Genomic DNA, 72,089 nt, shown 5'->3' with positions numbered 1-72,089 from the left:
CTCAGAAAATCAGCCTTAGTATGCCTTAATTTGCTGTTTGGGTTAGGTCCCCTTTAATGACAATAACTCATTTAGTCAATTAATGATGCTTGGCTCTCTCCCAGTCAAGACTCCAGCCCCCACAATGCTTTGTACACTTGTCTTATTTTCCTTCTTCTCAGGTCTATTTGTATTGGATGAACCTGTAGCTGGTGAACTTCCATCACTAGGGACTAAACTACATGGGATATTTTCAACATTTGTAAAAAGAATTGTTTGACCATGCCCATTTTTTGGCCACACCCCAAAATACAATGTCCCTATTGCACACTTTAATTTGGCAGGTTATGGAAAATATGAACACATCTCTCTTAGGGCCATATGTGTTATTTGTTATCGTATTAGTTCCAATTGGATCTATGTGCAGTTGAGTATTGTAGGCTCTCTGCCCAAAGACTCTTTGTCTCATTAAGTCTGTGAAACTTTGTAACTTGTACAGAGCTCAACAAGCAATGCAGAACATTTCAATAAGGATCCTGAACAATGGGCTGAGCTGTAAAAATCTGTATTGACCCACGAAAATCAGTTGAGAAGTATGAGATTTTATGGGCCAGACTTTATCTGACCCACAAAATCTTTTCATGCAACAGCATGACATTTTGTGGAATCCTACTGCTGTTAAGTTGGATCAGGTAAAGTCAGATGGTGTGTTTTGTTCATGCATCTACATCTGACATACAATATGAGAATGAGAAGGAAAAGTCTTACAGACGCTATCACATTTTATTTGGTCAGATAACAACGCAGCATGTAGGTTCCCTCATTCCAGGCATGTTTTGTCGCATGGCAAATCTTCCATGTTTACACATCAGATTTTGATTTCAATCCCATTATGTTTTGACCCATGCAACAATCAACCAACAAAATCTCCAGTGTAGTTTAGCTCTAGAGATTGAACAGGCCTTTGCTGTGTAAAGTAGGCATCTGACAATGTAATGTAAACCAAGGCACAAACTTAATTTAGCACTGGAAGTCTGATGTCCCATTATAAATCAGTTACAGATTGGCCAGTCAACCAGACATTGTGGACAAGGACCAGAAGACAGTGGTGGCAACAGATGAAGCAGTAACAAGTGACAGCTACATTAAGAAGAAGAAGCCGGAAAAACTGAAGAGGTACCAAGTCCTGAAACACAAACTTTTGAGCAGGGGTCCCCAACTTTTTTTTACCTGTGAGCTACCTTAAAATGTAAATAGAGTTGGGGAGCAACATAAGCATGCAAAGAGTTCATCAGGGTGCCAAATATTGGCTATTGGTAGCCCCTCTATGAACTTGCAGCCTACAAGAGGCTCTCTTTGGCAGTACACATGGTATTTATGCAACTAAAACTTGCTTCAAAACCAGGAATTCATATGGAGGCATCTGCTTTGAGGCCACAGGGTGCAACAAACAAGGGGTAGGAGAGCAACATGTTATTCACAAGCCACTGGTTGGGGATCACTGCTTAAGAGGATGTGAAACATGAAGGCTAAAATGATCCCAGTGGTGGTTGGTGCACTCGGGGCTATGACTCCTAAGCTCCAAAAGCTCCAAAAGATTCCAGGAACAACATCAGAGAACTCTGTCCAGAAGAGTGCAGTGCTAGGAACAGCCAAGATACTGCACAGAACCTCAAACTTCAGGGCCTCTGCACATGTGTGTGTATGTGTGTGTGTGTGTGTAACGATATATATATATATATATATATATATATATATATATATATATATATATATATATATATATATATATATATATATATATATATATATATATATACACACAGTATTATATGTAAAGATTGAAACAGTGTATTGTGCATTTTATAACACTGTATAGGTGGATAGATAGATAGATAGATAGATAGATAGATAGATAGATAGATAGATAGATGGTATATCTATCTGATAACATGGAATGCTTTCTGCAGAATCACAATGTACTGTAGCTGCTAATGGATATATTTTAGCTGCCTTTGTACACTAGCCATTTAGCTCACACTTCCTTTTTCTCCTGAGGTACAAAAGATGTGTATGTGCTACAGAATCTGCAAGGAACAACAAAAGTGGATGAACATAAAGAAGCAGAGCTAAAAGGTATTAGATCTGTGCTGGTAACTCTGACCTTCCATACAGATAGTATAAGTAAAGTGTGGCTTCATGAACGAATGCCATTCTGCCACAGCAGATTAAAGCGAAGGCTGAGCTGTGCCCATGGTTAGTAACAGTGAGAGAGTGAAATTAGACTCAAACAGTAATAAGACATTTTTATTCTCGTCTTAAATGGATAGGTTGCCTTTTTAATTAACCAGTCAGTATAAGTGACCCAGAAAACCAGGAACCATTTTCTGTTGCAGGTTAGAAAGAGGCACATTAATAATGCTAAGGCTAATGGACTGCATGTTGTTTTGCTCATTGTTGTCGTATGGTGAAAAACAACAGCAGTCAAAGTAATTTAGCATTTTGGTGCTGATGACCCTCTGCCACTGTATGCACCACTACAACTTTAAGTGTATCATTATGGTGTCAAGCGATGCAGTTTAATTAAATGCGCCATATTTGGTAGAATAATATGATCTAAAGCAGGGGTGTCCAAAAGGTAGATCAGGATCTACCAGTAGACCTTTAGTTGGTGATCAGTAGATCTCAAGACACTGTCAACAAACAGACAGATTTTCTAAAATTACCCTCCTGTTTTATTCTTTTCATTTAGATATTTATTATAAGGTTACATAAGAAATATAACAAACAAGGAAAAGTTGTGCTCACCACTAATTTTTAAAACCATTAGGCGGGGGTGCAATGAGGGTGTGACCACAAAATACATATAGACAAATACAAGAGGTCCTCTGCTCTCAACCCATTATCAATATATTTAAGACAGAGACATTTTGTGCATACTTCTACTGAAAAATGCCTTACCCTTTAAAGGGTAAGGCATTTTTCAGTAGCAGTATGCACAAAATGACTCTGTCTTAAATATATTGATAATGGGTTGAGTGCAGAGGACTCTTGTATTTGTCTATACATAAGACATATAGTAATATAAATTCTCTTATGAAACAATATAATACTTTAGTAATATTTTCCATGGAACAGAATGCTAACAGTGATATTATGGATGTAGATCATAATGGGACAACATCACTAAAAGTAGAACTGCATAAATAAAGTATGGGCACTCCTGATCTAAAGAGTCTCTTATGGATCAGATACAAAGATTTCCTCCAGGTACTCCAGTTTCCTCTGACACTCCAAAACATCCCGAAATGTTAATCAGCTCCTAAAAAACTGACCATAGTGTGTGTATGTGTGATAGGAACCTAACTGTGTAAGCAGTGGCGTAACTAGATGTTACTGGGCCCAACAGCAGATTAATGTTAGGGCCCCCAACATATCCAGAGATTGTCCTGTTTTATAAATATTTGTTAAAATTGCTCATTATTTGGGCCCCCTATACCTCCTGGGCCCCCTGCAGCTGCAGGGTCTGCTTCCTCTGTAGTTACACCCCAGTGTGTAAGCTCCACTGTGTCAGAGAGTGATGTGAATAATGTTTCTCTATAAAGTAATGCATAATATAAATAAAACATAATAACAATACCCCAGCTTTGCAGCTGTACATATTCATTCTGATTTAAGAAAAAGAAAAGCGCAGGGTTATCCATTACCTGTGATTTATGTCCTGAGAGATGAAATAGTCTCCAAAATGATACTGCCATCTAGTGTTGCATTACAATAGTTTTATATGGTTTTGTAACGTTTTTCTCTGTTAGCAATATAACGATGCTCATTCACAGCAAATTTAGCCTCACACAAATGAAGTAATAATTCTTTATGCAAATAAGCTATGTCAATATTTTGTAGGGGTTTCCAGGGTGTGTGTGTGTGTGTCATATTGAATTGTTATAGTACAGGTATGGGAACTGTTATCCAGAATGCTCGGGACCAGGGGCTTTCCGGATCAAGGATCTTCATACCTTAACCCTACTAGAAAATCATTGAAACACTAAATAAATCAAATATGCTGGTTTTGCATCCAATAAGAATTAATTATATCTTAGTTGGGATCAAGTACAAGGTACTGTTTTATTATTACAGAGAAAAATAAAATAATTTTTTAAATTTGGATTATTTAGGTAAAATGGAGTCTATGGGAGAGGACCTTTCCGTAATTCAGAGCTTTCTGGATAATGGGTTTCCGGATAACGGATCCCCTACCTGTAGTATAACATCTCCCATCCATTGGACAGAGCACACAGAAAATAGTTATCTTTAAGCAAAATTAATAGAGAGAATAAGAACTTTTTCCACCTGTTGATACCAGAATTTTGAATATTTTTAACCCAAAAGTATGATCCATTGTACATACTATAAAAAGCATAGCAACAGACATATGTAAACTGGGATTTATTCATTCAAACTGCTGAGGATGCAGCAAGGTAGAAAGGTTTAAGACGAGAGGTGCCAGTAGATGTGGGTGCTATGAAAAGATGATGACTCTGAGAGGAGCAGAGGAGATGGCCAGGAACGGATATTGAGACAGTGTAGTAAAGCGCAGAGGAGCAAACAGCTTTGAATGTTAGTGGAAGTGTTTTACATACTATCCTTTGTTTACCAGGCAGCCATGTTAAAGATTTTACTTGAGGTTGAACAGATTTCCTCTTAGGCGAGAGCAAGAGGATCCTTGCAGAAGAGTTTAAGACTGATTGCAGGGGAGAGAGGTGGGAGTAGGATATTGCAATAGTCTAAAAAGAATACAGGCATGGATTAGTGTTTGGGCTGTTATTGTGAAATATATATTTGGATGTTTTCTTCAACTGAACAACTCCTTCCTGATTTGGAGAGGATAATTGTTCAAATCTCATGAATTCCCCTGATAATATGAAATTCTGCCACGTGAAGGAATCTTTTGTTTGTTTACAAGGTTTCACATGACTCAATGAAATGTAGGTGTATTATAAAAATGAATACCCCCCCCCATTGTAAATAATGGGGATATAAGAAGTACCTTGGAGTTTTCTGAGTTCTAACTTGTGCCTTTATGTGTCATGGAATGTTTTGCTGGTACATTATTCCCTATATAACTATATGTATGCATATATACCATACAGGTGTGGACTGAGAGCAGGCCACATTCACTTCTCACACACAAATAAAAGCATTACATAGCATTTAAATATCAGCAGCAAAGTCGGCATTGCCAGGTATACCAGTGCACATATATTCCCAGTTGGAAGTATAAGTTTTCTCAATCACTTAAACCGGAAATGCAATAGACTGCAAGCACTAAGCTCAAAAGGAAAAAGACAAAAGAAGGAAAAACCAATATAGTCTACTGTTTCCAATCATCCACACGCACTGTACTCAGCTTCTCAGCTTTTTACCCATAAAGTGGTTCACTGTACCAGAGGCCACCCCTTCAGACTAGAAGAAAGGGACTTTCATTTGAAGCAACGTAGGGGGTTCTTTACAGTGAGGGTAGTGAGGTTGTGGAATGCACTGCCCGGTGATGTTGTGATGGGCGATTCTGTTGATGACTTTTTACAGGGGTTTGGATGATTTCTTGGACAGACATAATATCCAAGGCTATTTTGATACTAAAATCTGTAGTTAGTATAGATATGGGTATATATAATTTATAGGGATGCACCGAATCCACTTTTTTGGATTCGGCCGAACCCCCGAATCCTTCGTGAAAGATTCGGATGAATACCTAACCGAATCCGAACCCTAATTTGCATATGCAAATTAGGGGTGGTAAGGTGAAAACATTTTGTACTTCCTTGTTTTCTGACAAAAAGTCATGCAATTTCCCTCCCGTCCCTAATTTGCATATGCAAATTAAGATTCGGATTCGGTTCGGCTAGGCAGAAGGATTCGGCCGAATCCGAATCCTGCTGAAAAAGGCCGAATCTTGGCCGAATCCCGAACCGAATCCTGGATTCGGTGCATCCCTAATAATTTATGTGAGTGTATGGAGGTCAAGTGTCAGTGTGTGTATGTATGGACGCTGGGTTTCATTTGGAGGGCTTAAACTTGATGGACTTTTTTCAACCCAACTTAACTATGTAACTATATTACCCTCATGACACTTAATAAGATGGTTGGCTCTTGCAGAACTAGTGTCTGTACTAGATACATTACAAATGTATTCAGAGATTCATTTCCTAATAGGCCTCATAATTTTGCCAACGTGCTATATGCTTCATGCACATCTCCAAATAAACTACTGCACTAGCAGGGCCGCCATTAGAAATTACGGGGCCCCGTTCAACAAAACCCGCCCACCCGGCCCCCCAGCCCCACCACAGATCTCGCCCACTCCACACTACAGTTAAAAGACCACACAGACATCAGTGTAAAAAAACATAACCCCCCACACACACAAGTTATAAAAAGCTATTGATGGTCAGGCCCCCTAATAAGTTAAAAAAAACTGTGGTGCCAGGGCCCCCCATAAAATTTGTTTTAAAAAATTGGTGTTCAGGGCCCCCCTACAAGTTAAAAAAAATAATTGGTGATCAGGGCCCCCCTATAAGTTAAAAAAAACATTGGTGGTAGGGCCCCTCTTACAAGTAAAAAAATTGATGGCCTAGGCCCCCCAACAAGTTATAAAAAGCCATTGGTGATCAGGGGCCCCCCTGCAAGTAAAAAAAATTGTCCCGATCCCCCCAAATTTTTAAAAAAATTGCTTGCCAGGGTTTTGTTCCTAAGGGTGGGCCAGACCATGCTTCACTTAATTGATTGTGCAGCACGCTGAAAGCAGGGGGGCCAGCCTAATCAAGTAAGTGAAGCATGTTCGGGCCCCCCTTAGGAACAAAACCCTGCGGGCCCGGGACAACTGTGCCCCCTGTGACACCCTGTGTCACATTTTCATGACCCATAAATCCTAGGATTTCACATTGTGTCTTTATCATTTCATACCAGCATTTCATCACACAAATAGCCCAGTATTTCATAGCGCAGGCACCCTCACATTTCACAGGTCAGTAGCCCCAGCATCCATGACACAGAGGCCTCAGCATTTCATTACACATTACTGAATACATGATTAATGGTCCTGGCATTTCATGGCACAGCAATTCCAGAATTTACCCAATTTTTGTCCTTTCAAGTGGCTCCAGTAGTGCCCCCAGTATTCATGACATGATGAATCCAACAATGCATGAGGTAGTGAGCTTAGCATTCCATGACACAGTATATGGTATAGCCTTGGGGTGCCCACAATGTAGATCAGGATCTACCAGTAGACCTTTAGCTGGTGAGCAGTAGATCTCAAGACACTGTCAACAAACAGCTTCTCTAAATCACCCTCCTGTTTCATGCTTTTCATTCAGATATTAATTATGTTAAGGTTACATAAGAAATAGTTGTCTGTTAAATATGACAAAATAAATTCTCTTATAAATCAGTATAATACTTAAGTCATATTTTCCATGGAACAGAATGCTAACAGTTATGATGTAGATCTTAATGGAACAACATCACTAAAAGTTGCTCGCATTAGTAAAGTATGGGCACTCCTGGTATAGCCCCATTTGTCATTGCTTGGAAGATGTAACAGCACCAACAGCATCTGTAAGGAGATGGTAAGAAGTAACATTTTTTTTCTATACAGTTACCTTTTTATTTCACTTTCACTTTTATTTCATGAGTATTTTAAAAGTTCAGTCAGTTCTTCAATTTCCATCCCTACATACCACTTTGCAGTAGATTGTAAGCTCCCCTGGGGCATCATGTGTGTGATGAACGATACAGACTATAAAGTAATGTCGAATATATTAGTGCTATATAAATAGAGAATAATACAATTTAATAATAATAATTGGTAACAAAATAAAATTGTGAAGATATGCTGATAGGTCTCCATGAACTCTGTGTATGGTATGAAGAAGCATAAAAGAAAAGCTCTTTTTTGAGAAGTTTGGTGCCACCCAGTGCTAAAATGAGAAATTGCAAACCAGGATAAGGCATACAAAAACAAATTGTTTGCAAAATATTTTAATTGCCATAAAAGTATCCAAATTTGTCTACGTAACAAAGACTATGCAGTACAGGTATGGGATCCATTATTCAGAAACCCGTTATCCAGAAAGTTCCAAATTATGGAAAGGCCGACTCCCATAGACTCCATTATAATCAAATAAGCCACATTTTTGGAAATTATTTCCTTTTTCTATTTAATAATAAAACAGTACCCTGTTGATTCAAACTAAGATATAATTAATCCTTATTGGAAGAAAAAGCAGCCTATTGGGTTTATTTAATTTTTACGTGATTCTTTAGTAGACTCAAGGTATGGAGATCCAAATTATGGAAAGATCCTTTATCTGGAAACCCCCAGGTCCCAAACATTCTGGATAACAGGTCCCATACCTGTACAGATAAATGTAGTGAATGGTCCTGCAATTAGTTGTTTCCAGTCAAACAAAATCCACTGTTTTCTATGTTTACTTAAATGAAAACACTTTAAAATGCTGCGTTTTAAAGTTGCAGCATCCCTTTATTTCCTATTATTCTATGGCTCGAAAAATGTATGCCTGTGAGCTGTCCACTCTGATGAACCTTAGCAGTTCTCATGACTATTCTGAAGAGAATCTAACCAAAGCATCAATTACACCAACACCCCCTCTGCTTGAATATGTAAATATGTCCTTCTACGCCTCTATTTTGGTGCCTTCTTTCATATTATGTACATCCATATCATTACACACTTTATGCATTATCATGCAATTAATGCCATTTTCTGCTCCAGACTTTGTACATAGAACAAGTTTGACTAGGTCACATCCCATCACATTTTTTTAAAGATATTAATTCAGGATTTAAGTCAAGGCTAAGTGCCTTTTAAACCAAAACATAAACCTTTAAAGCTCTGAACTATAGGTATGGGACCTGTTATTCAGAATGCTCGGGACCTGGGGTTTTCTGGATAATGGATCTTTCTGTAAATTGTATCTTGATACCTTAATTAGAAAATTATGTAAACATTAAATAAACCCAATTGACTGGTATTGCTTCCAGTAAGGATTATTTATATCTTAGATACTGTTTTTTTAATTCAGAGAAAAAGGAAATAATTTTTAAAAATGTAAAATTTTTGGATAAAATGGAGTGCCTCTTTCCGTAATTTGGGGGTTTCTGTATAATTGGCTTCCAGATAACTGATCTCCTACCTGTACGGAAAGTGAATATTTTTTTTGGGAACAATTAAGTATTTGGCAGAATCAAAAAATTATGGATTTGGTACATCTTAGTTTCTGAAGACTTCTTATTGTTGTCCTTCCAGCATTCCAACCTTGTGGCCTGTTACTTCTTCCTGAGGATGGTCCTTAGGAGGGATATTGACTTAGATGCTTTGCTGCCTGTCCTTGACCTGTTGTCAACTCAGACAGGACTCTGTTTTCATGGATTTATCATCAGCTTGTCATTGAATCTGCAACCCTTTTGAATTTGAATTAAAGAATGATTATTATTTAATATCATGAAAAATGTGATTAAGTTACCTTTTTTCCTTTCCAACCTTTCCATTTTTTTCTAAACTAGATCTCTGAAGCCAGGATGTTCTGCTATTTACTAAACCAGGCTTATTTCCGCTTATATTTTGTGTATTGGAATAAACTACATACTATGGCATTAAATATGTAAAATGTGTTATTTAGACAATCATACAGAATTGATTATTTGGTCTTAAGCACATGATAATTTTATCTTCTTTAGTGATATTTTCACAATTGTTTAGCTGTAATAGTGCAAGTAGAATGCTGTATTGTATAATATACTCTTGCTATGGTTATCAAAACAACAATACTGGCTTTCTTTTACAATGTTTTCATTCATTTGAAATGAACTGCAGTCCCAAAGCTATGTTCTCTGTTTACTGAGGCAAAATGATATCAATTTCCAAATAAGTGTCAGCCTTTTATTCTAGGCTGAGGGAAGTGACATTTAACAATCTATAATTTCAAAATGGTTTAAATAATCCTTTTGAGAGATCAACGGAATTTGTCTTTATCAAGATCTGTCTGTGACATTATCAGTCTGGAGCAGAAATACAGCCACTTCGATAAATTGTATTTCCTTGAAAAAACATTTTCTTGCCTTAAGACACCAATTCGCTGATTAGAGGGAACGTCTATGTTTACACTTTAGGAGGAAGCATGCTGACTGCATTAGTACCTTAGAAAGCAAACACTGCATAGTGCATATAGTACAAATACAAAGCCATTCTGAAATCAGATACTTAGATCTCATCGTTCCGAAGTCCTGAAGGACATTAACCTTACTACTACATGTTGTGCACGGTAGTATGTCCTGTAATGCAATCCGACTCAAAACTTTAATGGGTTTTATGCATGAAATGCAAGAATATAATATGGCCTGCATTAACATATATATATATATATATATATATATATATATATATATATATATATATATATATATATATATATCTGCTCAACTTACTTTTCTAGTTTTGAATATGGAGGGAACGTTAGGGAAGTTATTTAGATGTATTAAAAACTAGCATAAAAATTTTCCTAACTATTGCAAATTATTCACTAGTGAAAACCCTGCAAAAGTTTCAACAAATATAATAATAGGCAGTGTACAAATGGGCAAGCACCCTTTATCCTCATCATCGTTTATTTATTTATGTAGTTCCAATAATTACGCAGTGCTTTACATAAGTTTATAATGAACAAGCATCTTAAAAATTAGAGGGCCCCGCATGCAAGAGCTTACACTCTCTTGTCCTTGATTATTGTTTAACAGTGCAGTCTTTTATATTTATTTTGAACAGAAACCTACCCTAAATGGCTGTATGTAATAAAACATATAAATACTATAAAGAATTTCTACTCTGTCCAATCCATATTAAATCTGAGTTTCCCGAATCCATAGTGCCTCTCCTGCCAGCAGAAAAAAAGACTGTGGGGTGCAATTATAAACAGATTCTCACAGTGAAAATATTTGCCCTGTGCATGGTTATATGGTTATATGGTTATTTGTAAATAATTATGCACACACACTGTGTTTGAGTAACGCCAGAACTTTGGTGGCGGAGAAAATATTCGCAGTTTTCACAAATTGTGAATATCAATTATTGTCAAAGCTATTTTTGACCTCGTACAGTCGCAAACACCCATCTCATTTGCGAATGTGCCAAAAACTGAAAGACAGACAAAGCAGTGCAATATTTCAGCACTCTGGAAAAAACACAGGGCAATACAACCATTTGCAAATAAATATGCACTGTGCAAAGTTTATAAATGACCCCCTGTGTGTTTTGTAGTTAGCACTGTGTATGTAATTTAACTTCTTATCCAAAAAGCTGGTGTTTTACACAAAAATACGTTCGTCACTTTCTATTAGGTCTTAAAAACTGTGCCATTTAGAATTTGCAGTGTAATAAACTGTTTAATGAGCAATACAGTTATGGGATCCATTAACTGGAACCTGTTAGACACAAAGCTCTAAATTACAGGAAGGCCATCTCCCATAGAGTCAGTTTTAATCAAATAATAGTCAAAATTATCATGTAGCATATTCAAAATGCCACAATCACCCAGAGGATACCCCACACAGTCTATAAAAAGGGAGGGATTGAATAGTTGTTCCTCTCTGGATAACACCCTACGGAGGTTGTGGGTGCTGCTGGAGAGCTTGAGGCAAGAAGGTCTCAGTGGAAAAGGGCCCTAGCTTAAAGTATGGAGTACATTTTGGTGAAAGTTGAGGAGAGGAACTAAGCGAATAAGGACTTATAGGAAGCAATAATATAGCTATCATAGCAGTCTCTAGGAGTGTAAGAAAGAGAGGGTCAGTTTGTATGAGCAGACCTATACTTCCCCTTTTAGGGCCAGTGTGGTGATAGTTCCTTAGGCAACTCTGCCAAAATAGGGACTTCAGGTTATAATTCACTATTGGATACAGTGGCGTAACTACTGGGGGAGCAGGGGGTGCGATTGGGCCAGGGCCCGCACCCCCTCAGGGCCCCCCGGCAGCTCACGCGCGACGATTCCCGGCAGTTCCGGGTGTACGTAGGGGGGCCTGGCAGCGCATACCCCGCCAGGGCCCGCCCCCCTCTAGTTACGTCACTGATTGGATAGAAGGAACTTTGCAACAGAGTGATATACTTGCAGCAGTCTAGCCATTGTGGTCAGTTGCACAGGCAACAATAAATAAGCCACTGCCAGTACAATATATCTGCCAGGCAAATAAAATAAAAATGAGCACCTCTGAAATTTCAAAATGTGATTTATAATAAGGTGTTTCTAGTACAGAGACCCTTTCCTAGTTTGCATTTCAAGCAAGGTAGCAGCATTTACATCTGTTTCCACTAGAGGGAGACAAAATGCAATTGCATGGAAAAGGTTTACATTTACAAATCTCTGAAATATAAACAGAAAATCAATCTGAAATAAACTGAAATTGTGAAAAAACAATGAGTGATCGAACTCTCACAATGCTGTGTATAGTGATTTTCAGTATTCTGTTCAGCTAATTATAGTTTCTATATTGCCAAAGAGAATCACTAGTAACATTCAACACTGCTTTACATTTGCTACTTAAAATAAAATAGTGTACTGTATCTGATGGCTAGTGATGACATTTATACGGTTGTTACATATACATAGAGATATCCCTCCACCCCCGTGACCTCAAAACATAAAAACCTCTAGCAAGGAGTTCTGGTATATTAAAAAGGGAATATCTGACTTTGTATAATATAATGACTCCTTATTTATATTATATGCATAAAAAAAGATGCCGCATTTAACTATATTTGATCACACAGTAAAACCCAATATTACCCAATGGCAGGACCGGGCTGCACTGCTCCCACAGCCTCTGTGCTCTGAACCATGTGCCAGATTTTAAATCCAGCATAAGGAACAGAGCGGAACACCCCACAACACCCTTTGCACCCCTTAGTGCTCCTGCACTTACAGTAGGGCAGTTCTACATGACCCCATCTGCTTTTCAGAGAGAGATGTAAAACAGCTAATACCTCAGAGATCACAAAAAATAAAAAAAACATTAAAAATCAGGTGGCTGTAGTGTGGTAGACGCTTGGGAACACCCCTTAATAACCCCCTATGATTAAGTGGGCGTTAGGCGTCTACCACACTACAGCCACCTGTTTTGTACTGGTTTGATAAACAGTGGTTTTTATTTTGAGGCAGTGTGCCTTTTTTTTTTTGGTTTTGTGGGTTTAAAACCACATGTTGGATTTTGTTGGGGACCAAAACTGAGGCTAAGGGTTAATTGATATGACAGGTTAAAATCATATATATAAAGGAGATGTTTATGATGCTACACTCAAATGTGATGCCTAAATATCACAAACTCCAAACATACTGTTGAATGTAGTTATGGTAGTTCAGGTGCTCCTATACCATTAAAGGATGCCCACAGAGATTTCAGGCTTCACAAAATGAATCTGGAAGACTTCCCAGAACATACATCTGTCCTTTAGTTTCAGACCAAACTTCAAAGCTTAACAGAGAGAATTCATTTGTGCAGTTGGTTGTCGAAATGCTTTGAAGAAGTATAAAACTCTGCTTTTATATTAAACCAAGTAATATTTATGATTAGATATTTCCCACCTTTACATACATATATATATATATATATATGTATAAGCAGGTGTCAAGAGATCTATAGTATTTTCCAGGAATATTAGTTTTGTTTCTTTAATAAAGATTTTGGATTGCACACAAAGTTATAAAATGAAAAGAATATGAAGTGTGCAGCGGGATGAAGAGGTTGTGCACTTAAAGGGGTACATGTGTATGAAAAAAGGAAATTCTTGCTATATTCAAGTAGTATGTAAGATATTATTTGCAATTAACAAAAGCAAAATACAGCAGCAACCGGGCAGTGGTTTGTAAACCATTGGAACAATGGCTGGGACCCATCACGAAGGCCAATTAAGATGTTGGGTCCAAATGATATTTTTTGGGTCTCATTTATCAGTGATGATGCAACATAAAGTGCAGAAAAAAGGCAAAAGCTTCCTGTTTTTTGCATTTAGCATATTTTCCTGTGGGTTGTGCTATGGGAAGCAACTTTATAAGCCCCTAGAATGGAGCACAAAGTGTTGCTCCTTGTTCTCAATGTGACACTTTTATATTATTATATATATTGTTTTATGTTCTTTTGTCATGTTTTATTTGATAGTTTGGGGATGTTCCAAAAATATTTAACAAAGAACATGGCCATTAATATTTCCCATTTCTTAAGTGTCTGTGTCCCTATTTATATTAAATTGACCACATATTTGGTCTGTTATTTGATCTATCTGACCTACCAGCAATCGTGATAAAATTCTGGAAATTGCATTAATTTTGGCATGCCAGGTGGCAAAATAACACTGCATTATGGGTAAAAAACATGCTGATTTGCATCTGAAAATTGCAGTTTGCACAGTGAACCGCCTTTGTATATGACCCTTAGGCAGGTTATTTAACAAACGTCAAATTTATCTGGTCGAGATTTATTATACCCTGATGGTGCAAAAAGCCTGAATCTGAAAATCCACCATCTCAGACCTGTTGATGTCATGTATAAGTCAATGGGAGATGTCCCTATCCTAATTGGAAGATATTGTGGTCTGCGCTGGTTTTAGCCTAATAACCCAATAAATTTGGGGTTTTCAGGCAAAACCCCTAAAAAACAGGCAATTTGGGGGGAAAAGTCTTAAAAAAATCGCACAATTTGGATTTTTCCCCTTGATTTTAGCAGGTTTTTTTCTTGATCCAATTTATTCGAGTTATTTTATTAATAAATAAGGCAAAATCTGGGATGGGAGTTTGGTCAAGCTTTTTTTCTTTAAATTATGAGATAAATTCGGGTTTTAGTAAATAACCCCCATAATGTGTTACACATTATAAAAATTCCAACTCCCCAACCCACTCTACTAAACTTCCTATATGGCCGTCCTCACTATTTATTTTTGTCATGTTTTCTAGGCTAGCGTCTGCCTGCTGTAGCATTCCCTTGAGACAAATCTTTGACCACACTGTAAATAATCCACAGTACCTTTGACAGTTTTAACAAATATAATAATAAAGCATAAAAACGGCAAAATAAAATAGCGGCATGTTTTGGATATTAAACCTGGGAGCTGGCTGTGTTTCACAGCCTTTAAATACTTTGCACACTGTGATCAAAATTGGACACATACCTGCTGTTCTTTGGCTTTCTCATTTCCCATTACTGTTAGCATCCCATAAATTATGTTTTCCTATATACCCATTATTTCCTAAAATACCATTATAACATTCTGCATTTCACCTTAAGCATAGATTTTCTTTATAGTTTTCATGTGTAATACATTTCTGGCTGTAGTAGTAACTAGAAAATGCTTGGAAACAGGCAGCAGTACAAATATCTTTAAATATATTTCTTGTTTAACAGAACAGGTTCCTCTTATGTTTTTATGATGAAGTGTCTCTGAATGCTAAAATGCAACATACATGTAAGTGTTATTGTGTACTAAATCATTTTTTTATTAAAGTCTCAAATTACTAATCAACCTCATCTTTAAAAGACAAGTCACTTGGTTTGAAAAAAAAACAAAAAGACTAATTTTTACAAAGTTCAACCAAATGACCCCCAGAGCACACACACACATATATACATATATATATATATACATACCTATAATGAACTATCAATACACTCAAAAATATATATTACTATACTAAATTAACTGTAGATTTTGTATATTATGCATTTCAAAGAAGACAAGAATGTCATTCTTAAAGGCATTAATAGAAAACTTTTAAGATAACTTTTAAGTATATTTGACTGCTCTAGCTCACAGCTTTACCTTTGATAAAGGGTCTGGGTTCCTGTGCCATGGCCTCTCCTCAAACCTTGTACTTCAGCAGCTCATATCAACAGACTGAATTCCTCCTATTTCTTTTTAATAAACACCTTTAATTTAAATTCACAATTATCAGTCATATCCCTTTATCAAGCATGATTCAATGTTTAAAGTATACTAAGCTTAATAAATGGTGTATACTTGAGATGTGTCAGTGCACTTGTTTGGGACTGTATATATATATCTATATATATATATATATATATATATATATATATATATATATATATATATAGATAAATATAGATATATATACTGTATATGGGCTAGATGGCACAAAAGTACATGTTTTTGAGAAGCTCTATGTCCCCTATAGGCAAAAACGTGAGAGCTAGGCTCCTTGTAACAAATAATGAAGAGTGGGATTAATGGAAAACGTGACAGTCACATCTCAGGGAGTTCTGGTTTTCTCCTTTGGGACATACAGATTATAAATTATTAAGATAGTTTAGGTATGTTTAGAAAAGGAGAAATTACTGGGACGTTACAATTTTTCCAATCTGGAAGATGACATGCGTGACAGTAAGGATATGCGGATATGTGATACTGACACTAAAAAACTTTTCTTCAAAATATTAATGTTAAAAGTCACCTATAGATCATTTTAATGATTTTTCGCTGATAGGTCTGCTTTTGTAATTACTTATTATTAGAAGTTTCTAAACTGACTGTTTTGCCAACTTGACTGTCCCTTCTCCGAGTTTCTAATGCTAACCGACTCAGTGGCTTAACTAGATGTTACTGGGCGCCACTGCAAGTAAATTCTAGGCCCCCCAACATATCAAAAGTTATTCTTTTTTATAAATATATGTTGAAATTGCTTATTAATTAGGGCCTCATTAGGGCCCCCTATACCCCTTGGGCTCCCCTGCAATCGCAGGGTCTGCTTCCTCTATAAAAAATATGGCAGCCAAATCATACAGGAAAATGGGGATTGGATAGGAATGTAGAAGCACCAGGCAAATACTTTTATGGCAAAATTATAAATACCATGCAAAGACAATGTTAAGATAGATTTAGAAAAAAAGTTTTCATTTCTGGTATCAGTATCCTTTTACCAGTTTAATGTCAACAGCAATGTGTATCCAGTTAGATAATTACAGATACTTCCGTCTAAGGCTGGTCGCACAGCAGCTATGTTTATTTTTTATTATATAACATAATATTATAGTAGGTTTTTTCCCCTCGCAAAATATGCGCATTTCAAAAGCAATATATCTCAATTGTATAATGGCTGACAAGCATATAATTGTAGGAAGCTGTAATGATTAGGTTACAATAATCCAACAGAATGACTCATGAATGATGATCAATTTCTGTAAAGGGCTGCATAAACATGCCAGTACTATATAAATAAGGCATAGTAATAATATTAATATTAACCAGTTTTGAATGTTTAATTAAGTGCTGTCATTATGCATTTATATTTTTAAAACATTAGTCACTTTACTATGATCAGCAGATTCATTCTCCTTCTGTCTCAGCAGCAGATCTGTGACACGTTATGGACATAACATTCATTCATCTTTGACACCTTGTCTACATTACAGACTCGTTCAGTTTTCTGACCTAGTTCAAATTATGAAAAGATTCTACTTACTTTTAAGGGCAGAATTATTACAGTATTATTAAAATGTTATAGAAACACTATAGAATGCAAAGCGATTCCCAGCAGTTTAATATTTAATATCAACACTTTTCTCACTGTCAGGCTGTTCCCTGTGTAACAAAGTTTTCAACAAATTGACACAAGTGCGCATTTACAGCTTTGATCAATGTATCTGTTGGATGCAGATGATATAAACGGTATTAGAAATCGTTCCCTCCCCACTATATGTGTCAATTTCACTGCCAATAGTTGGTACAAGACCTATTACAGTACAGGACCTGGCATGTACGGGGTCTGTTATCCAGAATTTTAGGGACCTGGGGTTTTTCAGATAACGGATCTTTCCATTATTTGGATCTCCATTCCTTAAAGCTGACCATAGACTCAAAGATCCGCTCGTTTGGCGCCATATGGTTGAACGATTGGATTACAATATGCCAAGGGGCTCTGACGGGTCGGTCGGTTAAAAATCAAACCTTCCCGATCGATATCGTGGCCCATACACAGGCAGATAAGCTGTCAAATTGGTCTGAACGACTGATATCGGCAGCTTTATCTGCCCCTGTATGGCCATCATCTGTCTAGTAAAAATCATTTAACCATTAAATAAACCCAATAAGCCTCCAATAAGGATTAATTATATCTTAGTTTGGATCAGATACAAGGTACTGTTTTATAATTATAAAGAAACGTTTGTTTTTAGCATTTGAATTATTTGGATAAAATGGAATATATGGGAGGTGGCCTTTCCGTAATTTGGAGCTTTCTGGATAACAGGTTCCCGGATAATAAATCCCATACCTGTACCAATGATTTACATTAACACAGAATGGGGGCAGATTTCTAGCATTTTGCCCCCTTCCACAGACAGAGAAATCACTTGGTAGAAAATAATGGCTAGAAATCACCTTGTGTGCTAATATCCTTAACCAGGACTTAATAATTATGCCCCAGGAAAGTAGCGAGCATAGTGTTATAGCAAATGTAATGCCAAGTTAATCGGGATCTTAACAATCAGGTAAATATATTTTTTCACTTTACTCAGTAGTAACACAGAGATTGATTAGTATGTCAGCCACTTGTTATTATGATCAGACCTGGTAAATGTAATCACTTGTTTTGTTACTACGCCTCATCAGAACAGTATTAACAGTATTATTAGGGAACGTTTTCATCATAATTCTATAAGACAAATAACAGTGATTAATGCATGCCAATAATGACTGCAAAAGAAGGACAAGATGTGTTTTCATTTGCTTTCTGTAAATATTTGTCATTGAAAGACATCCACCAAATAAAAAGGCTTAGAGGGATACGGGACTTGCTTTCATTCAGATTATATTCAGCTGCACAGCGCCAGTAACAAGACCTTTAACAACATTCTATAAAAGTTATCTATGATCGCATTTTAGTTAAAGAAGAGTATCTTAATCTATATATTCAGCTACCATTCCGATCTGCACATTTACCTCCTCAATTACTGTATTTGTTTTGTGCAAATATAATAGAAATCAACAGGGCACTAAGTGGTGCCATATTATCAAAAAGAGTGGCTGTTTATAATCTGATAATACTTTAAAACCATCAAGCCTTATTAATTTTCAAGCCATGGGGCTTTTGCCCTCATGCGGTTCATTTATACACCCACAAATACACTAAATATAATCCATTCATCTCTGTAAATGTTTGGCCTAATATAATCATTGCACAACATGAAATGTGATCCTTGGCCAGGTGGTTTTCATTGAAAACAAATCCCAGTACCTAAAATAATTATTACTTCTCCTGTCTGTTAAAGAATTTAAGATAATAAGAAGCTTTTTTTTTTTAGTTGAAATAGTCCGAACACTTCAATATAAATAATCTGCCTCTACAGCAGCTTCATCCCGGACTAATTCAAATCATACAGTTCAAATGATTTGAGCAATTAAGGGGCAATATTTATACCCGTGTTCAACATGAAGCCAATAAATTGGGCTTGTTTAGCAAATGCCTTCTGCCTATTGTTTTCAATAAAAAATAATATATCTATAGTGTGTGTTATTTGCGGAGCTAAATGCAAAACAGTGAATCTGAAAGCACTTGTTCCTATCACTATGTGCTCTTGGAGAAGACACCTAACCAAATACAGGTATAGGATCTTTTTACTGTGTAATGATATGGACAGCAACCAGAGTAAAGGTGGTCATAAATTATAAGATCTGCTCGTTTTGTGACCTTGCCAAACAAGCAAATCTTTCCCTGATATGCCCAGCTAGGGCCAATGATCGAATTATAATGACAGGAATAGAGGCTGTCCGGGTGAGCACCGCATTAACAAGCCGATTTGACGTCAGTAGGCACCAATATACTGGCAGATAAGCTGCCGACTCTTCTAAAGGACTCAAATCAGCAGCTTAAGGGTCTGGGCACACAGGCAGATTCGGGGAGATTAGTCGCCCGGAGACAAATCTCCTGTTCTTTGGGGCGGCTAATCACCCAGAACTGCCTTCGGGCGACTTCGCCATCCCACCAGTGATTTACATTTTATCAGGAAGGCAGGGGAGGCAGTTCGGGGAGATAAGTCACCCCGAAGAAAAGGAGATTTGTCACCGGGCGACTTTTCTCCCCAAATCTGCCTATATGCCCTGAACCTAAATCTGCCCGTGTGTGGCCTCCTAAAGAAAAGGGATCCTTGTACTTATCTTTCTAAAAAAGAGATTGGTTTAATTATAATAATAACAAAACAAGCCCATACATATGTCATATTATAAGTAGAACAGAAGGTATTTTTATTGTGCATAGAGCAATTTTAAGGGGGAATTTTGTTGTGATAAAAAAAATAAAGGCTTTTTTTCGTAGTTTTATTATATACACTGAGCACTGGTTAAAGTTATAATATTCACAATCTTTCTTCCACTGTCAATAACCTCCCATATATAATATAACAAAAAGCACTGTTTGCCCAGGAGCAGTAACCCATGGAAACCAATTCTACGTGCTGAGTGGCTGCCCTGGCAAGTTACACACAGCATTTGTGTCTGATGCATCTGCAGTGAGTGCCCTTGTGATGTATGTGCCTCTAATGGTGCAGAACACAACACCCACAAGCAAAAGGGAGAACTGTACTTAAATATTGTCATTAAGCATAGTTCTACAGAGATCCATGTGTCTTCCAATGGTCCTTTCTTGACACCCTAATAAGGCATTGGGTATAGGGCACCAGAGCACCAGTCGTCACCCAACGGTTCTTTCATGACACCCAAGGAAGGGTTGTACATGTACCGCTCTTTTGTTAGCTGTGTTGATAGTCTTTAAATCTCAATAGCCTTCTGTAACGTAGAAGCAGGCTATGCAAATGGATATCTGGTTTTTGTTTTAGAGAGCAGAACGATGAAACCATTATGAAAAAATACAATCCAGTCCACTCGGGGGGTTGGTTTTTATTGTCTCTGCTCTCTTCTTTAGCAAGTAATGAGCACAAGTACATTTGCCATATGGCAGACCTATATACATCAAACATAACTGATTCTTTCCAAATAATAGGTTAAATAAATGCATTTACAAAAAGAAAAAAAAAAGCTCCCAATAACTTGTGCAAAGTCTCCTTTCTGGCTACTGCATGCCTTTATTCTGCCACTATAACAACAGCCTGTCTGCAAATTAAGTACATATTCCTACGTATCTGTCATCTTCAGGAGGATCTCTGAGTCCTGAATTTGGGCAGCACCACATGTAAATTCAAATGTGACAAAAGAACAGCTTCATGTGAAATTTAAAGGAGAGAAAAACAAAATTATAAATTTTCATTTGGGGCTTTATTTGCCCTTAATGGGAGCCCCATACAATCTTTCTTTTTTTTTGCACAATGAAAACCCAAGGTCCTGAGCAATCTGGATAATATGTCCCATACCTGTAATATAAGTCCGATTTTATCTAAATATTTTCTGCTCCAAACTCCAAATCCACTCATTTGTTTATGCTTATTTATTATTACATTTTCCTTCAAATTTGCTTTGCGGGAAAAAAATCCGATTTTTGCAATTTTTACGGATTTTTTATCCGATTTCCAATATTTTTTCGGATTTTTCACCCGAAAACTCTGACTTTTCAGAAAACTGCGGGGTATTGCTCAGAACCCAGCTCACATCAAAAAATCATTGGACTTCTCCCATTGACTTATATGCAACCTCGACAGGTCTCAGATGCCGGATTTTTTGATTTTGACTTTTTCATCCTCGCGGTTTAATACATTTTGAAAAATTTGTGATTTTTTTTAAAAGTCAAATTTTATAGAAAAAAAATCACAAATTTTTCGTGATTTTTGTATACGGAGTTTAGTAAATAACCCCCATAAAGTAATCTTTAAATGAATATATTGCATATAGTGAGGTTTAATATAACTAACAATGTTTTACACATCGAGTTTGCCACTTTCTTCAGTTTTGGGAAGAAGGCAGCTGTGTTTTGACATTTCCTGCACTGTAATTTATATTTAATAAGACTACAACTTTCATTCATCTGAGTTTTTTGCAATATGTGGCAGCAGACAGAACCATAAAACCTTACATCCAAACAACAAGAGAAAAAAACAAACACTGCAAATATGAGTTGTTTGTTATGCTCCATTAGTGCTACTTTCATACGTTACTGATAGGGATCTTCTGTCCTCACGTGGAGCTAAATTAAGTAGTGCCATGTCACAAATCTTATTCCCCCTCAGTAATTCTTTTTGCAGGGATCATTTACCTACTTAAATGCTGCCAGCTTCATAGGGTATGACTTTCGGCATATGGTTTTCACTTAGACCAACCTGCTTGTTTGGGAGTGCAAACGAAATCATGGTATGGTATACATTTATGAGCAATATTTCTGCCTGAGGTACATGAAATAATACTTCATTTAAGCAATTGAAGTTCCGTGAGGACTCTTTCTACTATATTATTTTTCATCATTGAATGCATGCAGTAATTTCACAACCCAATAAAACATTCTTGAGAAGGGCCCTCGTACAACTTATACTTAAGGCATGTTTTTTCTATCATCATCTGAAAGTTATTTGGGCGGCTCATTAGCATACAGACTTGCATAACAATGCGAGCTTAAAAATTGTTTTTCCACTAGTAAAAAAGAACAATTTTAGGCATTTTTAAACTTTTGCACGTGACCTTTTTTTTTTAATGTTTCAGGTAGTGTTTAAAGGTTCAAGATCAAGAGGCTTGTTTACAGGAACATTGTAGCCCATAGTGACCAACTAGCAGTTTGCTTTGAATGGATTAATGTAAATTAGAAAACAATAGAAAATAGTTTCTGTGGGTTACTACACTGGGGCATTTAGTACCTAATAAATTAATTGCTAAATTGCACCTTTTCATGTATTACCAATGAAGGACCTATGTTAGTAGACAGAGGCAGATATAGGGGGATATTTACTGAAACTCAGATTTGTCTGGTCAGTAGAGATGGGCGAATGTGTGGCGAATGTGTGGTGTTTACTGCAAAATTCGCAAAACTGCAAAAAAAAAATTTGACATGCGTCAATTTTATGCGCGCAACAATTCTTACGCATGACATTTCTTTTGTCACGGCTGAATTTTTGCTGCGAACATTCACCACAGATCCATGACTGCCGAATTTATTCGCCCATCACTACTGGTCAGGCTTTTTGGGGTAAAAAATCTAATTCTTCTAGATTTATTAATCCACGATGGTTCAAAAAAATATGAATCCGAAAATCTGCCATCTCAAGCCTGTCAAGTTCATGTATAAGTCAATAGCAGATGTCCCTATCCAAATTTGAAGATATTATGGTTTGCGCTGGGTTTAGCCCAATAATCTGAAAAAGTTGGGGTTTTCAGGCAATAACCCGAAAATATCTAGCGATTCGGGAGAGCAGTCTGAAAAAATTGTACAATTTGGGTTTTTGCTCGATTTTATCAAGTTTTTTCCCAATCCGATTCATTCCAGTTTTTTTAATGATAAAGGCAAAATTGTGCATGGGGATTTCGATGAGCTTTGTTTAATAAAAAAAATTAGATAAATTTGGATTTTAGTAAATAATCCCCTTAATGTTGAACGCACAGACACAGTGTTAAACACCTCAACCATCATTCACTATGAGGGTAAAAAAAAACAGAATATGGACAAACACCCCATCCTGTTCCTTAGAAAACACTGGGGGTCATTTATAAACAGTGGGCAAATTTGCACCTGGGCATGGCTGGATTTACATAGCGGGTGCCCCTAGGCACACTGTAGTTCATCGCCCAGTCCCCTCCCTGTTATTCACGCAATTTTTATCATCGTGACCGGAACAATGGGTATTGGCGCATGGGAAATTTATCTCCTGTGCATCCTCAGTGTTGGTGTGGTTGGGCAGCATGCCGCCCCCTAAAATCCTGCCGCCCTAGGCCCGGGCCTAGGTGGCCTTTCCACAAATTCGGGCCTGCACCTGGGCAGTAACCCATTGCAACCAATCAGTTGATTGCTTTCGTCATTCAACTTGAAGCTGGCTGAAAAAAAGCTAATCACTGATTGGTTGCGATGGGTTACTGCCCAGGTTTTTTTAGCTTTAATGCTTCTATAGCTAGAACCCACTGTACTTTAATACATCACCACAAAAAAGCGGGCTTTTCCAGTGCATATACAAGCAAAAAGGCATAGCAGACAATATAACTGGGTGCTATAGCCTATGCCACTACAAATGTGCAAGGGAGATTTTAATTGCCTTTCGCATTTCAAACACTAGAGGTTATTTACACATGCAGAACTGTGGTCTTTGATAGGCATCGTAGTAGTCAAATGAAGAGAGTACACTGCATATATAGATATATACCAACTGTAAAAGCCCACTATGCCTCTAGAGGTTTAGATTCATTGGGGAATATAACTGAAAAGGTGCACCGAAATTCCCTTCATCCCAGCAGCTGTTTAACGTTACCTATATTGGGCTAAAAACTGTAATATGTTTGCTTCAATCTTAAAGATGGATATCAAGGTACAAACTAAAAGTAATTTCTTAAGAAATAGCATGCCTTTAATTAAGATTACAGATTGCATGGGCAGATTGAAATTACCAGTTCAATGATAAATGTTAAATATTACTGTTTTGGTTCATTAAAATATATACAGTCACATACTGTGGATGGAAGTGCTATGGATATTTCTATTGACCAGCGATTTCCAAACTACAGGACTGGAGCCAGCAACATTACTATAAATTCTAAAAGTACAAAAAAATTCTAAAAGTCACATAAAACATCTTGGATTTTTTTTTGGTGTGAAATAAATTATCGTGAAATCATCATCACTTTTTTCGTGACAGACACTGGTTTGTCTGTTTTATTTAGGGATGCACTAAATCCATAATTTTTGGCCAAATACTGAATTCTCCACAAAAGACTGGGCTAATTACTAAAGCAAATCTGAACCATTCACATATTTACAGTTGAGAAAAACTTGCTTTAAATTTAATTTACAAACATTTTAAATGTTTGGATTCAGTTGTGCTGAACTTTTGACTAGAATTTGGCCGAATCCCAAAGTTAATCTTGGATTCATTGCATTCCTAATCTTGCTATGTTGATTTTTTGAAGACAATAAAAGATCTCATTGCTAATCTGATGCTAGAGCAGAGCACAACATTTTAGGAATGTGGGTTTATCCCACACTTTCTCAAGTAAACCCATACACCTGAAAAGGTGCTTTTTGGTGTCTGGTATCACACACAAAACCCATATTTAATAAAAGTCCCCAATAATAATAATAGTAATAACCTTGAGCTACCCCCACTTTTAAAGTATCTTTAATGAATACCATCAGTTTGCACAATGTTTGTGGGCTTTACCAACCACCACTGCATTTGCTGGTCATAAATGAGCCCTTAAATGTATAAAGTTGTTTGTAAACGTACTATATTTGCACATAAACCCAGTGTTTGTTTACATCCTCTAGACTTCTGGTTCTGCCTCCTGAAACATATAGCAGAAGCCACATTATTTACAGGCATAAAAGACAACAAACTCCTAATACACTGTTTAAATAAAGAACAAGAAAATGATGGGGTAAAAAACAAATATTGCTTAAATTTGCTATAACATTTACAATTAACGTCAAAAACATTGGAAATTTTGCTTAGAATTGCATTTTCCTTTGTTACGGTTTTTCTTTGGGGGGCTGTTATACCACTGAATTATTGAGTTGTTCACCTTTAAATTAACTTTATGATGATGCAGGGGTGATATTCTGAGACAAACTGCAATTGGTTTGTTTTTTATTATTTGTGGTTTTTGAATTATTTAGCTTTTTATTAAGCAGCTCTCCAGTTTGCAATTTCAGCAATCCAGTTGCTAGGGTCTAAATTTCTCCAGCAACAATGCATTGATTGAATTAGAGAATAGAATATGAATAGGAGAGGGCCTGAACAGAAACATGAGTATTAAAAAGTAGCAATAACAATATGTTTGTAGCCTTACTGAGCATTTGTTTTTAGATGGGGTCAGTGACTCCCATTTGAAAGCTGGAAAAAATCATGAGAAAAAAGGCAAATAGTTCAAAACTATAAAAATAAACAAAACTATAAAAAACAAACAATGAAGACAAAATGAAAAGTTGCTCAGGATTGGCCATTCTATAACATACAAAAAGTCAATCTAAAGGTGAACCAACCCTTAAAAGCATAGTGCGAATTTTAGTGATAAAGTGAGAATTAAAGAGCCAATCTCCATCTCTACATGCACAGCTCATGAAAATCTAGATAATCTGGGGCAGGGTGAATATCTTTTATATGTCAGATACAGGCACAGATGTTTTGCTGCCATCCCTGAGCTTATGAAAGTATTGTTTTTAAATAGAGCATGCACCTACCCAGATTGAGATGTTGATTTGAGATGTTGAAGAAATGACCTGTACCTGGTTTCATGCATGTATGAAATAGGAAACAAGGATAAGTAGAATGTCTTTATATAGAGAACACTTATCATAGCAATGAGCTAAGTTGGATGAACATGTTTTTTATTAAGCAGATAGTATACATACAGAGGTAAATGGTAAGCCAGCAATGCTGACTTAGTTATGAATATACATTCCATAGGGAGAAAAAGAATATCATATGTACAGCTTTATATACATGAGCGCAATAAGGAATCTGTCCATGAATGCCATCTACTTACCGCCATAATTTCCTTGTACATTAGCCATTCTGAAAATGGGATTCCTTTTAACCCAATATAAAGTAACACTTGACATTTGGCTGCTTTGCGTTAGAAAACTCCTGTGCATCCTGTGTTTGAGGAAGAGTAATGGTTATTAAGTAAGCAAGCAAGGATGTTTTTCTTTTCTGTAATCTGTCTACTTTATATCATTCTATTCTTTGAAGATAAATTGGCTGAAATCTGAATCTCACATGAAAAGCACTAACAGTCCATGTTTAATGATTTAAGTGACCCTGCGGTATGCAGGCATGAAAACATCTCTCCGACCGAATGAAAATGATTGAGGAAAATCTAGAGACGACAACTGAAATGCTTTATTCACAATTCAGCTGCTTTGTACAGTACAGCCAAAGGACAAGTTAAACCGGTGACTCTGAAGGCATTTCCATTATTCAAATATTTACTGTACAGATCAATTATTTCTGATCTTGACAATGTCTTGTAAAATGTATAGGAGTTCTAAGATGCACAATTATTTCCTGTTCATGCATTTGCATATAGCAAATACTGTAACCAAACAGTTCCATGATCATTAGGCCTGGCTTCTAATATCCTCATATTTAGCAATAGTGGAATATTATTATTATTATTTTTTGCAATACACAAATATCAGTAAGTGAAGTGACATCACTAAGCACCATTTAACAATGAAATCCCAAACACTGACAACTGGTACAATCAGATGTAAGATAAGGAATGCACTCTCTGCAAAGAAATAGCTTTGAAAGGAGCAATTTTATGTTAAATACTCCATATTGCCAGCATTCTTCAATTGCCAATAGGGCCAACACTGAACCAACTGTTAAAAAAATGAACCAATCCTTTAACAAAGAAGTAGGCTATAAATGCCATACATTATGTTTTGGACTTTAATAAGCGGCTGCAGTGGTGAAGATCTGTTCCCCTGAAGATTCCACCAGTTGGGCCCCATTTTTTCTGCTGATTCACAGTGCATGTTCTAAGCAATTGACTGTAGTTTGTCAGTCTTGACTAAAAATATAAAGTATATAATATAACATTTACATGACATTGCAAAACAGAAACCATTACATTCTACATAAGAACTAAATAACCTGCTGGAGAAGCAGTTTCTATGACAGGCAAGACATATAGATGATTCTAAAAAGACAAATCACATAGATGATTTCTAATGACCCTAAGCTTAGCAACAGCAGCCCAGATAGTATAACTATCTTGAGTTTGATTAGAAATATGAAGTCTAATGGAACATAATGAAATTCCCTATGGAAGAACTCTGCACAACGCAAACACTTTTTCATTTTGTTCAGCTAAAACTTTTTGTGGAGCACAAAATTAAATTGCATACTTGGTGAGGCCATGCCAGTGTTAGAAATAATTATGGTATTTAGGAAGCCAATGTGCTAAGTAACACACTGCTTACAAGAACTGCAAGTTTTGTAATATTAAATAAAGAAAAAATGAAAATGGGCCAAAAGTCAAGGGCAGACGGCAGACAAACGTAATCCAGGAAACAGGCCGAAGATTGGGACAGGCAGAAACCATGCAGAGTTGAAAACAAGTCAGGGTCAACACTGGGAGGTCAGATAACTGGAAACAAGGACAGGGCAGGAACAGGACATATGGGAACAAGGTCTCAGCAACAGAGGCAAGAGCAGAATCAGGAACAAGATCACTGCAACACAAGGATTGCAGTAGGCAGATGATCCAGAACCAGGGAGTCGGGGAAGTGGGCTTAAATAGGCAACTGCCTGCAGCTGGAATATGGGCATTGACCAGGGAGTATTGACAGGGAGGAAGAGTCACAAACATTCTGTCAGTGTCAGGCTGACACCCCACTTCCACCTGTGGTTCAAGCAAGTGGAGCAGCGGCCAGTACATAGCAGGTCCCTGGTTTCGATATCAGGGAGTTCCTGACAACGAGAGATCTATAAAAACAAAAATAATGTTTTTATCCTTTGATTAATGCCTTTTTTTATGTGATACAGTACTTTATTTGCTTCAGTATAATTGACTGCCACTGTCTATGGTTGCACAGTCTGTTATCCATAGTAAAATCACAAATCCTTCTCCCATTAGTAACAGATATCCAAGGTGCTGTCTAGACACTTACGTGGGACATAAACGTACCATAGGTGTCCACCTAAATGTATTTTGGTTATAATTCCCTGTATTGACCAAAATAGAGGTTTAAAGCCTGATGGAAACTGAAGTTCAACAGCCACAAAAGGCAACTGACACAGTAGCAATTCTTCATTCATGGCTTTACTCTTAGCATTTTATGTGAGCTTCAGCTGAGGATCAAATCTATGCACATTAACATACTGTACTTGTGTTTTGAGAAGCTACATGCTGAAAGAGAAGCATGTATAACAATGTGTTTAGCTTAAAAATTAAAAATAAAAATCCCAAGGCTACATATTATAAATAAATGTTATTAATTAAACCCTTCAGTAATGTACAGTATTATTACGTTTCTGCTTTAGAAGCATCCCAAAATATTTGTGTGTCTGTATGTATATCCTGTGGAAATGCATATAAAAAATGTATGTAAAAATGTATGTAAAAATTTATGGGTAATGTTATTTGAAATTGTCTGTCATGACAAATATGTGTTTCAAATATCTAAGATCTATTACAGGTACGGGATCTGCTATCTGGAAATCCCATTATCGAGATAGCTCTAAATCAGGGGTGTTCAACCTGCGGCCCAGGATGGATATGAATGTGGCCCAGTTTGAAGGAGAGAGAAATGGAAGAGAAGGGAAAAAAGAAAGAAATTAAGAAATAAATGTATGAAAATAAAGAGAAAATGAGAGGGAAATAACACTTTGTGCTCTCTAAGTCCAGACACATTAACCACCTCAGTCTGTCGTCTTGTTAGGAACAGGCTTACTATGCCAGGTTGTAACAATATTGTGACCTAAGGAGTAAGAGGATGGGGGACTCTGCCCATTGCCCAGTTAGTAATAATAATAAGTCTATTAATATCCAGGTGTCCCATAATCCAATGTATAGCTCCATCTGGTTATACAACTGGTACTGTAGTTCTTTGCTGTGTATTTTCAATAATTTTACAAATCAAAAGTTTTTGTGTATTTCATGTGTGGCCCCAGCCAAGTTTTCTTTTTCCAATGTGGCCCAGAGAAGCCAAAAGGTTGGACACCTCTGCTCTAAATTATGGGAATACCATCTCCATAGACTCCGTTATAAGCAAATAATTCTAATTTTTAAAAATTACTTCTTTTTCTCTGTAAAAATAAAACAGTACCTTGTACTTCATGCTAACTAATATATAATTAATCCTTATTGAAGGCAAAACAATCCTGTTGGGTTTATTTAATGTTTAAATTATATATTAGTAGACAATAGTATAGATGGAGATTCAGATTACGGAAATAACCCTTATCCGGAAAACCCCATGTCCCGAGCATTATGGATAACAGGTCCCATACATGTAGTATATATGGAAACCGGCTACACAATTTCAAATATACACATGACAGGGATGGGCATAGAACTTGTCAAAGGTTACTCCTGATTGATTTCTATAGGATACTGGATAGGGCAAAGTTGGCCTATGTTACTGTATAAACCGTAACCATTTATTTATTTGTTATTTGCAGTATCCTAACAATGATGCGGACAGGAAAGCTCAGTGGTCCTAAATAGCATATCTCTTGTCGTTTTTGGGGGCTGTTTTGTTTGTTTGTTTGTTTATTAACTTGTACACATTTAAATGTGAACAAAAATCTGTTCAAAATTAGACATCTGCTGTCCTGAAAGTGTTTGCTTTAGTTTTGGCGATTATCCAGTATTACAAAGCATGCAGGGACACAATCCAAACAATTTTAAAAGATTAAATAAAATCTTTATTAAACCATTTTAATTAAATTCAAATATTACAAATGATTGTTTCCTTCTCTTTACTGGCAAACAGTTACCATTGCTCTTTATTTATTTGTTTTCATATGAGGAAATATTGTATAATCAAGTTAGCCAGCAGTAAGGCAGCTAGAAGAAGCAATTATCAGAGAGGCAAAACATTAGGGGGGTTATTTATTAATGCTCGAATATTTCTGCTTGGGCTTTTTAAGGGGAAAATTAAAATTTTTTGAGAAAAAAAAACTTTAGAGATTATTATTATATCCCAAAGCTGCTAAAAGTCCAAATCCATAGAAGTTATTGGCAGATGTCCCTTTTCCAATTATAAGATATTGTGGGCTGTACTGGATTTTGTACGATAATCCGAACAATTCAGGATTTTCGGGTGATAACTTAAAAAAATCAATCAAGAAATCAACAAATCCGACAAATTTGTACGATTCGAGCTATCGCTCGATTTTATCGAGACTTTTCATGAACTGAATTTTTGGAGTTATTTTATTAATATATAATGTAAAATCATGGATGGGAGTTTGGTTGAATTTGTTTTATTGAAATTATGAGAAAAACTTGAGTTTTAGTAAATAACCCCCTAGGGGTCATATATGCATTAAAGTGCTAATGGGCCCTGGTCCCCTTCGCGATCATAGGGTCTACTTAAAGGACCAGTAACATAAATTTTTTTTATTAAAAAATGTGTTCGTGTAGACTAAAATAAACTAAAATAAACAAAGACATATTAAACTTTTACATCGCTAAGTCTTTATTAAGAAATAACTAAACTAACGAAACTCCACTTGCACTCCTCTTCAGAAAAGGCGATCCATCGATCCATCATGCAGTGCTCGATTTCTCCTTCCTGCTTTCCTTATAGGAGATAGCCAGGGAGGGGAAATCGAGCGCTGCATGATGGATCATCGTTGTGTTGCCTTTTCTGAAGAGGAGTGCAATTGTAGTTTTGGTAAGTTATTTCTCAATAAAGACTTATCGATTTTAAAGTTTAATATGTCGTTGTGGGTTTTTTTTTCATCCTACACTAACGAATTTTTTAATAAAAAAAATTGATGTTACTGATCCTTTAATGGTAGTAATGCCACTGGAGGAACAAGTCCTTGCAAATTGCATTTATATTTTTTAAATCTGTCTGGCATAATTTCCAGTGTTCAGTGTGCAAGGGACGTCTGTACTTCAGTTGCAATTGCACTTCAATGATTGATGCAGAGTGTTCAGGGAACCCTGGAGCTACTGCCATCTCCTGACAAGGTGGTAACTCCAGGGTTCCCTGAGCACCCTCAGTCAATAGGAACAATTTGGAATGGAAGTACCTTTATTAAAAGTGGTTTTAGAAACAACTCACTGTTGGGAAAAATGCAAGAAATGCACAAAGTGAACCCCTCTTGTGAATATAAATGACCCCTTATATGTGTTTTTATTTGATGTTTTCTCTCCACAAGGTCTCTCGGGTCCTGGGGAAGAATGACAAATGCCCTATGTGTTCTACCCTTAAATTAGCTCTGCTTGGAGGTGAACTGATAATATTTTTACACCTGTATTGTGGCTATGCCTTTGTGTGCCAGAGTGGACCACCAGAGGATTTACATACTGTTCTAATGGCAGGACTTCTCGGATCCTTAGAACTATTACACATTGTACTACAGGGTTTGCCAGAGTATTTTTGTTCCTTTTTTGTTTTATTGTTGTGACTGGATTTCATCTCATACATTGGCTTATATTAACATTTTTTTCTCTTCTGTAACATTTCTTTTGTTCTTTTCTGCAGTTAGTCCAAAATATCTGAACAACCATAATATTGCTTCTTTACTTTTTAAGCCTTTGAGCAACCATATGTGCTGTTGGGTGGGATTGGGTCCATCCCTATAATAGTACAAAGCACTAACATCTAGAGGCAGATTTATCAAGGGTCAAAGTGAATTCGAGGGAATTTTTGAAGTAAAACAAGTAATTTTTTGGATACTTCAACCATCAAATAGGATACTGCGACTTTGACTTCAACATTAAACCTGACGAATTGCTATGTTAGCCTATGGGGACCTTCTAGAGCAGTTTTTGTAGCAGTTTAAGTTTTTGTAGTCAAAGAAAAATTGTTCGATGGACTGCTGAAATCCTTCGAATCGTTTGATTCGAACGATTTTACTTTGACCGCAAATGGCCAAATTCAATAAAAAAAAACTTCGACTTCGATATTCGAAGTCGAAGTAATTCAATTCGATGGTCGAATTTCGAAGTATTTTCAACTTCGAAATTCGACCCTTGATAAATCTGCCCCCTAACGCTCTGCAAAGATATTTGTAGAAAATACTATAGTGTAATAATTATCACGGTTTTTTTTTTCATATTCACCCTCACTCTTTTAATGGCTACTTATATTGATCTCCCCCATTCACTTGATGGTTGTATGGTTATGTTCATGTGACAAGCCAATGCAAGTGCTGTTTCCATTGTTCTGTCCCACAGCCTCAGAGCTTCTAATTCAAAGGTCACCTAACCTTTTTACCCTTGAGTCACATTCAATTGTAAAAGGAGCTGGGGAGCAACAAAGCATGCAAAAGTCCTAGGGGTGCCAAATAAGGGTTGTTATTGGCTATTTAGTAGCACCTATGTGGACTGGCAGCCTACAGGAGGACTTTTTGGCAGTACAATTGGTTTTAATGCAATAAAACTTTCCTCCAAGCTAGGAATTCAAAAATAAGCATGTTGGTGAGTACCATGTTGCTCATAAATCGCTGGTTAGGGATCACTGTACTAATAGATGCTAGCAGAATCTGCTTACCACAAAGTTATTGGGAATTCAGCATACACTTTATATTGGAATTCATTTATATGGACTGTGGCAGACTTATGGATTAGCGTGGGAAAAATAGAGATTTTGCAGTGGTAGTGGCCGTGAAACTTTTTGTTGAAGACTGGGTTGAGACACGTTTCTCCACTACTGATGAAATGCATTCCAATATATGTTGTCTTTTTCCGTCAGTGTGTAGTTCTCCCTCCTGCTGTTGTGAGTATGGAATAGCAACAAGCAACTAAGGGTCTTGATGCAAGATTTTATAAATATATATATGTATATAGCACAGTCTCAACTGTACTCTTTTCCTATGTTCCATTTTCTCATGTACCACATTTCCCTGTTTGCGCTAGTATTTACTTCAAACCCCCCCCCCCCCCCCCCGTGTGTGCCATTCTCATCTTATTCCCTTTGTGCCTTTCTCTCCACTTTCCTGTAAGATGCCATTGCTTCCACTATACCCGGGGAGGCACATTTATCAAGGGTCGCATTTCGAATTCATGTGAGTTTTTTAAAACTCCCATAAACTCGAAATTCAATCAATCAAAATTTATTATTAAAATCGATTTTTCTTAGCTCAGACTAATTTAATTGACCTGAAAACTCGAATTGAATTCAATTTGAATTAGCAAAACTAGAAACATATTTAAAAAACTCGATTCGAGTTTTTTTTCCCCTGAAAAAAAAACTTGAATGTCGGGAAGGCTGCAAACATCACCAAATAGATCCGTGGATCTCTCCCATTGACTTATACAGCAATTCGGCAGGTTTAAAGGACCAATAACATAAAATGCTCTCCTCTTCAGAAACGGCTACAGGGCGACGATCCATCGTGCAACGCTCGATTTCTCCACCCTGGCTATCTCCTATAGAAGGCAGGGAGGAGAAACCAAGCGCCGCACAATGGATTGTCGGCCCTGTCGTGGTTTCTGAAGAGGAGCGCATGCAGAGAATCTGTAAGTAATTTCTTAATAAAAGCTTTGTGATTTAAAAGTTAAAACTGTATTGGTGTCTTTTTTTTTCGTTACAAAGAAACTCATTTTTTTTAATGTTTCTGGTCTTTTAAGGTGGCAAATAGTCGAATTCGAGTTCTTAAAGGGCCAGAGTATGATAAATCTCAAAATTCAAAATCGAATTAAAACTCGAATCGAGTTTGGTTAATTCACAATTCGGATTTGAGAGTTTTGACCAAAAGAAATTCGATTGTCAGTCCTTCTTCTACTAGCCCCTTCCCCATATGGTATTATCCTCTCTTTATCCCTTTCCCTCTTGTGACATTTTATTTTCTTTTTCAACACTCTCTAACCTTTAACTCTTTGCCAATTCTCACATTTGTATCCATATTTCTCTAATTCTAGCCCATATGTAATTTTTGCCCTATATACTATTCTCTCTTGGTACAGGCTCGCAGAACTGAAATACTGTACAGAACAATTAACTCACTTGGACTGGGCTTTCGGTCACTTCAGTCAGATATCAACCATTTTTCTGACAAAGCAGCAGCTTACAAAATCTGATACCACTACATTCACTGGGTTAGAAGGGTAGCCAAGTGTATATATGAGGCACTCTCCTTTAAGGTAAATGTATTTAATGGGAGTCCCAATCTTTATGCATTTCATAGGATTCTCCCAGGAAGTATACAATGGTGCAATATGCCCAACAAGTGGTTGCAAAAACACAGTTAAGCCTCCCACTCCAACCAAATAAATGCTGGCTAGACTAGGTTATTTATGAACATTGGCAGGATAGACTGCAGTGGCATTTCATATATTGTTGCTTCACTGTGCTTATTCTAAAATACTGATGCACCGTGGGTGATAATGGGTGGATTTAAAGAGGATGCCTCTTCTACAGTGCTTGAAGGACATGTAGTTGAACATTCATGTTCTGCATCCATGACCCCAAAATGATGCAGATACAACCTGTCCATTATTTACATTATTACAACCTGTACATTATTTAGAAAGTGCCCAAAATTTGCTCCACTGCTTTATAAATCATGTATTGTTCAACTTTTTAACAAGAGGAATGATTTTCCCTTTGAGTTGCATTGCATTATGTGGTGTAAAAAAAAAGAGCCTCTTATCTATTAACAGATGTGGCCCCTACTGTGAGAAACAAGCTAAACCCTTACTGTACAAACACCAACTGGTATGCACACCCCATTAAGCAATTAGGACTCAGTATGACACAAAGCATGAAATAAAACTGTTTCAGAAACTGAAGTCCGTGTCCACAATCCATTGCAACGCTTGCAATGATATCAAAAATTACCTTTTAGTATGATGTAGAGAATGATATTCTGAGACAACTTGCACCGATTATGCAGGGCAGTACTATGTATCACTTCTCCTGGCTTGTAGCCTGCTCCTCTCATTTCCAGGTGTTGTTTCATTTGTTGAATCCCCTAGTTGTGCTTCTGGACAGAGTCATTCCACCCAACTCTAGCAACCATGCATTGATTTGAATAAAGTACCCAAATATGAATAGGAGAGGCCTGAATAGAAACATGAGTAATAAAAAGTAGCAACAACAATAAATATGTAGCCTTACAGAGCTTGTTTTTAGATGTGGTCAGTGACCCCCCATTTGAAAGCTGGAAAGAGTCAGAAGAAGAAGAAGTCAAATAATTCAAAAGCTATAAAAAAATGAATGTCAATTGAAAAGGTGCTTAGAATTAGTTATTCTATAACATACTAAATATTAAATGAAAGGTGAACCACCTCTTTAATATATCCAAAGTCTATTTTTTCAGGTTATGTATTTTCTGGAAATGTGCCTGTTGTTGGCCAAAATATCAAGTTGTACATTAAAAAAATGAATTATCCTTTTCAGGTATAGTCATCATAGAAGTTGTATCTGGGTTTATCAAAATGAATGAGGATTATTAGTATTATCTTTGTGATAAAGAAAAGGAACAAACATATAAACGTGGACCTCAAAATATCAGGAGGAAAAGCATACATTGAAATTCTTCCTATTTAGGAGGCATAGTTAGGTAATGGAATTTGGGGCATGTACCCCAATTCTCAAGGGCTAGTATTGCTTTTGCATGTATCAACTTTTAACAAAATTTTCAATTGACTTGGCTTCATAAATTCAAAATACATGTTTTGACTTATTCAGAAGTTTGTGTCCTGAGTCAAACCCTTCATATTAAGGGCAAAGACACGAGCAGATTCGGGGGGATTAGTCGCCCCGCGAGAAATCTCCTCTTCTTCAGGGCTTAACTGCCTTACCGCTGGCAAGAATGTAAATCGCAGGCGGGATGGCACTTGGGGCGCTTTGTTTTCCAAAGTCGCATGAAGTTTCTTCGCGAGGCAACTTCGGGCGACTTCGGAAAATTAATCGTTTCGAATGCCATCCTGCCAGCGGTTTACATTCTAGCCGGCGGGAAGGCAGGGGAAGTCAGTTCAGGCAGATTAGTCGCCCCGAAGAAGAGATTTGTTGCCGGGAGACTAATCTCCCCTAATCTGAGCAAATGTCTCTGCCCTAAAGTGACTGGCTAATGCACATCTGCCAGCTGTATGATTCCTAAATGATCTCCACCAATCAAGAGAAGAGTAAGTGAAAGTATATTACCCAGTCATTGGTACAGGAAGATGCTTGTGTGCAGATAATGTAATTTTGTACTGGCAGATTCATTATGTGCTTTCAGGAAAGGGATGGATGCCTTTTTAACAAGTAATAAAATACAAGTCTAATGGAATCAATACTCTTCGTACGGTGCTGATTCCAAAGAGTCAGTACCTTTTGAAGCAAAGTAAAGACAGCTGGGTCAGCGAGTCATTAAATAGGATTTATTTGCATAAAACTTTGAACTTGATGCATATGTGTCTTTTAATAATCTCAGAAAATCTGTAAAATAACCTTATAATAATTGTGACAGTTGTGTCAGTGTGCATAGTGCTACTGTAAAAAGCCTGTGTGTCATTCCACTAAAAGCCAATACAGTAGACTGTACAGTACCAGTTGGAAAGAGCTAATTAGAGCTTGAAACCCTCTCAAATGATTGTTTTGTCCCTATCTGAAGCTAATTAGTTGACACATGATAGTGTTGTTGCAGATAATTGTAAACAGTACAAATATCTAGTCCTGTAAAAGCCACTGAACCTACTGGGAAGTCTACGAAGAAAGCTAGTGCATGCTGAGCAGAGGCATCAATTTAACAAATATTTTGACACCTCCCTCCTATTTAGAACTGCCACTGGGAAAGCAGCATGAGTCCGTGACTAATCTTGGACGTGTTAATTCTTTCAATCCACATTTATACCCTGGCTAGTGTGCATCTAATTGTCGGGGTATATCTCTTGAGAAAACAAGCTTTAATTGATCTTCTTTACATGGCTAGGCGCTTCTGCCAAAGTAAAAGCATTGTGTTGAGTATTTTTTTTATTTCAGGGGTCTATGATTTCCATTGTGCAACACATTTAACTAGTAGTTTGCTTTATATTCCTATTAAATTTAATTGGCCTGTGCAGCAAACAACTAGCTTAATCATGTTTCATATTCTGAATGTAACTAAGTCCAGATTTTCTATGAAATGGAAGCACATAGATTTATCATATGGAATCGTCCCATGTCAGTTTTTACTTCATTTACACATTGGCTGTCCTCTTTCTCTGCCTGACATGTACCTTTATTTTTGTGGCTATTTGATGTCCATTATGGGCATATATACATTTATACAAAAGATTGTCCCTATCTTAGTATGAATGAAAGAACCATCTCCTTGCTCCTTGATAAATGACTGTCTGCCATGGCCTTTTAAGAATACCAGTGTATATTACTCATATCTCAAGCACAGGAATGAAGCTCTAATGAAGATAGAAGAAAATAAATTCATAAATGAATCATATTGTATGTTCTCAAATGATGCAAACAATATGCTAACCAGATTTCTGGCAAAGACAAACAGATCTTGGGTGGCTTCCTTGGTTGAAAGATCAGGGAACCTACACAATAATCTAGTGTCTGCTAGTACAAGAGGGCACAATTTTGGGTACTTTCGCTATTCCCCCACTATCACCAGCATCATTTTTAAAATCTATATATACTTTTGTAAAATGTAATCTTATTAACTATGCAACTAGCTAAAGAGCTGAGAAGAACGGCGGACAAGAAACAATTAAAATGCACTTTAAATCTGAATGCTTTTGACAAGGCTAATGCTGAAACAATGTGCACGTAGTAAATGTGCCTCAGTACAACAGAAAGGGAATTGTTTATTTTGAGATCTACATATTTAAATGTATCCAGACATTTTTTTCCCTTACCATGTATACTGGCAAAAACATTTTATTAATCAGTTCAAACAGTCTGCTTAAAGTATATATATTGTTGAAATAATATCAGCTGATATTGCAGATATTGTATGAATGTACAGTAATGATGCTTGTTATCACGTATGACTGTGCACATACACAGCTATGTGCATTTTGGCCTGATAATTCCCTCATTAGCTGTGCAGGGGGTACATTCACATTATTGACAGGAGACACAAGGACACTATTTCTCCACCACCAGAGATATACAAAGTGTGCCATTAACAAAGGTTAAAACGCCAAAATAGTTGCCCTTATTATTAGACACTACAGGAATCACATGCCAGAAAGTGGGAATGACAGGAGCTACAGCAAGGTGCTAGCTACTGTTTCTCTATAACCTTCTAACTAAACACAAATGTGTTCTCATATAAGGGTCCTCATCTATAGTTTAATACACAAGCCTTTACACTGAAAAGTCCCTTCACCCATCCCACTACCTATCATGCTTATATTCTGGAGACCTGAGACAATACTTGGCATAGACAGTTATTCCCTAAGGCAGGGGTCCCCAACCTTTTTTACTCGTGAGCCACATTAAAATGTAAAAAGAGTTGGGGAGCAACACGGTGCCAAATAAGGGCTAAGATTGGCCATTTGGTAGCCCCTATGTAGACTGGCAGCCTACAGGAGACTAAGTATACTTAGTTTTTATGCAATTAAAACGTTATTCCATGCCTGGAATTTAAAAATAATCACCTGCTTTGAGGCCACTGAGAGCAACATCCAAGGGGTTGGTGAGAAACATGTTGCTCACAAGCTACTGTTGGGGATCACTGCCCTAAGGCCTTATACAGGGTTTAAGGGTGCACTTTCTATATAATTTCAGGACTCACTCAGTAGAAAACTAATTTCTGAAACCCTTCTTAACTGCATTTTCCATAAATGACCTTTACAACCCTGAACCTCATACGTAATAAAATGTGCAATGTTTCTTCAGGTGGAATAACCCATGGCAACCAATAAGATGTTTGCTTTTATACAGATGACACTACCTGCTGATTGGGTTGCTTTTGGTGATCAGACCTGCAGCAACACTTTTTATTACATAACCCGGTAATTTTACAATATTTCCCAACTACACATTTTTTAGGCATGACCAGCACCATGTGAACATACCATCCAGCACATTCAGGAGGTCCATTGAATGTAACTTCCAATCAAGTACTCCAGGTGGGTGGCCTACTCTAGTCTTCTATAAAGTAAGTAATCCCCTACCAAAACAATGTCTGAAGCTCTTTCATACATCTCCCATGTTCTGCCATGCACAGAAGTGCACAGTTCTTGGTGTCCTTCCCATTTACTTATGCATAGTCCAACATAACTGGTATTATAGACTATAAAGTGTTCCTTTTAAGGGTCTTGATCAGGGCAGCCATCAGGGGGGGACAGGGGGGAGAGTTGTAGGGGGCCCCGAGGGTAAGGGGGCCCGGCCACGCCACACTTACCTGATTAGTCGGGCCCCCCATCTTTCTGAGAGCTGCTGACTTCAGGAAGACATGGACGTTTAAGGGGCCCTGGCCACCAATTTTCTCATAATGTGTTGGGGGCCCTGGCCACCAATTTTGTCCACTAATTTTTTTTTTATGTGGGGTCCTAGCCACCAGTATTTTTTAATGGGGGGGCCATGGCCACAAATGTATTTTTATGGGGGGCCCTGACCACCAATATCTTTTTATTTTTTATTAACATGTGGGAACCCTAGCCACCAATATTTTTTTTGGTGTTTGTTTACTGTGTTTTTTTACTGTGTTTTTTTACTGTGTGGTGGGGGGTGGACCTGTGGGGTGGGGAGGGCGGACCTGTAGGTGGGGCTTGCGGTGGGTGCAGTCCAGGGGGCCCAGGAAATTTTGTCATATGGGGCCATGCGATTTCTGATGGCGGTCCTGGTCTTGATAAAGGGCCTGGAAAGCCTTACATATTGCCCTGGCGTGATAAGCCCTGCTTTGTAGTATTTCAATGGGCTACTTGATTATTTCAATATTGATATTTGACTCTGTGGCAAATGAAGGTCCTCCAGTATAGCATCATAAATATTACAGAGCATAGAGCTCTCCTATCTTGTCTTTATGATTTGTTCAGAGGGTTTGTGCTTAAGTTTTATATTTTATTAAAGCCCGATATATGGCAAACAAGGCCGATGGTACACTCTGGTTCCCTTATTTTAATGTAAATAATTTTCACTACTTTAGATTCACACTAATGACCATAAAACCTTCCCTGTAACAGGGGAAAACTACTATGATTTCTTATCAGTGTACACCCTATTGTCGTGTCAAAGTTAGTGATGGGCGATTAAATTTGGCAGGCATGCATTACGCAAAAAAAAAATCTGCCGCAAACAAAAAAATTTGCTACGTGACAAAATTGTTGCGCGCATAAAAATTGTCATGCGTCAAAATTATTCAGACACCGATTGACTTTAATGCATTCGGACAAAATAGTCGCACGTATAAAAACCGTCACTCGCATCAAAAATTTTTGGACTCCCATTGATTTTAATGCGTTTCGCGAATTTTCGCAGCTTCGACAATGTCACCAGAAGTGAATTGGGACAGATTCGCCCATCACAAGTCAAAGTGTCTCTAGTTTGGTACTAACATTGATGAGCTCTAACTGGTAAACTACAGTTTACTTTCATGAAACCCTCTGTGCCAGGAATACTTCTTAATGTTTCCAGGAAAATTGGAAAAATCTTAAACAAGGCATGAAATTCCTCTCTGTATGTTTTTGCACAATGAAAGGGAGTTGAGGTTTAGCGAGGTCTGAACTTTTCATATAACTCTTTTTAGTATAAGATGCTAAATCAGCAGCTACAATACCTCCCACGTGGAAAACATATCTGAGCAGTTCCACTTGCAAATAAGATAGAAACAAAGGGCATCAAAACAATATTTAGCCTGCCATATTGCAAAATAAAATTAATTTTTAGCCCAATCCATTTACGGTTGCCACCTTAATGTTATTTACTGGCCTGCAAAAATGATGCTTCATACCAATGTATAATTCTGCTAAACAGCCTTCATTTTTCAAAGTGTCCCCATGCAGACATCTTTGAATCTTGTTTTAAATGTATTTAAAAGAATGTATATTTCATAAAAAAATAAAACATTTTCCATTTTACTACTTTGCCCTTTTGTTGCCTGAAGCTCAATGACACTTCATAGCATTTGCATGAACAAGGCATTTTATGTCATAGATTTTCATTTTACATGTCTTCTTGTCAAAGAAACCAAACGTGAATGTGCAGGGTTTATTAAAAAAGAAGATGAGAACTCGAGGTTATAAAAACATATATATATGTAAAAGAAAACATGTAAGTCATCCTTTGGCTGATCTCTGAAGTACTTCAAAAGTTTAGAGAAACAGAGGAAATACAAGTTTTCAGCACTTTGCCCATATAAATAATAGATGAAAGATGTAATATATATTATATACTTGTATACACCAGTGCATGCACATACATATTTATATATTTATGTATTGGCCTTCAGTTCAGAGTATAACGAAAGAAAGTATTTCTGGATATACAAGCTTAATCTGTATGAAATAAGACAATCTTTATATTTTCAAAAGAAAAATAACATCAGAGGATGTGCCAGTGGACCCAGACTCCAGCCAAGGAAAATCCCACCATCCACCTATATACTGTAACACAGGTGTGCCCATACTTTACTAATGAAAGGTCTACGTCTAGTGATGGTTTTCCCACTATGATCTACATCCATAAAAAGCATTGTTAGCATTATGTTTAACAAACAACTAATTCTTCTGTAACCATAACATAATAAATATCTGAATGAAAAGCATGAGGGACCTTAGGGACCCACTCACAATATACAGTACACATAGAATATAAATGTCACAATATAAGGCAAATAAGTAATTAATACAGATAATTACTACATGGCAGCACAGAAACCAGTGCAATTAGCATCAGAATTTAATAATCAGCCCTGTAGCATCAGCTTATATTACAGGCCAACCTCATTTTCTGCTTGATAATTTATGACAACCCCTAGGCTTAGCTTCTCAACAGCTGCTCAGAGCCCACTGAGCATGTGACTGTCGCAGACACTTTCCAAGATGGTGACCCCCTGTGACAAGTTTGAAACCCTAGATCATTGCTGCTATTGTTAATCAGAAACTTTAGGCTGGTGCAATAAATTCTGTATATAAAATATGGCCTTTTTCGCCATATTAATTTTTAGGGTTTAGTTCTCCTTTAAGCCTACTGGGAACATGTGAGACCATGGGCAGCCAAAAGTAGCAGCATGAAAAACTTTCAAGGTTATCTCATAGCTTGTATAGAGAGATAACATAAAACTATGCCGGAATATATATTCTTTCTACTCGGAGGATTACCAAATTATTATTTTAATATACTGAGATTATTGCTGGCCAATACACTATACTGAAGCTTCAAAAGGTTGGATAAAGAGCATATGCTTTAACCCTTGATAATATGCTACTAGATAATGACAGGAACTGTAGTTCCAGTAAAGTTACTGCTATGAAAAGGTAACTCTTAAAGGAAGATGCCTGTAGATGTTGAGCATTGGTAGTACAAGAGTTCAAGCCTGGAAAGGCAGACATCTCGGGATTTACTCAGAATTTCTATATTTCAGAGTGATGCTTGCTTGTAGATTGGTATTTTGGGCAAGGGTTAAAGACAAAAGGAAACACATTAGAGCAAGGTGTGAAATGATATTAAGCAGAGACAGGGCTATCATTTGTGCAGCAGGTGCAGAATCATGGGGGAGGCTAATGAGTGCTGAAAGCTAAAATGTCTGAAAATGCTTCTATGCAAACTACTTAATCTGTTACATAAACGCATTATTTCATGATCTAATTGTACTGCCTCTGGGAGTCATTGAATTTATAGTGGATAAACTGCTGCAGTACTAAAGGCTGGGGCTGTGGGTGCATTCACTTTAATTCACCGCTATGGGCTGGGGCAAAGCTTCTGACGCAATGAGGAGTCTCTGTGTGATAGCCAGATCAGTTCTTTGTGGATTAAGCTGTAAATATCAATAGCAAGAGTTCATAGTAAAATGCAATGCTTTCACCTTTTCTGCTCACTGAGAGTTGCCAGCAAACATGCAGTGGGACAGAAAGCAAAGCGGTACCTGTAACCGGCACCATAGATTTGACAGCCTCTGGCACTTAAAGGGTTAATTCTGCATTGGTCTCTCAACATATTTAGCCATGAAGTCACACATAGCATAATCACCCTTTTTTATTTTTAACATGTGACTTCGGAAACATTTTCACATATACTCAAAAATTACACAGAGTGTGGAAAATGGTACTGGAAAAACATAGTGATTTTTGTAAAATCACATACACACATACACACACACACACATATACACACACACACACAGGAGTAGTTGAATTAATGAATTTTTTAGTCCACTTGACAAGGTCAAATCCATTCCCTGTCATGATGGATCTCATATGCTCAGCAAAGAAAAGAAATGTTTTCTTTCACTTGTGCGTGTGGTAGAAGCTCATCCATCTCTGTAAGTTCCAAAAGAGATCTGGCTAGATCAGAGGAGAAGGAGTATCCAGGGGGCAGCTGATGGCCAGTAAGATACATTGCGTTCACTTTTAAATGGTAACAAGTGATAGAAAACAGCCCTGTGGTCCAGTCTCTTTTTCTCTTTCCTTCCAATAGTATCCACATATTCACTGTATTCCAGTTACAGAAATTATCTAAACGTGTCCGACGATAGTGAAGTTATTTTGTGTCATTAACAGTGTCTCTGGGCTATTACAAGTTCACCTTCTTTAATGAGATTTACCATATATATATATTAAATCCAACAATTTTGATGCACCAATCAATTAGATTCGGTTACAATGTATATCGGGTGCTGATCCATATAGCTGTGAGTAGTTCCGCTTTCAATAAATATATAGTATCCAACCAGATCGCAACACCTTGATAAAACGTAGCATTTATTGTTGCTATTAAAACATTCAAATGTGCACTCCCATTTCCAGCATTATTTCAACTTATCTGTACAAAGTCCAGCATTTTTAAGTCCAGCGATATCGCCACATATTCAGGCTGGACTTAAAAATGCTGGACTTTGGTGTTGCGATCTGGTTGTATACTATATATATATATATATATATATATATATATATATATATATATATATATATATATATATATATATATATATATATATATATATATATATATATAAATATATATATACATAATATAGGTATAGGACCTGTTATCCAGAATCCTAGGGACCTGGGGTTTTCCAGATAAGGGGTATTTCTGTAATTTGGATCTCCATACTAAAAAATAATTGAAACCTTAAACAAACCCAATAGGATGGTTTTGTCTGCCATACCTGTATGTAACACTGCAACTAGACTAAGGAACCTAAAAAAAAGTTTCTTTCCATTTTTTTCTATACTATCCTGTTCATTTATAAAGAAGCCTGCAAGGGAGATGCTGAGCGATACAGTTCACCTGATGGAATGCTGTAGGCTTTACATCCGTTATTTATGTCATTTCTGGCACTTTCTGCTTTAACAGGGAACCCCTCTTCTCAACAAAGATAACACCGTAGTCCTCACGTTTTAGTACACTGTTGATGTGACAAATTTTCATTTTTGCAATACTACACCAAATTTTAACTTTCACCCTTTAGTAAATATGCCCCAATATGAGGGATTGCAACAGAAAATACATTAGGTTCTTGGGACCAAGCAAACAATGGCCAGAACATGCTGAGATTTGTACCAGGCTTTTTTTTAAAAGTTACTAGTAAACTGGTATCCACATGCAGATGACCCACTGACAAGTTCTCATGCCCACTGCACCAGCTCTGTATTTTTTTATGTTTAAATAAAATAGCTTTGATTATCTTTTGGGTGCTTTCATTGTTGGATTGGGTGTGTGACAGTCATTGCTTCAATATGATTAATTACAATTAGGGATGCACCGAATCCACAATTTTATGATTCGGCTGAACCCACAATCCAAACAAATCCAAAACCTAATTTGCATATGTAAAATAGGGAAACAAGTGGGAAAGAGAACTACGCATGCAGTGCATGGCTAAAAAAAAATTTGACTTCCTTGTTTGTGTGATGAAAAGTCAAGTGATTTTTTTGATTCCGATTCAGCTTGGGCAGGCACTTGGATTCGGTCTAATCTGAATCCTTCTGAAAAAGGCAGCATCTTGGCTGAATCCTAACTGAATCCTGGATGCGGTGCATCCCTGATTACAATAGCTGATTTGTTGGCATTATTAAAGTTAATGGAAAGTGAAAAGATTGGATTCCGGCAACCAGTGACCTTCTACTGCTTCTGGTAACTTTAAGAAGTTGGAAATTTGGCTCTATTAGTGCAGAAGAGTGCAATTCCGTCTTCCATCTTCCAAGTCTTCAATCTTCTTGGTAAGGGAATGCCATTTTTGGAGCATGAGCAGTTGGAACACTCCGGTATTCGTACCAACAAGCGGCAAAAAGTTCCATGAATTGCCTAAGGGAAGGAAGAGGATCCGAAGAAGACCGAAGACCTGGCTGTAGCTGTGCTACTGTGCATAAATAAGTGAGCATGCTGTCCAGGGGACTTTCTGGAATAATGCACTATAAGGGTGGGAAGCAGGGAGGGGGGACTATCTAGGGTAGTAGATTGGGGTTAGTTCTCCTTAAATGCACAATGGTCTGTAAAAGCTAAAAATATGTAGCATAAGTAGAATATCTAGTGTTTGGCTGAAGATTTTACCTCATTGCAGCCTGCCAGTAGTTATATTTCCCCAGTCTAATGCAGTTAGAAATTGTTTCTGGGGCCCTGTGGCAAAGGTGCAAGTCAAAGGATGCATGTCTTACTTGGAGTGGGCAGGGTTAGATAGAAAGTAGGTGGGGTTTTAAAATAATGGACTGTGGCCAAAAAGCCAGGTGCTTTTTTTTGTTCATTGGGGTCCCATTTTAATTGATGAGAAGGCCCACTGCCTAGGAGTACAAGGTAACTAGGAGGGGGGCCCTACTAACTTAGTAATATGGGGCCCATGATTGCTAATGGTGGTGGCCATGCATCTCCCAAAACTGTGGGGCACCAAGGCAAATGATTTACATCACAGTTCTAGTCTTCCAATTTAATGAACTAGCCATGCCATGAGAATAAGGAACTTGTCATTCTACAATATTAGTCTCCAGAAGCAGATATAGAAAACTGTGACCTTGATGGATCTCTAAGCTTAACTGGAGCAATAACCACATTCTTGGCCAGTCTTCAGCCATTCTGTTAGGAAATCATCAACCATGGACTTCCAAGTTAGCGTAGCCTTTGACATTGTTTTTAATGGGAAACCAACATGTTCCCTATTGTTTTAAGTGGCATTCAGTCAGTATAGTTAAGAAACATTTACAAACACGTTTGCTATATAGTATTGCAGATTACAGCTCATCAATGGCAGTTGTTATGCTAGCAATGAAGCAAGTAAATAACCTGCTATTGTTTTGCTTTTGTATGGGTTTTTTTGGGAGGGTTATTGTTTGTCTTTTTAACTTGTTTTATTTTTTGCTAGAAATACACAAGGTAGTATGCTATACCTTATGGCCACAATGCAATGGCTTAGTACAGTATGCTGGTTGTTCCATAATCATGTCAAAGAGCTACTTCAAGGGAAAAGATATAAGAACTATTTCTCTCATCATCTAGCACTTTATCATAGGAGAGGTGATTAATTGCTGAAAAGAGACAAGATGATAAATTGCTCAAAGACTAGTGGATTTATCACTGCTCTGTGATAACACTGCTGTTCCTTTTGCATCTGGGGAATCCAGTTGGTTGCACTAAAAATATTTTTTACTGAAAGTAAGAATGGTGGAGACAGGTCGCGAGTTTCTTTTGCTCCATTCTCTGTCTTTTGTGTCTGAAAAACTTAAAACACATACATTTGTACTACTAAACAAGTATATGTATTACATGCGGATATTCCTTTTGTCTCCATGAGAACAGAAAAGAGAGGGAGAGAGAGAGTAAGGCATTTTCATTATAAATGATCCTTTGCCTTTATGAACTCAACAACTGATTTGCTTTCAGGAAGGCTCCTTTCTCACTGCTTTTTCACTCATCCCAAGAAGGCTGGAATGTGACGGGGGAAAGGGAGGAGAAGTAAATCAGCGCGTAGAGCAATTCTCCAGATGCAACAGATTTTTCTTTTCTTTGTTTTTTTTCCATGGGAGATGATTTAGGACAATTTTGAAATTGTAAGCCCTTCTGTGGTAACATTTTCAGAACTGTTTTAGAACAATTTGCTGCTCCGTATGCAAATCTACTCTGACGTCATTACCCACTGTAAGTAGAAGATGTGTGTTTATTAACTACATGCATCTTGCAAAGTGCAGGGGCTGCTAATGAGTCGCAACTTATTCAAATATAGAATTAGTATTTTATTTTTAACTCAAACAATGTATTTTTCCTATTATAGGAAAACGAAAATCCCAAAATGAATACTTAAGCAACAGATACAGATAGTTTACATCATAGTAAATGGAATATTAAAGAATTTTACGAAACCGGAATAAATATTTAAGTAAATATTATCCTTTTACATCTTTTCCCTTGAGCCAACATTTTATTATATGCTCCCTCAGAGATCACCTGACCAGAAATACTGCAGCTCTAACTGTAACAGGAAGAAGTGTGGGAGCAAAAGACAGTTAATTGGCTCATGTGACCTAACATGTATAGTTTGTTTGTGTGCACCGTGAATCATACGATCCCAGGGGGTGGCCCTTATTTTTTAAAATGGCAATTTTCTATTTATGATTACCCAATGTCACATACTACTAAAAAAGTATATTATTATGAAAATGGTTTATTTACATGAAGCAGGGTTTTACACATGAGCTAGTGTATGCAATATATTTTTATTGAGACCTACATTGTTCAAGGGGTATAGTTTTCCTTTAATCTTAGGGTTGTAAAATATATGCAGCATTTCCAATGACTTTTTGTATGTCTCAGGAGTCTCATAGAGTGCTGTTAACTGGGCTTCTTTTTTAACTTGAACTGTTTCAGTATGTTTATTGCCTCTAGTGTATGCATTTGCCATCCCCGGCTACCACTGCACTTTCTTGTTACGCTGCAAGGAAATTCCATCTGACATGAATTGCACTCTGCACTTAGTTAAGGAGGAGAGGTTATTTTCTATGTAATTCCTCTAGACAGCGTTTTATAATCAAACAAAAAAAAAAAAGAAAAAACCGCCAACCACAACAGCTATTGCTTATAGCAGTGACAGAATATCAAGGCATTGTATGGAACATGAAAGGACATAATAGGGAAGGCATGGCACATGTGCCAAGGGGCATACAGAGAAACGGCAACTATAAAAGGGACTGGTAATTGGCAGTTCATATGTATAAAGCTATTCAATTATACACTTAGGGGCTCATTTGCTAAACCAGGCAGTAGCACTGTGTGCTCTAATTGCATCCATGAGCACCTAATACACATATCCCTGGCACATAACACTAGTGTGGAGCAGCTGCACCATTAGTGCAGGGAATGCTCATTGGATACAGCAACTTAGGCTTGTTCATGCATAAAATTGTGTTTTTAGCATTCTTTGCCAAACAAGGAGTCATCCACATTTATAAAAATGTGAATAAAATAGTAAGAAAAGGTAAAAAGGTACAACTTGCATGTGATCAAAATGTATCACCTGAACATAAACATAGTTTAAATACACAACATGGCCAACGTATCCTGACAACCAGTTCCAGACTGTCTCTGCAAACTGTGTCAGCATGAGAACTACTTGGTGGGAGAATGTTTTGGTTTTTTTCTATGGTGAAGCCGCCACCTGAATGCAGGCCCGGACTGGCAATCTGTGAGTTCTGGCAAATGCCAGAAGGGCTGCTGTAAAATCTCATAGACAGTCACAGGCTTGTGGGAGACTGGTTGGGCCTCTGTGTACTTGAAATGCCAGGGCCTATTTTGAGTCCCAGTCCAGAACTGAAACATATCATTGCCATATGAAATCCAAGCATTAATTGGAGTGGTGGATTTTGGAGCAATAAAAATGTATCGTGTGATGAATTATTGGGCTTCACCAACTGGTAGTCTGATGGACTCTGCTAGAAATGCTGCCTGCACAAATGCCATATGCACACTGCTGAATAAAAAGTTTGGTGAAGCAGGAATTATGGGCTGGGGTGGGTTTCATTGCTTGGGGTACATTCCCTTGGTCCAGTGAATGGAACCTTAACGCTAAAAGGTGCAGTGACATTCTTGACCATTATGTCAGGTTTTATGCCCTTTTTCCGTTCCTGCTTGCCCTTTCTCATTTAGGTAGGTGGTTCGTGGGTGGTAGACACTAAGCCCATGTAGAAAAGAATACACACAGCATCACTCCCAGGCCTTATAGTCAGCTATAACCAAATTAATTTATACATGTTTTGTCACAGCAAACCTTGAAAATCCATGGAGCTTGGTTACCTTCAGGTACCATCAAGTACACGGCCCTGTTTCATTGCTACAAAGAAAATCATTTCTAAAAACTAGAATTATTTCCTTCAAATGGACTCTATGGGAGATGAACGTCTTTTAATTCGGAGCTTTCTCCATAACAGGTTTCCGGATAATGGATGTATAAGATCTGTGTATAAATGATCCTATTTTTGAACAAACTTCCAAAACCCTTTTCTATTATTAATTTCTTTATGCACTTTTTTTCAACTGAAGAGTATCTTGGATACTTGTGGTGATTTTAGAAAACATTTTGAAATGTAAAAATAAAATTTCCATAAAAAAATAAAAATGAACTAAGGGGGCTATTTACTAAAGTCCGAATGCCAAAAATTTGTGTTTTGTTACTATAAAATCCGAATTTTTAGTGGGGAAAAACCCTCAAATTTTTGGAATTTATTATATCCTGAGAATGGAAAAAGTCAGATCCGAAAATCCGGCATCTCAGACCCGCGAGGCTGCAAGTTAATGAGAGAAGTCCCTAATGTATTTTGATCTGCACTGGGTTTCGTGCAATAATACGAAGATTTCGTGCTTCTCAGGCAAAAATCCCAAAAATCTGTACGATTAGTTTTTATTCACTATTTTTTTATGGGTTTTTCCCGCACAGAAATTTTTTTGGAAAATGTATTGATAAATAAGGGGGAAAACCCATGCATTTGGTCGGAGTATTTTTTTTAGAAAATAATGAGAAATATTCGGACTTTGATAAATGGGCCTCCCCAACTTAATTCTAAGCAACTTCCCAACACACTTAAATTAAAAATGATCAATGGCTTTAAAGTTGCTATAAATGTAATTGCAACTAAATGCAGTAATTCTTTGTCCCTGCTGGTTCTGATTCTTGAAACAAAGTAGCAGAAGCCAGTTTGACTCACACAATGTGTTGCATGCTTCTTTACAAATCTGTTAATCATCTGGCTTTTGCTACTTTCATTCAAGATATACACAGAATATAAAGGGACTGGCAAACCTTATTTTAATAGGAAGTACGTTAACGCTTACATATATATATAGTTGTTTAGAATGGCATTGTTTTCATTAAGCCAAAAATATGGGGGTTCCACTTAAAACTGATTTTTCCTGTCTTGCAAAACAAAAAAATTTAAATGAATGAGCATAATGTATATTTAGACCTTGGAATTTTAGTGCTTAATACATTTGTTTATTTTTTTTTTTTACAAAGTTTTTACAAAGTTTTAAGAAACAACGAATTCTAAACAGTTTGGACACGGATTTATAAAAAAAATGTTTAAATACAAAAAATAAAGTGTGTTAGAAGTTTTTATAACCAAAACAAAATGACAGTTTCATTTACATGGCCCATGAAATGTTTGCTGTGTGCTCTTTGGCTTTCATTCGCAATACTGCAATACTGGAGGATCTCCTTTCAAACTCTGGTTTCGCTTCAAAAGAATGTCCGTTTGCAGAGCCCGATAATAAGGATTCGGTGAAGAAGTTATTTAGGGGCATGTGGCTGAATTGGTTCTGATGATTTGTAAAACCTGTGTATGGAGAGTCGGTCCTGGAGGAGTGGGAGTATGGTGTCATACAAGAGGAAGGTTCTCGGGGTAACATACAAGAGGTCACTACTGATCCTCCACTTGGATTTCCTGCCCACAAGTTGTTCTGAATCTGAAAGGAAGATATAAAAAATAACGTTTAGAATGGATTTTCCTGCTTTCATGAGTTTGTGTATTTTATACTCGTTACCAAGCAGGACTGTGTTATTTGAAGATAACGATCGTCTACCTCAGAAAATATTTGGATACAAATACACAGAATAAACAGCTATGAACACAGAATAAAATGATGAAACCAAAATTTTATTGGGGGTCCTAGAGTGGTTTTAGGGGGTTTTAGGGGCTGTTGCAGTGCTTCACCTGTGGCAAGCCCAAAGCTTTACCTGCTGTTGCTAAAAAGAGTTAGTCACCTTTAAATTAACTTTAAGTATGATGTAGAGAGTGATATTCTGAGACAATTTGCAATTGGTTTTCATTTGTTTCTTGTTTGTGGTTTTTGAGTTATTTTGTTTTTTATTCCACAGCTTTCCAGTTTGCAGTTTCCATAATCTGGTTGTTAGGGTCCTAATTACCCTAGCAAACATGCATTGATTAAAATAAAGGACTGGAAAATGACTAGGAAAGGCCTAAATAGAAAGAGGAGTAATAAAAAGTAGCAATAACAATACAAGTGTAGCCTTACACAGCATTTGTTTTTGAGATGAAGTCAGTGACCCCTATTTGAAATCTGAAGTCAAATTAAAAAGGCAAACAATTGAAAAACTATAAAGAAAAATGAAGTCCAATTGAAAAGGTGCTTAGAATAACATACTTAAAGGTGGACCACGCCTTTAAAACGATGACCAAAATATCCTAATGTGATAAATCTCTAATGCTTACTGGCCTTTAGTCCACATAAATTCATTGAAGGTTGGTATAGCTAAACATACCTTGGCTGCTATTATTTTGGGACTACCATTCAGTTCAATAAAAAACATTTAATATTTGCTTTATTATATAATGATTTGCTTTAAGTCACAGTTTTAAAGTATGATGTACGTTTTAAAGTTCCTTATGTACTGGACAAATGTCCTGGAGGCGGAAACACCACCTTAAATTATATTGCGTTTTCTTTTTATTTGTTGCTGGGCCCCTTGCTAATGGCTTGGTTTGTACATTGGCCTATTAATTGTGCTGTTGTGCCTGGATATATGTTTCATGATACATGCCACGATAGTGCAATATCCCACAGCCAAAAGCTCTATGTTACTCAGTTCCCTAGACTTATCTTTAGAGATTCAGCAGGATTGGTGTGAGAAACAGCATGGCAGCTCTATGTCTTTGACTAATAAAATAATTATCAAGGATTTTGTTTAATATCTCAACATATAGGAGCATTTTGTACTAAAACCAAATTAGATTAGGGATAGGGAACACAGATATATTCAGGCCCGGACTGGCAATCTGTGTGTTTGGGCAAATGCAGATGGGCCGCTTGCTTTAAAATGTAAATGGGTGGCTCACCTAGAAATGCAAATGAGGTCTGTATTTAATATGTAAATGAGCCACTCACTTTAGAAATGTAAATGAGCTGTTGCATGAGGCAGGCTAGTCACTTCAAGTATGCCACACTTTGGCCCTATGACACACATGGTAATTAAATGGTGCATAGTCTAGCTGGGGCACACAAAGAAACATTTAGAATATACTGTAAGTATAGGGCCACTAATCCATCTGATAGAATAGTTGTGATAGAAACTAGGGTGAGATATTTTTTGCAAGGGCCAGTTCCAGCAAATAGGGTGTATAATATTGCTGGGGATTATATGGTAATGGTCACTTAAAATATCTATTAATAAACACTAGTTCTAGTTAATCTTGAGGTTGGAAATATATATCATGCTTTGCATGCGCCTGAATAGATGGACTCCTTTGATACTTTTGCCAGGGCTGCTTTTTCCTCCCAGTCTGGCCCTGGATATATTGGTCACAATATATATATATTTACACACAGCATATACTACCAAATATATAGCATGGTTGCATGGAGTATTGATTTTGCTGGGGACAAAAAGAGATGTCATGCTATTGGCCCTTTTCAGGATTATATAATAAATGTAAATGTATTATCTGACTGGCAGTATATATTTATCACTTGGATGCCAGTACCAATATACATAAAACTAGCAGCTGTACGACATATACAGTACATCAGATCTGCTAGATTGTCTTACTTTTCGCCCCTTATTATACGCTGAAAATGGCTGCCCAAAAATGCATATACCGGTATGGGATCTGTTATCCGGGAAAACGGTTATCCAGAAAGCTCAGAACTCCCATACACTCCATCTTATCCTAATAATCCAGATTTTTTTTAATAGTTTCCTTTTACTCTGTAATAATAAAACAGTAGCTTGTACTTGATCCCAACTAAGATATAATTAATCCTCATTGGAAGCAAAACTAGTCTATTTTTATTTCATGTTTAAATTATTCTTTAAAAAAAGAGACCGTTATCTGGAAAACCCCAGGGCCAGGGCATTCTGGATAACAGGTCCCATACCTGTGCTTATTAATATTTCTTGATGTTACAGTTGATTCCTTGCATGTGAAAATAATGACAATGGTAAGGTATAAGTGCCAGCACATTTGATAAAATAACTAGCATGACTTAAAATACCAGCATATGTGGTTTAGTGGAACAGCTTAAAAAAAGTTACTATAGTATTCCACTCCTTAATGCAATGCTAAATATAGACATTAATGACAAAAGTGATTTGTCAAAGCAAATAAAAATGGAGCAAGAAAGAGACAAAGAAAACATGTAACACATTCACCATAAAGTCTTTGAAGCATAGGAAAAGTTTGCCCTGCATTTAAAGGGGGAAATGAAGGAAAGACATTTAAATGGTCAGAGAAATGAAACCAGATGTACTGGCTGGGGAAAGTTATTGCAAGAAATCCGTTTCCACTGTAGGCAAAAGCTCACCAAATCTCTCCCCAAATATATGATTCAATTGCTGTAAACGTTAAATCATCCTTTTGGTTCCTGGGATTTTTGGAGGGGTTCTAGGAATCTACTCACACTCTACTTTTATTCTGAAGAACAAAAAAACGTGGATGCCCATTCTTGTATAGTAACATTCTATTTCTATTATACATTTTCTGTGTTGGTTCTTATTTTCTCTGCCCAATAGTATGCAGAGACATCTAGTTGACTCCAGAGAGTTGTTGCAATAACAATAATCATAATAATATAGAAGGGGGAGGTAGATTAATACAAGAATAATATAGTGTGGAAATGAGTAAAAGAACAGGAATGAGGAAGTAAAAAAAAAAAGAAATGAGAATAAAATAGCCATGGAGAGCTTTGTACCAAGTAGGGCTTTCATCAGAAACCAATGCTTTCAACTAAAATTTGGGGTTCCCTGTTCCAGGAGTAAATTTTGGATTTCAGGGTTCACAGTTTGGCCCATACAAAATATTTAAGAGCTTTGTATAATGATCCTATTTATTTGTGCAAGTTAGGATCAAGTACAAGGTACTGTTTTATTAGTACAGTGTACAGAGAAAAGGGAAATGGTTTTGCTTTCTGCTAAGACAAATTTTGAATCCTAAATTGTCATCCTTTACCTGTGGATAACTGTCTGCCCTTGGTAGTACAGATATATCGTAGGTAGCAGCGAAGTGGCTCTTAGCTTGCTGTATCTGTCCATAACGTTCTCGCTTTCTCCACTTGGCTCTGCGATTTTGGAACCAGACCTGGCAAGAAAACCAACAGAATGCTATCAAAATGGAATCTGAAATAAACCTCAAATGCAGATCAATCATATCTCTTTGCATGTTCACTAAAATGAAAAGTCCAAGGTGCAAAAAAAATCCTATATCAGCATATCAAGTAATTCTCAAATTCAGCTGAACAGCCATAAAGACTTAGGGGCCACATCTTCTGTAAATTTTAGTGTTGTTTTAACTGTTGTTCGAACCTTTAATGATGCCTTTTTATTGTATTGGGGAAATTTCCTAGTCTTCTAAAAACAGAATGAGAAACTGAAAATATCTTGGATGTCACTGTCCCTATTAATTCCATTCTTGGGAAAATGAGGTTAAGAAAGAGATAACAGAAAGTTATCTGTCACTTAAGACCTTGTTGACAGGAATATCTTTCCTGGACAAACTCAGTCTGTTTGGATCACCCGAACTGTGTGAAAAAATGTGAATTAAGAGCAACTTGGGCCCAGTTCTTTTCTCAGGACATGGACTCATCTAGTCCCACTCATGCCTTTTAGACTACCACCTACCCTACCAAATAATAGTTTTAGGGTCTGCCAAACGGCAGATTCGGGGAGATTATTTGCCAGGAGACAAATCTTCTCTTTTTCATGGCGACTAATCTCCCCGATCTGCCTTCCCCTGCCTTCCACTGGCTAAAATGGAAATTGCCTGGGGGCAGGCAATTGGAGCGCTTCGTTTTCCGAAGTCGCCCGAAGTTTCCTCGTGAGGCAATTACGAGTGCCTGCCCCCAGGCAGATCGAGGAGATTAGTCGCCGCAAAGAAGAGGAGATTTGTTGCCTGGTGACGAATCTTCCCAAATCTGCCCATGTGGCCAGACCCTTATAGTAGCCTTGGGCCCCCAAGATTCAATTGCCCATGTCAGCCTCCAAAGCATTTATATTATTATATGCCTGTTTACATTGTGCAAAAAGGGGATTACTATTTTAATTATGGACATATTCTACAGAACTTTACAGAGATTAAATAATAAGAGGAACCTTCCCTTTAAATGTTTCCTACATACAAACGAAGCATACAAGTGAAAATGTCTACTGTCATATTTAGGGGGTTATTTACTAAACTTCGGTCGGGGTTTTTTGGAGCAAAACTCTAATTTTCTCAGACCTGCCAAGGTTGTGTATAATTCAATGGCAGAGGCCCCGATTCTATTGGTCTGTGCTGGAATTAGCCAGAAAATCCAACCTTTTCGGGCTTTTCAGCAAAGATCCTAAAAATTATGGCTTTTCAGGGAAAAAACTCATAGAAAAATTGTACAATTCAGGTTTTCGCTTGATTTTATCGAGTTTTTACCCAAACCAATTAAATCAAGCTTTTTTAATAATAAATTAGTTCAAATTGGGTATTAGAGTTTGGTTGTGGTTCTTTCTATTTAAAAAATGAGATAAATACGGATTTTAGTAAATAACCCTCCCCATTTTAACTTTTGGTGTGCTCCATGAGGCCTGCACATACATACAATAGCCCTCAGTTGTCTACATAACATGAAGCTGAGACTGTTCAACTGCTTGGGCTTGCTGCCACTCCATCCTACCCTTCTACTTCACTGAAGTGAAAAGCCCTTGCACAGTGTCTGACAAGATGCCTGTGTGTAATTTTTATTTTGGAATGAATAATAAAAAGAGCTTTATCCTTCACTAACCGCAGAAAAACAATTCTTATGTTATAAGATTTTTTGAGGTTTACTTCCTTCTTAATTGCTAACATTTTCAGAAATATAAAAAACAGTCCCGAATTAACAGAGAAAAACAACTGAAAATTCAAAAATGATTTCTTTCTTTGATATATGCATTTTTTAAATATTTGCCTTTGCTTTGAAGTTGAATGATTTTGATGAACATTATACTTAATCCACAACATGTTTTCTGAATACCAGCAGTCTGTAGGAGAGGTTTAGAGTGTTCATCTTCATTATCATGGCTATTATATACAAAAAGGAAATTGAATGGAAGCACAATAAATTGGGTCACAGAGATTCAGTTTCCGCCTAGACTCGTACTGAACTTCCAACCATTACAGCTTTTAATAACCTCTTTGTTTGGTCTTTAGTCTTCAGCTCAAAAGACTATTATACCAAAATATAATCTGCCACAAAACAGAAATATTTTTCCCATTTACTGATAAAGTATCCTTAACTTTATAATCATGGAAAATAGGAAAAATATCATGAAGATATGCCTTTATTAATTTGGTCCATGATACTGGTACACCCTATCACCAATTTGAACTAAAAACTTTTTATCCATATGTAAAATCTTTTCCAGGAGGCAGTATCTACTAAGTTAATACAAAAAAGAAATACAGTTAAGGTTGAAAGGTTGGCTTCTATTCCTCATCTGCTGATTCACGGTGCCTTGGCAGACAGACAAACTGACCGATATCCATGCTACACAGATATTGGTCAGACAGTATACACATACTGAAATTCATATGAAACTTGAGTATAATTTTATATGGCCAGCTTTACACAGCAATACTGCAGAATTCTCAGCAACTGAGTGCTTGAATATCACAACTAACTACGAGTGTTGGACTGGGATGCCAGGGACCCCACCAGAAAACCTTAGATCATAGGCCTATGATCATAACTCTTCCCTCCGCTTCTCACTCAACCTCTTTATTCTCCTTGTCTCTTTTCTTTACATACAGTAATCTATTCCCCTTTGTATTTAGCCTGTTGGTTCCCATACAGAAACAGGGAATGACCATGAAATAGGCCTCTGATAGATGTCTATGGAGATTACAAGGTCTGTGCACAGATACCAAAAACCACTAAAGAGAACCAAACCCAATTCCAACCTTTATTTGCATTGCATTTTAACCTACAAACAAACCTGCATCATCTTTCATCAATAGTTTGACATCGTCATTTGTCACATTTTGCGATAGATTTGGCTCTGGAGTTTGCCTGAATCCTGGGTTATATTTATTATTAATATTAGTACTGCAAGCTTGAATAGAATGTATTGTGAATACTGTATTTCAGTGAGTCTTGGGGTGCTGAGGCTTTAGCAGCAGAATGTAGAATTGAGAGTAAAGGACTAAAGGGTAGCTATATCCTGAAATGGAACATTAGTTGTGGGATGTGATAATCAACTAAGGTAATTTGGAACTCATATCTGTTTGATTAATAGGTGATAAAACATTATAACCTAAAGTTGCAAACTAATGTAAGAACAGTAGAACAGTCACTCAGGATTCTGATCTGTATACAAAAAGCAGCCTGTAGTCTTGTACTTTTATACACAACGTTTGGCAACTTATAATATTCTTAAATTGTATAAAAATTAGCTCTATACCTATAGCATGTACAGAATTGTATATATATATATATATATATATATATATATATATATATATATATATATATATATATATCAATAATGAATTATGATCTGTATACAAACAGCAGCCTGATGTCTTGTGCTTGTGTATAGAAATGTTGGCAATTTCTAATAGCTTAAATAATACAAAAGGAGCATTGTTATCTAATCATGTACAGAATTGTGTATATATATATATATATATATATATATATATATATATATATATATATATATATATACATATATATATATAAATATATATATATATATATATATATCTCATTAATGACAGTATTGATGAGTATTATGCTGTCATGTTCCTCAGAGATATGATATACTAAGCAGGCTGTATTTGAACACATTGTTTTAATGCTGTTGCATGAAAGGGGATGCTTAACTCGTGGGGTGTACAGGCTTTGAATCATATAAAAATAAGCTTATGGGGCATTATCTACTACACTTCACTCCAACTACTCCATCCCGCAATTTCCTGTTACATGAAACCCAAGCTTTGTCAATATATCTGGAACAGCAAAGCCTACAGATAAAAAGAAACCTGCCTAGGTTTCACATTTTCATGATTGAATAAGGCACACATAATCAGTGACAGGTACAAAGAGTCTACCGTGGCCCTGAAAATATCACCAATAATATATTAAAACAAATGCACGAAATGCATTATTTACACTTTGCAAGACAATATATATTGTCAAAAGATGAACTACAGCTCCCGTCATTCTCAGCTAGACTTCCCAGTTAGATAAGCAGTTCGTTGAGGAATAATGAAGTAATAGTTCCCTGCTATTGCTGTTTGTCCGAATGAAATACCCCACTGGCATTTGTACTTGCAATTTATCAGTTATGTTTTCATGCATACTGGACATATGCCACACAGGCACCCAGACAACCATTATTACTGGAAACAGATTTAACCCTTAGGTAATTTAAACAAGAACAGAGCACCTGTGTCAGGGTTAAGGCTCAATGCCTCAAGCTGGCCAGATGGTCTGATATTCTGCAATATGACCAACACAAAGCCCACCCAACTGCACCGATTTAACTGCCCATGAGACAGACTACCAGGCAGCTTTATGGAAGTACGGACCCATACAGTTCCTAGTCAGCCTATCACGACATACACGAGTCGACAGGGACAAGAGTCTACAATCACCCACAGGTAGAGTGATTGATTACATAAAAAAAAATTCAGTGGTTTGAAAGTTATTTGTAAAGGCAATTGCTTTTGAAAGCAGTGTTTGTCTATCCCTTACTATTCTTTGCATGGTTTCTCCTCACTCTTGAATCTATACAGCAGAATCAAGCTCTCCTTCATCCAAGACTCATCTACTGTTATTACGAGGCCTGTGAAGAAGCATGCAAGGCATTGTGGGAACAGAAAACTTGACTAGAGGAAAGCTGACCCTTGCTACATTTGTCGACAGTCAGGAAACGCCATGAGGAAGACAGAAACTGTTTTTATTAACCATAATATTTACAAATAACTATAAACTGTTAATTAACATGTAAAATTAAATTTTCTTTCATTGTGCAATTTTTGTTTATTTATTTATTTTTGTCGGAGTGGAATTCCCCTTTAATGATAGAGAAAATGCCAAAAAGGTCACACGGGGCAGTTTGGTCCATATTTAATCCAACGGGAGAGCAAACAGGTTTCTGAAAAGATTTATTTCTGCTTTCAGACAGGTTGGTAAATCGATTTACTGCTACCAAGAGACAATAAATGTCGCCCTGCTGAAATATATGTCTAGAAATAAAAGAAAGGAAAATATGAGCTTGGTCGGGTCTTCAACATGTCTGTGAGTGGAAAAAATATATATATTTCCTGTGGTCTCCCCAGGGCTCCCAAATAGCATTGTTAGGAGAACTTCGTAATGAGACTCTTTCATAGGGAAACCCAAAGGCCTTGACAAGCTTCTTTAAATGGGTGCCAATTACCATTCTGATGGGAAGCAGGGAAAGCAACTAGTGAGATAAATTGGATTCAGCTTTCTTTCTCCATATGCAGGCAACTGTAAGTTGCAGAAGGAACAGGCAGTTCTACATAGTCCTTGCAAGAAATGTCTGCTGTTATGGAATACTATTTGGGTCACGTTTACTGAACATTGTAAAATTCGCAATTAAATAAATAAAAAAAATACATACATATACAGTATTATCAGTGGTGTATTACTTGCCATAAATTTTTTCCTAGCAAATAAATAAATAAATGTTCCTAGGCATGGAAGTTTGAGTAATAAGGTTTGTAACTAGGTGAATTCTACACCATTGTTGTCCCACAGACCAGAGCCAGCCCTCATAGGGTTTCTTTGACCCCCGGCAATTTCCATTGGCTCTACAGTCTATTGAACATGACATCATCCTCCTATTACTGTTATTAGCATACTGGATATTTTGGTCACAATGCAGAGAAAGTTGGCCAGAACTGCTCTGCACCACAATGCAACAAACACTGGACCAAAAAATAGGGAATTTATTTACATGTACACCCCCCCTCCCAAAAAAAATTTATATCAACCTTAACAAGTCCTATGACCTTCAGCCCCCTTTGCCCTTTGATGTGCCTGGTATTTTTCCTTATTTTATATTTGCCAGTGTTTTGCACAAAGACATTCCTTTTACATGACAGCAATTCCAGAATCTACAGTATAATATGAAAACATACGACATCATCAGTCTATGGGATATAGAAATCCATTCCACATGTGGGATTCTCTGCTCTAAACTTCACAGCAGAATTGTCTGTACCTTATTCTTAAAGAACCACAGCTTTATATGAATACACTCTCTGCCTCCCTGCATTTGATACAGGGTGGCCACTGCACTAACACCAATGGAAATTTATTTGGGAGCATAAATACATGTATAGTCTCTGCATCTGATGAGAAAAGGATTTCCTTGAAGCCTTCAATGCCTTCTGTCACTGTACATCATACCCCTGAGTGGTTGCATTAAATAAGCCATTCATAAGCAAGGCCATGGCCAGCAATAGAATCGTCACATGACACTGGAGCTCAGCCAATGAGACACCGCACTGGGCATCCAATCACAAGACTCTATATGTGTGCCTCCTTATGAAAAGCACTCTGTACTCTTGTTTTCTTTTGGTAAAGCAATGTGACTGTATTAGCAACAGTTTAAAGAAGAGTTTTTCATACTGGATTCAAGTTTCCCTGTGTGATACATTAAAGTGGACCTGTCACCCAGACACAAAAATCTGTATAATAAAAGTCCTTTTCAAATTAAACATGAAATCCAATTTCTATTTTTTATTTAAGCATTCATAGCTGTTGTGAGCTCATTTAAAAATCTCAGCTGTCAATCAAATATTGTCTGCCCCTCCTCTATGCCCGTGGCATAGAGGCGGGGCAGACAATTACTTTCACTTTCAATTCAGCACTTCTTAGATGTCACTGCTCTCCCCACATTCCCCCGTTCTCTTTACCATATAATTGTGTGGTCAGGACATGAGGGTGGACATCGGGTCCCCCATTCTGGTGCACAAACAAGATTCTGAGATGATACAAGACTTGTCTTAATAACAGTGTCCACAAAATGGCTCCTGCCTGCTTTCTATCATTTTGAAATCCCAGACTGAAGGAAACAAGATTCAAATAATTTATATAGTGTAGTTAAAGTTCATTTTCCTTGACTAATCTAATAAAATAGGATTTTGAATAATTTTTTTGGGTGACGGGTCCCCTTTAACAGATCAGCCTGTGCTTCCTGCACAAATAACCCAGTTGGACTTCAGGTTTGTTCAGCCCACCTATTGTTTTAAGCCTCCACTATAGACACCAGTCCCACCGTTTTCGGAACCCTGGTCTGGAGAACAAATATAATTTTTTTTGTAAATAGATTGTCTTTTGTAAATAGATTGTTTGTCTGTTATCCTACCAGCTGTGTGCCCAGACAGCATGCAGAATGACACGTATCACAGAGGAACATAGATTGGGACAAACACTGATGCAAATGATGTATAATGTCTGTAAAGTGCTGCAGAATATGTTGGTGTTATTTAAATAAAGAAGAACCAATGGTGCTGGCAATCAGCTACATGACAGTTAATGCCACAGATTCTATAGTCTACTGCAGGTTAGTAAGTAAAAGGCATCTATAAGAGCAGGCTCGGCCTCTACATTCACTTGGTAATGTGAAAAAGGCAGACATTGAACTGATAATTGTGCAGTATTTTAGTTGCATAATTGAGCAGAAATAGATACTGTATGAGTCTAAACAGACACCTACTTACTTACAATATAACTACTTGCATATTAGATACAATGTACATTATGCATGCAATAACATTAAACGCTATACATAAAAATTGTCAATTTGTACACACCATTTTAGCCTAAGTGTAATAAAAATGGCTATTTAAAAATACGCCATAAAATGTAGTAATGCTTCTGCCCAATTATATCTATAATTTATCCCATTTCTGTGATATTGCAAAATTGAAGAGTTAATTAACAAAGGTGGTGCCCGGTGTAGCTGGCAGAATCCGCTAAATACTGATGAGGTAAGCATTAATGAATTCACTATAATTATTTAAGATGCATTTAAAATATCATTCATGTTCCATTTTCTACTTGAAACAGGGACAAATAAAAGTGAATACGTTTACCAGAAATATTTAGGGTTCAGTTCACTAAAGGTCAGCATTTCACCTTATCTAAAGGTTATTATATAATTTTTTTAAAAATGAGAAAATGTCTGTTGATCCACTTTTTAATGAAAGCCATTTCCCCTGACCTACTCGTACATTTTGGTGGTAAATTTGGATATTCGCCATATCGCTGCTTGTTTAACACTTCAAATTCTGTGTTACTATCATCTGTAGGTTCACAACACACCATTCACAGAACTTTTGGTGTTCATATCGCAGAGAATGGAAATTACTTTTAAAAGGGTCTCTGTTCACTATACAGTATATATTTTCCCTTAGTGAAATGGACAATGTTTTTTTTAAAGTAAACATTATTACCCATATGAAAATACTGGCCATTATGCAGTGTCACCACTAATGAAATTGAACACATTGTTTGTTACGTTACAATTCGAGTGAATTTGCTACAGAGTTTGTCGCTGCTCCTTAGGCCCTTGTTATAGGCGGAAAGCAGATAAAAGAAGTGCCATTTTGTGTCTGTGAGGGAAGCATCTAATACTCCCCATAAAACAGCCCAGCATTATTAATAACAGCAATAGCATGAATAATGGTTCACTAAAGGAATGCCTGCTCTCCGAGGAACCACATACTATGCTTGCCCTTAATAATATTTCCTTTGACCAAATCTAAGCCTCCCCTGGCTGCTTCTAATGCATTTCATTTGCCTCCTGATCCCACTGAAGCTCAGGGAGATTCATATGGCGGAACTGAATGCACTAGCTGTTCTGCCTGTCGCTCACACTGACACACATAAGGAAGTCATGGCAGAATCCATATTATCTACAGATAAGTGTGTAAAGTAAAGCTGTATGTGTGAGACTACAAATATAGGGGCATGTTTACTAACATTAGAGATACATATTTGGATTCTGGAAACATTTGTGGAAATGCTACCCATGGCAACCAATCAGCAATTCGATTTAAACGGCTACCTATGAGTTAAAAAAACAAAACAAAAGCAAAGATCTGATTGGTTGCTATGGGCAACATCTCCAGAAATCTCTCCAGATATTTATCTCTAATGTTAGTAAACATAGTCAGCAGTCTACACAACGGACTCAGTGTTAACAGACCCGGAATTTAATTAATAGCACACAGTGTGATTAGAGACGGGTATCAGCCTTTTATATTTGGCGCCAAACGAAAGCATTCATTGGCTTTTTATAGATAGACTAGTACATTAGCGTATCGGAGGGGGATCGTTTCGAAGTGAACTATGTTCCACGGCGTTGGTTCAGCCCTTCCCATTGTGTTGTGAGGCCACTGTACGCTTTGGATTCGGGAGAAAAGAGCAGCGGTGATAAAAATAGAACTAGACGTCCCCCTAGTTATGTGATAGAACAGTCCGTTTAGTTTACAGTTTGCGCTTGGATCTGCCTAACTCAAATGAATGTGTGGTAGTGAGTGAGTGCGTGTCAGTGACAGGGTCGGGAAGAGAGTGTGAGAGAACAGACAGTAGTGATAGTAGTGCACAACATACACCTCTGTGGGGAGACATATGTGCAGCTGTTGCATAGTATTATAATGATTCTTGTACCCACCTGTACTCTGGCCTCGGTGAGCTCGGTTCTGAGCGCCAGCTGCTCCCTGACATACACATCAGGGTAATGGGTCTTCTGGAACACCTTCTCGAGCTCCTCCAGCTGCAGGCTGGTGAATGTGGTGCGGTGCCTCCTCTTCTTGCTGCTCGACACGTTGCTGTCACATTTATCCCCCAGCTCGTCCAGTTCCACTTTGTCCGCCATTGACTTCCCCGGGGAGACCGCCAGGCTGCAACACGTTTCCATGGACCTCCCCAGCTCTGTGTGAACCGTCTGTCCTTCCACCTTGGCTAGGCCGTAGTTCGCTGGGGGGAGAGGAAGGTGCCGTTAGATATAGGGATACAAGGACATTTTGCGCCTGCAAATGATCTATATAGGAATTAGCACCACAGACTGTAACTGGCATTTAGTATCCCCACTTACTGGCAGCTGCACCGAGACAGCAATAAACTGTGCAGAGTGAAAGGAAAACTGCTTCTATAACGACACTACTCTGCTAACCCCTTGCTGCTGATTCCTTTATCAAAGACAAAACTGCCTGTTTAATAAGCTGTCCTCACACTGACACTCAGTGCATTGCTGTATGTATTCTATAGAGGTAGCAGTTACTATACGCTTATTTGGAGTGGACCAAAGTTCGACCAACTCCAAATCTAATTAGCCGTATTTTTTTAGTAATGCCAGATAACAGGGTTTCTTTTAAGAAATGCGATTCAGCATCATTTAATGGACGAAAGCCCTGTCATAAGGGGTTTATATATATATATATATATATATACATAGAGCAGATAAGCAGCTCTTAGCAGCCAATTCCCTGTAGAATAGGTTTTAATTATAAAATCGAATACATTAGCAAAGGCCACAAACAAATAGATGCTTTGCACAGGCCCATTAGAACTGATTTATTTGTATGGACTCCATAGGCTTCTGTTCTTAGGTAAAAAGGTCCAGTTTGCAGTGTTATATAGTCATAAATGTCCAGCTACAATGGTTCCTTAAGAACATATATATATAGAGAGAGATATATATATATATATATATATATATATATATATATATATATATATATATATATATATATATATATACAATATATATATATATATATACACACACACACATATATATATATATATATATATATATGTGTGTGTGTGTGTGTATATATATATATATATATACAGTAAAGAATGGACCCGCACTCCAATGTTCTTAGTGAAAAAGATGATGTGTTTTATTCACAATGCATATCCAACGTTTCGGTCCACGCTGGGACCTTTCTCAAGGAGAAAGGTCCCAGCGTGGACCGAAACGTTGGATATGCATTGTGAATAAAACACATCATCTTTTTCACTAAGAACATTTTAGTGCGGGTCCATTCTTTACTACATATGCATAAAACTTGACCAACGCACCCATCATCTAAAAAATCCGGTAAGAGTGCGCTCACCACAATTGACTTTATATATATATATACATACACATATATATATATATATACACACATATATATATATACACACATAGATAGATAGATAGATAGATAGATAGATAGATAGATAGATAGATAGATAGATATTATATATATATTCAATAAAACACACCAAAGATCCCTTTGCTAGTATGTAAAGTGTTTTACCCTTAGATTCTAAGCATATATATATATATATATATATATATATATATATATATATATATATATATATATATACTTAGAATCTAAGGAATATATATATATATATATATATATATTCATCATGAGCATTAGGATAAATTGAAACGGGCAAATTAAAATGGAATCATTGTAGTGTAGTGTGCTAATTAATAAATATCCTGGATGTAGGGTTTCAATCGTAAAGATCATGTTAGCAGTTTCTGTATTATAAACAGCACAGTGGGCAAATGCCATGTTGGCTGGTTTCTTAGTACATTTTTAGTTATCTGTGTTTCTTAGCACATTCCCAATTAATAATGTGTCAGATTCTCAATCTCAATCATTAGTGATGATGTATTAGTACATTTCCAGTTAGCAGTGCTTAATGTAGTGAGGCCCAGTTTGTATTGTTTCATGGTAAAAGCCCGGTTAGCAGCGTTTATTAGTAAACGTTTGACATGAAATTGTAATAACAGTAACTGTGACGTTACTAAATCGACTTTTAAAATAAGTTTTCGGGCACAAATGTCATGTACAATAATATGGCCACTCAGTTTTTATTGGCACTTGGTACCTGCTCCATGAATCTGGGGAAGAAGACGACAGGAGAGATTAGCAGAGTGATTTTTATATCAGGTGTAATATGCACTGTATTCAGGGCGCCCCATAACCAAGTGCCATGCAGCACAAACTCAAGATTTCTCAGCTGGGCGCTCTGTACTGCTGTTTTTGTAGCTGCACACACAGGCAATCTTGTGTATTCGTTTACTGATCTAATGCGAATGCGATACTGTTGGGTTTGAGACACCGGCAATTCTGCTCTCGGCGATCAGCAGCTAGCTGTCAAATATCAGCGATATATCTATAACTCCGCAGCCTTGCTGGCAAGCCTGGGATTTGTAGTTTTCCAAAGCAGCGAATCTGTCCTCACACCCTTCCCCCTTGCAGCTCTGTACTGAAAATGTTAATGTTATAAATCTTGGATTTATTGGCCTGTAATGGGAATGTATTTCTACTGATGTTCTTTTCTATGTGCAGGGAGACAGCTGGGGAATCTACAAACAATTATCATTTATCATGTTCAGCAGTTAGAACTAAAGCCACACGGTGCACATGATAGATAGATACTGGATGGGTGATAGATAAAAATAGATGATAGATAGATAGATAGATAGATAGATAGATAGATTAGATAGATAGATAGATAGATAGATAGATAGATAGATAGATAGATAGATAGATAGATAGATAGTCAGACAGACAGACAGACAGACAGATAGATAGATAGAAGGAGATAATAATAGATAGATAATAGATAGATGATAGATAGATAGATAGATAGATAGATAGATAGATAGATAGATATAATAATAGATAGATAGATAGATAGATAGATAGATAGATAGAAGAAGTTAATAATAGATAGATGATAGATAGATAGATAGATAGATAGATAGATAGATAGATGATAGATAGATAGATAGATAGATAGATAGATAGATAGATAGATGATAGATAGATAGATAGATAGATAGATAGATAGAAGAAGTTAATAATAGATAGATGATAGATAGATGATAGATAGATGATAGATGATAGATAGATGATAAATAGATAGATAGATAGATAGATAGATAGATAGATAGATAGATAGAGTATATATCTATGTATTTATTATCTGTCACCCTACGACTCTGGAGGGAAATATCCAGGCTAGAATCTCCCCTAGTCGTACCAAGTGGTTAATAGTACAGTAAAAGCAGTCGTTGGAATGTGTCTGAGACTCTGAGGAAAGATTACATTGATATAAAGCACTGCGTATCTTGACAGCGCTATATAAATAAATGATGATGATGATATTTCCAGTCAAATAACTTTTGCGACTGGGTTTGGAGGCTAACACTTCAGTCACTAGTAAATGTAGAAATGCGCTGGATTGTCCCGTGGGTAGAGGCCTGTGAGTGGGCCAGAGGACTATGAAGGGAAGAAGAAAGAAGTTCTTACCGTTGTTCTCCTGGCAGGGGGATGCCCTCTCCATCCTCACATGGTGCTCGGCTCTGTGGATAGCACTGAAGGCCTGCTGAACGCATTTACTTGCTGCTGCTGCTGCTGCGGCTACTGCCGGGCTCTTGCTGTAAAACGACTCAGTGTCCATGGAGTCCATTACATGCTCCAGTGTGCCCGCTGCCCCCATGTAGAAATCACCGGCTTTGCTCGGCTGGTTCTTCAGGGAAAACTTGTCAGTGAGAAAGTCCATCATGAATGAGTTCAGTCCTACAGAGTGAAAGTGTGGAAGCGCCGGCTGGGACAGACTAGGGGGCTGCTCGTCCGCTCAGCCTGATCATTTGTCCTTGTCTGCAAGGGGGAGCACAGGGTGCTCTTATACTATGGGACTCAGCAGGACCCCCCCAAGCAGCCTCCCATCACTAATGAATATGGAAGCAGCCTCCTGACTCCGCCCACACCCCCCAATTTAAACAAGGGGATGATTCAGGACTGCTGTTCCCTCAGGCACGCAGGAAAAAATATCAAATAGGGCAATAAAGGTATTCTGCAAAAACCTTCCTTATTGCTATATTTATTCTGCTTTTATTGGCAGGGGGAGGAGGTCACTAAACTTTCCCTCTTCACTTTCCCTTGTCTCACATTTTAGGACATTTCACATTAGAATTGATTTGATTTCAGTGTTAGGCGTTTATGTAGTTGAGTAATAATCGCTGCCAAATCAACCCAAGGGCGCGTTTTAATTCATCTTTTTATTCTCTTTAATTTTCAGATAGGTAAGTGTGAAAAAGAAGTGAATTTCGCCTCCAAGGAGCAGTTAAATAAAGTGCTGGGGGATTAGGAAGGTTCAGGGGCATCCAATCCATTTAAAGGGTCACAAGGAAGCGCTTTGAATCGATCGCAGACAATAAAGCGTTTGTTAGGGGTCACGATTTGAAACATATTTAGAGAAAGTCATATGGCAAATCATTTCTCCTGCAGCTCTGGTGGCACTGGGACATTGCAATGGACACGCCGGGTAAAGAAATCTCTATTTCCCGTAAGATGGTTTGTTAGGGGGACCCCTGTGCATAATGGGCGGCTCGACCTGGGGGTGTCACGTGTTCTAGGCACTTTAATTCGTGGAATATACAAAATACAGATATAACTCTAATGGAATGGCTACAAACAACATAAATAACATTAATGCGACTGTTTATTATAATAATAATAATAATAATAATAATAATAATAATAATAATAATAGAGGAGTGTGTTTATTAAAGGCAGTGAATAAGAATCCGGCTGATGTCCCCAGTGATATATTATATATTGTATATACAAATGATATCCGCTGTGCAATGATTGGTTTGTACCAGGGATCATTTGCCTAAGTAGTGAGAGATTAATTGCTCTACAAGTGACTGTTTACTGACTTGATCCCCCTATTATCGCCCTAATCTCTGAGTCCATTAGTAGAGTTAGCGGGATTTCCATTGGGGGCTCCAGGGAGCAGAGGCTCATTAAACCTCACTTGATTCTGCTGCCCAGCACTTACCCCCAGCTCATTCTACGACTCCAGTGGACTGGATTAATAATATTCACTAACCCACTGTTTAGGATTTCTACTCACTCGATACACAGAGACGAGAAATAGATTGACCAATAGCTATAAACTGAAGATATAGATAGATAATATATGAGAACCTCTTCTGTCATTTCAGCCCATTCACATGCACAGAAAAGAGAATGGATGCATGATGATAGATACATGATATATATAGATACTGGATGATAGATAGATAGATAGATAGATAGATAGATAGATAGATAGATAGATAGATAGATAGATAGATAGATAGATAGATAGATTAGATAGATAGATAGATAGATAGATAGATAGATAGATAGATAGATAGATAGATAGATAGATAGATAGATAGATAGATAGATAGATAGATAGAATAAGATAATAATAGATGGATAGAATAGATAGATAGATAGATAGATAGATAGATAGATAGATAGATAGATAGATAGATAGATAGATAGATAGATAGATGTTAGAAGAAGAAGAAGAAGATAATAATATATGGATCATAGAGGGATAGATAGAGACAGATGATAGATACACGATAGATAGATAGATAGATAGATAGATAGATAGATTATAGATAGATAGATAGATAGATAGATAGATAGTAGATAGATAGATAGATAGATAGATAGATAGATAGATAGATAGAAGAAGAAGAAGATAATAATAGATGGATCATAGAGGGATAGATAGAGACAGATGATAGATACATGATAGATAGATAGATAGATAGATAGATAGATAGATAGATAGATAGATAGATAGATAGAAACATAGATAATGGATGGATGGATAGAGGGATAGATAGATGATAGATAGATAGAAAGATAGAAACATAGATAATGGATGGATGGATAGAGGGATAGATAGATGATAGATAGATAGATAGATAGATAGATAGATCGATAGATAGATAGATGATAGATAGATGATAGATAGATGATAGATAGATAGATAGATAGATAGATAGATAGATAGATAAATAGATACATTTTTATAGCATATATCATCTATTTATCCTACGGGTCTGGAGGGAAATATCCAGGCCTACCAACTGGTTAATAGTACAGTAAAACCAGATAGATGAGATATATATAGAGAGAGAGAGAGAGATGAGAATCTGGGCGTACAGAGAGACAGCTGGGGAAGTTGAGTGAATGAGTGAGTGAGTGAGCCGCTAGTCGTGAGCTTGTTGACTAGACTGTTGCTGCAATGAGAAGTGACAAGTCGCAGTCTCTCCGGTAACATCTCCGCATTGGCCTATCTTTGGTGCGGGAAGTGGATTTGTTAAATTAGGAACTGCAGCTCGCAGGTCTCCATGTGCTCCTCAAACACATCTCTACTTCTCTCCGTGTCTGGCCATCCAGGGAGTTTTAATTCGGGTCAAACAGAACATCCCGGTGTCACTTTGCCACTATATTGGAAATTGAGGTCCGTCTGTAGAATTGTGTTGTGCAGGAGAGAGGTGTAGCACCCCTATTCACTGTATACTCACCAGCATGTACAACTGATACCGACCCACGCACAACTCTTCTTTTTTATTTATATCACTGATACAATGGAAATATCTATTATCTATTTGTCTGTATACCCTGTCTGTCCATCTAGCTTGTGTACATGACTGCCGCAGAAACATACCTGTAGCCAGTGTTTTCTCTTTCACCAGTAATTGTCTGGAATATTCTTATTTATAAATGACTTGACGACTTGTGTTCCCTATGAATTGCCAGTAGCACAGTGTGAAGGTGAATATCCGTTTTGCAACTGTTGGTAAATATACACTTATAG

General features: G+C 37.1%; 1 protein-coding gene across 1 annotated transcript; it reads right to left on the bottom strand.

Moving 5' to 3' along the window:
• Positions 1-51,365: 51,365 nt before the first annotated feature.
• Positions 51,366-69,074, bottom strand: alx1.L (ALX homeobox 1 L homeolog). Its single transcript, NM_001085647.1, is given in 4 exon segments — positions 51,366-51,854; positions 55,355-55,483; positions 65,068-65,372; positions 68,726-69,074. Coding segments are annotated over 4 exon segments (1,008 nt in total). The 5' UTR covers positions 68,979-69,074; the 3' UTR covers positions 51,366-51,533.
• Between the last annotated feature and the right edge of the window lie 3,015 nt (positions 69,075-72,089).

This window comes from Xenopus laevis, chromosome 3L (genome assembly GCF_017654675.1).
Source record: "Xenopus laevis strain J_2021 chromosome 3L, Xenopus_laevis_v10.1, whole genome shotgun sequence".
NCBI lineage: Eukaryota > Metazoa > Chordata > Amphibia > Anura > Pipidae > Xenopus > Xenopus laevis.
The sequence above is the reverse complement of the archived record's forward strand: the minus strand, read 5'-3'. Positions and strand labels throughout refer to the sequence as shown.